At 62.7% G+C, this 69,212-nt stretch overlaps 1 protein-coding gene across 1 annotated transcript; it reads right to left on the minus strand.

Moving 5' to 3' along the window:
- Positions 1–355: 355 nt before the first annotated feature.
- KCNT1 (potassium sodium-activated channel subfamily T member 1) lies at positions 356–40,581 on the minus strand. Its single transcript, XM_060101523.1, is given in 33 exon segments — positions 356–476; positions 589–673; positions 3,686–3,748; positions 5,121–5,448; positions 6,192–6,212; positions 6,542–6,664; positions 6,758–6,841; positions 7,229–7,330; positions 10,889–11,000; positions 11,178–11,312; positions 11,418–11,489; positions 11,860–12,032; positions 13,529–13,634; positions 14,750–14,984; positions 15,307–15,545; positions 15,873–16,022; positions 16,821–16,929; positions 17,363–17,471; positions 17,594–17,657; positions 18,581–18,717; positions 19,019–19,183; positions 22,407–22,587; positions 23,456–23,550; positions 24,267–24,350; positions 24,417–24,491; positions 24,608–24,667; positions 24,740–24,788; positions 26,158–26,214; positions 28,575–28,674; positions 29,171–29,250; positions 40,126–40,318; positions 40,321–40,456; positions 40,459–40,581. Coding segments are annotated over 33 exon segments (3,966 nt in total).
- Between the last annotated feature and the right edge of the window lie 28,631 nt (positions 40,582–69,212).

Consider the following 69,212-nt stretch of genomic DNA (forward strand, 5'->3'; position numbering starts at 1 on the left):
GTGGAAACGGGCAAGTTCAGGGGCTGCGGTGTGCCCTCCTGCTCCGGTGCGAGCCCCAGGCCCGGGCCTCTGCGGTCCAGCCTGGCTCCTGTCCCTGCACTGCGGCCAGACCCGGTCACGAGTTGCGGTGCGTTTGTGCAAAGGGCCAGGGATTGTATAGACTTGTAAAAACAGGTTAAAAAGGCTTCCCACCAGCGTCTGGCAGTGCCCGGGGCAGCCTCGGCCCTCACAGGGTCCAGTCCCGGGAGCAGCTCTGGGCTGGGCGGCAGGCGGGGGTCGGGGCCCTGCGCTCATGCATCACGCGGCTCACGGACCCTGGCAGGACAAGGTCAGCCCGGAGGGCTCCACATGGCACTCAGAACTGCGTCTCGTCCCGCGTCTCAGGGTTGCAGGAAGCCAGCTTGTTGCTGCAGCTGCTCTTCCGGCTCTGGGAACTGCTGGCCACGTGGGCCAGGGGGTCGGAGCGGATGAGATACCTGCGGGGAGGGCGGGAGGTCCCTGATGTCGCCCTGTGCCTGGGAGGCTGGGCTGGACGCCCACGCGTCAGATGGGCAGGTGTCCACACTTGCCCGGGGACCCAGTACTTACACGATGTCGTTGGGCTCCAGCCGCGTGTCCGGTGGGGGGTTGATGAGCACATAGGAGAGGGTGTTCTGGTGGTCGTTCATCTCGTCTGTGGAGACAGGGCCCAGCGCGCAGTCACCACTCAGCCCCCTGCCTCCACCTCTGCTCTGGGGGGCCCCGAGGAGCTGGCGGCTCTGGTCCAGCCGCAGAATCCTCCCGGCCTTTCAGCCGTCCTGCCTGAGCCCTCGTCCTGGCGAACCCAGCAGGGCCGGGCACTGGCCTCGGCCCCCGCGCTGCACGGGCATGGGGGCGGCCATGAGGGCAGCAGGCACTGGCTCCCACGGTCTCCCGACGGCTCGCTCAGCTGAGTCATCAGCATCTTAGGATGCACTGACCCTGAACACGGAGCACACCTGTGCGCACACACCTACACACCCGTACTCCTAGTGCAGTCCTCAAACTCACTCCCTCCCCCGCCCCCCAGTGCCCTGCATCCGCGCCCCATACAGGCCACCCCTGACCCCTCCTCAACCCTCCGCTTCGGACTTGTCCTTTCTTTCCCAAGACCTGCTCCCGTGGCACCAGCCCGGAGTCCGCCCGGCTCAGTCTTCCAGAGGGGCCCTTGGGCACACACGGGGTCCGAGCTGCCCGTCACAGAGACAGCCTGGGGTCCAGCCCACGGGGTGGCTGTGGATTCTGGAGAAACCCTGGTCACCTCACAGGTGCCTCTCTGGCCAGATACAGGGACAGGGCTGGCCACTGTCTGGCAGTGACCCCAAGCTCACTGGCAGGAAACGAATGGCTGGCGGCCTCAGTTTCCCCATCTGGATCAGGCCCTGGGTGGCCTCTGCCCCCAGCCCCTCCCGTTCCCTTCTCAGCACCATCCCTCCCGTTGGGAGGGTGCCAGCCAGTCCACTGAGGGGCGGGATTCTCTGCGAAGCTGGGGCAGCTGCCTGCTGACTAGGTGGGCGGGGGGCTGCAGCTCGCTCCTCTGAACTGATAAGTTCAGGGCCGTATCTGGCAGTGCGTTCGGGACCCGCACGGTGGCAGGCGGAGCGCGGCGTGCTTCCTGGGGACAGGTCGGGGCACAGGCTGGGACCCGGGAGCTGACGGACATGCGCAGACCCTGACGGGCATCAGCTGGTGCCAACCTCGCATCCACGCCCGGGAAGGGGACGGCCTGACCCCCTCGCCCGCCCCCCATGCGCGGTCACGAGCCAGGTTGGCTCACGCTGGAGGCTGCGTGCCTCCAGGGTGGGCAGCACGGAGCTGGGCGGTGGGGGCAGCGGGTGGCGCAGGTGGGAGCGGGGAGGCTCCCGAAGGCTCTCAGGGACCCCGCACCCCTGACCACAGCCAGGGCGGCTCCACGGGGACAGGCGCGTGGTCAGGACAAGGAAACGGAGAGGCCGGTGCCAGGCCGGGCCCCTCTGTGTGGCCGGGGAGAGGGGGATTCGTGCCTGCCTCGCTGGGCCCTCCCCTCCGGCCTGGACCCTGCTTCTCCCCCGGGGGCATGGATCACGGGCGTTCCCGGCCCGAGGCAGGCCCAGCTCCGTGCTTACGGGGGCCCCGCTGTGGCGCCTGGGGCTGGGTGTGCTCGGTCGCGAGGCCCAGACCCCGACTTCCCTGGGACGGGGCGGCCTCGCCGTGCCTGCTGTGCTCTGGTGAGGGGCCGGGGGCTGGCGATGGCAGTGCTGCTGCGCTCCCCCTCGCACCCCATACCTGGCACTGCAAGCCTTGCGCAGGCCCTCCTCCTTCAGCCCGCAGACCAGACACCTGGCCCGGCCCTGGGCGTCCACGCGTTCCTCTGGAGCCCCACCCTGACCACAGCCTCACTCTCCCCCGTGCACTGGGGGCAACTGTAGCACCCTCCCCCAAGAGGCAGGCCGCTGCGGTGCCCTCCCCGGGGGACTGACTGCCCTGCAGCCCCCCAGGGTCAGCCTCTCCTCTGGTTTTACGTCCTGGCTTAGGCACCTCTCGGTGTCCGCATGTCGGTGGGGGCTCAGGAGACACCACCCTGGGAGCCTGTGGGTGCGGCCACCCCTGCCTGGGAGCCTTGGCGGGGAGCAGGGGTGCAGCCGGGTGCAGGGAGGGGGGCGACGCAGCCACCCCGTTCGCGGAAGCCCCAGGCTTGGACTTGGGCTGGCCTGGGGGCTCTGCTGTGAATGCGGTCGTGGGGTGCTGGGTGAGGAAAAGCACAGGGACCCCAGAGATGCCAGGGCTTCACCTGCTCAGGCCCAGCTGGGCCGGCCCCCAGCAGCTCCCCCGCCGTGAACCCCGGAGCTTCTCGCTCCTGGGCCTGGGTCTACCCCTGGCCGTCCAGTCCCACCTGAGCTAACACCTACCTGGGCTCAGGAGGCCCGTCAGCTCTGGGGTCACCCCTAACCCCAGGGGGCCGGGGCGTGTGGGCTCTGAGCCTCCCCGGATCGTGAGGGGCCCCCAGGGAGCGAAGGGGTCCCGGCAGTGAGGCCTGGGGCCTGGACTCTGCTCTGACCTCTGTTGGGGTCTGGGGGCACGTCTGGGGACTGTGGGGTGTCTTCTTGGAAGACACAGGGGGCCCCCCGCAGCACCTGAGCCTCCCCATGAGAATGGGGTACAAACGGGCTTTGCCTCAACTGGAGAGGGAACCCCCTCTCAAAGCCCCACCTGGGGCGTAGAGGTCAACGATCCACCGGGCTTGGGTGGCCCTCCAAAGGCTCAGGGTGCAGCAGACCCCAAGGCCCCAGGCACCAGCCCAGGCCTCACCGTGCTCCACCACACTGGGGCACGGGCACCCTGGCCTGGGACCCTCCATCTGGGTGCTTCCCGAGAGCTGGGTGGGCTGCCAGGGGCTGGCTGCAGGCCGATGGCCACCTGCGTGCTCAGGGCAGGGCTTCTCTCGGACAACAGTCGGGGCAGAGGGGCTGGGGTACTAGGGTCAGTACCGAAGTCAGCAAATGAAGGAGGAAAGTTAAGGTCCCTGCGGTGGGGCGGCCTGGGAGCTCGTGGGCCCCTGCCTGTAGGGAGCCTCTCTCGTGTCTTGTCCTGTCTGCCTGCCTGGCCGGGGCGGGCGGCCGCCAGGTGGACCGTCAGCGAAGGGTTGGCCTGCCCCTCTGCCAGACTCCGGCCACCGGAGCAGAATTACCTTGCAAATATCCCAGGTTTACCCGATTCATGACATCACTGGCTGTTAAATTTGCTACATCCTCTACGGAACACACAGGAAGAGGGACAGACAGAAACAGAGAGAGAGACAGGTGAACAAGCAGCGCAGAGGAGGTGGCAGCGGGGAGGGGGACGGGGCCGGCTGCAAGGCGGGAGGCCCGTCTGTCCCTGAACAGAAGTCGGCCCCTCATCTGCCAGGCTCTGGTGGGGGGGCAGGGGGTGAGGAGGCCCAGGGGAGCGCCGAGTGCCCACCCAGGGGCGCCCGCTCTGGGGCTCGGCTGGGCTGGAGCCTCTGCCAGTGCGCGATGCGGGGCCGTGAACACGGGACGCCGCACTCGGAGCCCCGGCAGTCAGTGTGCCACCCAGAAGGGGCGTGACAGCACCCTCCCGGGGAGGGGACACCGAGAGGGGACAGAGGTCAGTGGTGAGGCCAGGGTGTGGCCGGGAGGGGCTGGGCAGCTCTCACGGGCGGCCGTCCGCCCCGGGCCCCGCAGATGGCCGGGCCCGGGTGACCCTTGGGCAGCTCCTGGGTGAAGCCCGGGCTGCCTCATCCCACTTGGAGGGGACTCAGGGGTCCCTGACCCAGGAGGTGGGCGCCCGGGGACAGAGCCAGGGGCCTGGGAAGTGGGCAGAGTCCCCGAGGTGGAACCCAGCAGAGGCCAGAGCCTTCACCAGGCTGGGCGGCGGTGGGGGGCTTGGGCCCCTTCCGGCCCCATCAACGGAGGCAGCAAGTGTGGAGTGAGGCGAGGGGGTGGGCTTCTCTCCTCTGGCCGAGCCAGGGCACCCCAGGCCCGTTCACGGTCACGTCCCAAACCTCTCCCCAAAACAAGCTACGGAGGAAATCTGCCGATGAAGACAAACGCCCTGGCGCTGTCGCCCTGAAGTCGCAGGGATGGGGTGGCCGTGCGCCGGGAGCCACGGTGGGGCCCCCGTGGCCCGGGAACAGTGTTTTGGTGCTCGGCCGTTCGACGGGCGGCCCCCAGATCCGCCCCCGTAACCCCGAGCTCCAGCTGCTGGGAGGGCAAGGGGAGGGGTGGCCGGGGGCTCTGGGCTTTCCCTGCCACACCCTGTTCTTGTTCTCACAGTACGCAATGGGCCCCTGTGTTTCTGACCCCAGCAGGACCGGCTGCAGGTGGCCGGTCTGTCCCTGACCGAGGCCTGTGCCCTTGGCTTTCGGGGAGCCCAACCCAGCCCTCCCCACCCCCAGCTGCCTCCTGGAGGAGAGCTGCCTGCTGGGCTCGGCCGGCCTGGGCCTTTATTTTACAGATGGGGAAACTGAGGCCCCAGAGTGGAGGGGTGAGGCCGCCCTATGCGGAAGCTCCACACGGGGAGCTCTGACGGGCCGCGGGGTGGGTGCCCCGGCGGGCAGAGCACGGGCTAGGAAGGCAGACGGGCAGACGGCCCTGCGGCCTTACCGTAGCCGGTGGTGGGCAGCCCCAGGTGCTTCATGCGGTTCTTGACCAGCTCGGAGAGCTCCTGCCGCTCGGACCGCTGGTGCAGGCTGAGCCGCTGCTGGCTGATCCACTCGGCCGCCGCCTTCCCCGAGTGCCGGGCACCCTTGCGGCTCAGCCTCCGCGCCCACGGCAGGCTCTTGCGCCGCAGGAGTGGGCGCTCCGCTGAGCCACCGCCCACCGTGTGCCGGCCGTGGGCGCTGCCGCCGCCGCCCGTGCCTGCCTGTGAGCCCCAGGGCCCCTGCGCCTCCTGGGTTTCCTCGCGGTGCTCCACGCTCACCGAGACCTGGGACTGGCCGGGGAGGAGGGGTGAGGGCCCAGGAGAGGAGGGGGACCCAGGGAGGGGGGATAGGGAATGGGGGAGGGGCTGGGGTGACCCACGGAACAGCTGGGGTGACAGGGAGGAGGACAGTCACAGTCCCTGGGGGCACCTCAGCCCAGGGACGCCAGTGCCTTCCTCTGCGGCTGGGCAGAGGGTGCCGGGCCACAGCCCCAAACCACTCAGCCGTCCGAACTGCCGGCTCTAGGTCTGTCTCTGATTTGCTGGTGAGAGGGGGCACCTCCCTCAACCTCTCCGGGCCCCGCATGTCCTGACTTCGCCATGGGGCCGGGGGTAGGCACCTCCTCTGTGTGACTCAGTTTCCTCATCTTGGGGGGCAGGAGAGAGCGGGGCAGGGCGCATGGTGGGCTGGGAAGTGCCAGGGCCTTGCGTGGCTCAGTCGGGGTGTGGGACTCTGTGGGTGTGGAGATTGGGATGGACAGCGGGGAGGAAGGGGTACCTGCCAGGACGGGGGCCGTGGCATGAAAGGCAGATGTCCTGGGGGCTGGGGGGGCCTGGGCTTCCCGTCCTGGGCCTCAGTTTCCCCGTCTGTGTGGGGGCTGGGGTGATGCCAGGAGCCCTCTCTGAGCTGCACCTTGGCTGGCGCATCCTGGGGCCTTGCTCCCTGACCTGTCACCCAGAGCCCAGGGCCCTGCGCCCCTGCCAGGCGGGACTCGTGTTAAGTGAACCCCTGTGGGCCTGAAGGGACCACTCACCTGGGCCCTGAGGTTGTGAGGCTGCAAAGGAAACCAGGGCAGCCTGGGTACCTGTGGGGCTCCTGCCCTGACCCCCAAGGCTGCCTGAGCCCTCGTGGACTCAGGACCCGTGGGCAGGCCACCCTCTGCAGTTCCAGCGGGCGGCACAGGGGCCCCACGGTGCTCTCGAGCCTCCCCTCCCCCACGGGGGAGGGTCACAGCCACCTAGGGGATGTCCACGTATGGAGGTATGTGGGCCTGACCCCAAAAGGGCCTGACGGCAAAGGCCCAGATCCCCAAACTAGAAGTGGGGTGGCCCAAGCCACAGAGAAACAGGGCCGCCTCGGGGAGCCCTTCTCCCCTCCCCGCACCTCCGAGAAGACGTGGCACTCGGTCCTGTAGATGCCGATGGGGATCTCGGCGCTGGAGGAGCACAGCTTCTGGAAGAGGCGGCCGTAGGTGCGGATCCACAGGTCGTCCTCTGTGACCTTCATCTGGAACGGGGAGCCTGGGCTGGGCCGGCCTCGGGCAGGAGGACCCTCCCCAGCAGGGCCCGCCCGCCCTGCCCGCCCGGCCCAGGCACTTACGGCACAGAGGTAGCCCGAGCCCGGCGTGGTGTCCAACCCCAGGAGCAGCCTGGTGATGGGGATCATGTAGTCCTTCACGAAGGACTGGAGAGGAGGGGCCGCGGTGAGGCCAGGCGGTGCAGGCAGATCTGCCTCCGCATCCCCTGGACACGCCCGCCGGGCACCCACAGCCTCTCATGCGGTGCGCCCAGCAGACAGAGCCGGCGGCCTTTCCTGGCCGGGGTCGCTCACTAGGTCAAAAGGGATCAGAAACCCAGAGGCTGCCGGGAGCCGACCCCAGGCAGCTCTCTCCTGGGAGGAAAGGACCGGGGACACTTGGGTGGACCCCTGCTGCTCCCCGGCAGGGATGGGGCCCAGAGCCGCCCAGTCCTGGCTGGCCTCCTGGGGACCCAAGGGCTGGAGGCTCGGCGAGGGGCACGTGGCTCAGGACTGGGACTGGACGCCGGGCGCCGGCCCCCCGCCCCTGCTGACCTGGTACAGCAACGTGTCCAGCATGCTGATACTGAAGACGCGGCCGGCGGCGAAGGGCAGGCGGAACATGAAGGCCAGGTTGGAGCCGTTCTCCCGCTCCCTCTGCAGGACGAGGGGCTCAGACTGGCTGGTGCCCGTGGCTGCGGCCGCGCGGGGCAGGCAGCCCAGGGGCCTCCGCGTGCACGGGGTGTGTGCACGTGCACACGCGTGTGCAGGGCGAGTGTGTGGACACACACAGCAGACGGCCAACCACAGGCCGAGCACCCAGCTATGCGTCCCCCCAGACACACGGGGGGCCAGAGCCGGGGGTAAGGACTCGCGCTCTGCTGGGAAGAAACGGGGGCCTGTGCTTGGCTTAATGCCCTGCCGTTGCCACCGCGGAACCCTAACCCTTGCGGTAATTTCACCCCGGAGCACGAGTCCGTGAGCGAAATGGAGGGGACGGCAGGGCACGCGCGTGAGCAGAGATAGACGTGTCTGCCTGTGCTGCATGCATGGCGTCGCGAGGCTCCACGTGGGTCCCTTAGACCCACTGTGTACAGCTCCTGTGGCCGAGGAACAGACGACCACAAACCCCGAAGCTGAAAACCACACGCGTTTACTCTGTCGGTTTTGGACGCTGCAAGTCTGAACGGATTTCAGGGGCTGGAATCAGGCGTCACAGTGCCGTGCTCCGGCCGGCGGCCCCAGAGGACGACCCTTTCCTCCCCCTCTCGCCGTTTCCAGAGGCTGACCACGTCCCTGGCCTCTGGCCCTTCCTCCACCTCCACGCTGACCTCCGGCCTCCCTCTTGCAAGACCCCTGGTGATGGCGTGTGGCCCCCGGGTGAACCAGGGCCCCCTCCCTCTCAGGATCCTTCAATGAATCGTGTTCCCCACCCTGTGCTGGTTCCGGGGCTAGGGCGGGGGCTTCCTGGGGGCATTGTCCCCACCGCACCAGTTCGGCCTGTGGCTGAGAGGTGGCTCCGAGCCCGTGAGACTGTCCTTCCTGCTGGACCAGAACATGCTTCAGACAGACAGACAAGGTGGGCCTCGTAGACCACCAAGGGCCCTCTCGTGGCCCTTCTCACTGGGGCTGCTCCTTGCCTCGGCAGCCTCCTTGCTGCAAGGTTGGACAGCGGGGCCGACAGACGCCGGGGGAAGGAGGCCTCACCTCTGTCCCTCCCCACCAGCAGGGAGCCCGAGGGCGTGCTGGACGGCACGCGGGCATCCAGGAGGGAAACTGCGTTATCACGTAAGAGCCACGGAACCAGAGCCACGTGGCGTGGTGACCCCAGGCCGCGTCTTCCCACGGCGGCCTTCAGAGCCCAGGGCGCACGTTATGAGGACAAACGGAGGATTCCCGAGATCATTAACGTTGTCAGTTTCCCTTCACTCAGAACAATGAACAGTTTGAGAAGAAAAGAACCAGGACCGGTCGGGAGATGGAGGAGGAAGGAAGAGGCCTGACGTTTTAGTGGCTTCACAGGACCTTCCTGCTTTCTGAACGAGGGCCCTGGTTTCACGCTGTCCACGCTGTAGCAGCCGTGGAGGGTCCAGAGGCTTCAGCCGAGCTCCGAGGTCGCACGCGACAGCGAAACATGGGAACACATGAGGACGAGCCCTCCTGAGAACCACGCGGCTGGAGGGAAGCAGGCGCCTGACTGGACGGGCGTCTGGGGCCCTGCCAAAGGGGAGCCAGTCTGAATGGGCTCCCGGCCGAGGTCACTGTCACAGGCGCTGAGACTGTTACAACGGTGACGCCACTGGGAGCCTGTGTCCTGGGATGCGGCGGGGAGCCCCGACTCTAGGACATCTTCCTGAGAACACCCTCCAGGGAGACACGGACGCCACCCTCTGCGCCTGAATCACCCCCCCGGCCAGTGCGACCTCTTGGAAGCACGTTGATCTGAATGCCGGGAACATTTCCAGCGTTCCTTCAGTTTCTACTCATTTAACAGGACTTGTCTTATGCAGGTTGTATGTACAGCGCGATCCCATCTTCCCTCCCCATCCTCCGCGGGATCCACTCTGCGCGGGGTGGGCGCGCCAGCTCCGTCTCCCGAGACTGGTGGCATCACGTGGCTCTGCCCGCCCCCCTGCCCCATCCTCAGCCCTGCCCCACGTGGACCTCAGCCAGCAAGCGCCCAAGGCTGCAGCCGCCCACGGTCACACGTGCTCACTTCCTGACTTCTCTTCAGATCACAAACCACAGGACGGGGCTCCCACCGTGAACCCACGAGGTGGGGAGTGGGCTGCCCGCACCTGCCCCTGGCGATGCTGCTGCAGAGGAAGGTGCGATCGAGTGGTGATGCCTGCCACGGAGGGAGGGGGTGGGAGGTGGATTAGCGATGTCTGCCGTGCAAGGAAAGGGGAGTGGGAGGACGTCTGCTGGGTGTTTGCTGATGGACCTACTTCACGCCCACCTCCGGAACAGGTCGGGGTGCAAGGCCTGTGGGGAATTGGGTTTGCTCGAGGGAAGGCAGCAAGTGAGGACCAGCGCCAGGATGTCAGCCTTGACCCCAATTCTGTGCTGGTCACCCCTGCCCATGCTTGGATCAGACTGGCCCGAGCGCCTGGATACAGTCCGGCGGGGGCTGCTGAGGCCGACTTCCAAAGCCACGGCCCAGCCTTGAGTGGAGGGAGTCTCAGCTCACGGGTCACTGCAAGGGGGCGTTTAGGGGGGTCCAGTGGGCCGTCGCGTGGGGTGCAGGCCAAGCCTCCTCCAAGAGCAGGACGGCCCGAGCTCCCGGGCCGCTGACTGAGGCCCCCGGCTGCCATCCAAGGAGCTCCAGGGCCACCACGGGCCTCCTGGGGGAACTCACTTCCATTGTCTGTCTGGGTTCAGAGCTCCCATGCTGTCCCTCTGTCTGCTGTCGGTGGCCAGGCCTGTCCTGGGGGAGCGGCCGTTCGGGTGTCCTCCTCGGTGTGGCACAGGGTCAGCCACGCAAGTGCAAGCCGTCCCCTGACAAGGACCTCAGCCCAGGCTCCCAGGGAATGGTCACTGCTCCCGACCGCAGCGGCCAGGGTCTCCTCCGTGGCAGCCCACCTGCTTCCTGGTTTCATCCAAGGCAGCCTGAGCACGGCCCTGCTCCTTGGTGGAGGGTAGTGCTGCACTGACCCGGGCAGCGGCCTGGGGCCCACAAACGTGCTAGGGTGGCACCACCAGGCCCGCGCCGCCCGTGTCCCTGGGCTCCACACCTGAGCCCAGCTGATGCCCTTCCTGGAGCCCGAGAAGCAGACAGCCGACTTCAGCTGTCCCACCGCACTGCTGTGTGACCTGAGGCAAGCTGTGCCCCCTTATCCCCCACCCCGTCTGTACCGGGACGAGCACGTCCCTGATGGGCAGTTGACAGAACGGACACAGTTCAGGTTTGGGCGCGGTGTCGGGGCCGGTGTCACCTGGGCTAGTAATTTCTGGCGTGATGGGCAACCTCTGCCCCACACAAGGCCCGGCCAGGCCCGGCCTTAGCGGGACGATGTCCGCTCCTGGCCGATGACCCTGAGGCCTCCGGGCTACACACTGAAGAGCCTCGTGCTGGGGCTGAGCCCAGGTCTCTGAGCCCCCTAGCCGGAGGAGGGCAGGCACCCAGGCGTCCCATGGCCCCAGTCGCCCACTCCCTCCAGGTTGTGGTGCAGGGGCTGAAGCCCTCAGCTCGGCAGGTCGGGCGGGGCTGCTCACCTTTTCCAGCTTGGAAAGAGCCAGAGAGTAGCTGTCCTTGGCACGAAACTGCATGAACCGCATGTTGGACGGGTGGGTGAGCTCCGTGGTGATGCTGAGGCTGGGAAAGAGCCTGGGTGGGGGGCGGGTCCTAGTCACGGACATGGACAGGGGGCTCAGGGCGGGTCCCAGTCACGGGCGTGGGCGGGGGGCTCAGGGCGGGTGCCAGTCACGGACATGGGCAGGGGGCTCAGAGCGGGTCCCGGTCACGGACGTGGGCGGGGGTCTCAGGGCAACCCGCGCGTCGCACCGGAACATGGTCTGCACGCTGACGATGGTCTTCGCGTCGGCCATGTAGTCCTCCTCGGCGCTCATGGTGCTCTCCTTGTCCACCACCACCAGGTTGTCGGCGTAGATGATGCCGCACTGCAGCAGGCTGTCCAGGCTGTGGGGAGACAGCCTTGGGTGCGTCCTGCCCCCTCTCCCTGTGCCCTGGCCGCCCGGGGAGGAGGGGAGAGGGCAGGGGTCCTCCTGCGGAGCGGCGTCTTACTTGTCCACGGAGCCCTCCATGTAGTAGACCATGGGGAAGCAGCAGATGGCCTCCAGGAAGTGGTGGTCAGGCCTGTGGGCACAGCAGGTCCTGGAGGCGCCCACCCTGCTCTGCCGCCAGCCCAGCCCTGACCTGGGCGAGCAGGGGCCCCAGGACCGCAGCGTGTGGGACCAGGGGCGCCTTTAGAGGCCAGTGGGGCTGCTCTTGATTGTACCCACGGGGAAACCGAGGGCCCAGGGGTCAGGACAGCCTCGGCTGGACCCCGGCCTCTGAGCTGCCAGGCCTCTGGGGTAGCAGTGCTGGAGGTTGGCCCCTGGGGGCTCACGGTCGTGGGGACCCAGTAGGGCCAGGAGAAGCCCTGCTGGAGGACGGTGGAGCACTGCCAAGGGCCGGGGGCTGCTCCCCTGCCTCCCGAAGGTCTGGGGTGCCCTCTGCCCCTCACTTGTTGTCCAGCAGCAGCACGATGGGGTTGAGCTCTCGGCGGGGCCGGTAGTAGGCCCGGAGCGGCACGATGAAGTTGTACAGCCCATTGCCCGCTGTCTCCGCCGACACAATGATCAGCTTATTCTTGAAGCCGTAGGCCTTGGCATCTTCGTAGCTGTTGTGCTTGCAGCCCTGCGGGGGAGACGCCAGAATCAGCCACCAGGGAGGGAGAGAGAGTGCTGGGGTGGAGTCCTCGGCCAAATGGCACCTGGTCGCCAGCCACCTGGCCTCATGGGGCTACAGGCCACCAGCCTGCCGCACAGAGCACAGTGTGACCTGGGGCCACTGCGGGAGAGGTCACGTCCAGGAGGGAAGGGAGGAATCTGTGCGAGCACACGGTCTTAGCAGATGCAGATACGGACAGATGAGTTGTGTGTGTGCACACATTTGGTCGTATGCCTACACACAGTCGTGTGTGCATGTGTGCAAACATTTGGTCATGTGTGTACGCATTGTCATGTGTGCATGTGTGCACACATTTGGTTGTGCACAAATTTGGTCGTGTGCATATACATTTGGTTGTGTGTGTGTGTGCACACATTTGGTTGTGTGCATACACATTTGGTCGTATGTGCTTGTGTGTACACACACTTTCTAGCTCTCTGCGTGGAGAGACTCAGATACAAAGCAGCAGTGAGCACACCAAGTGCCCAGACCTTATTTCTAAACGTGGTTTCCACTAAAAGGAATCAGGTTTCTTGGAGGAGCAGTTGGTTCCAGGACTGGAGCAAGGCAGGAACAAGATGCGGGGAGTGGGGGGCACCGTGGGTTCAAAGGCATGGACACGTTCAAAGATGAGGGGACATGTTGGAAGGACCGGGAGGCCAGCCTGAGGACCCACCAGCAAAAGTCCACGTGTCAAAACCAGCGTGAACCATATGGAATGCCAGTGTAGGAGTAACGACCAACTGGTTTGCCCTCTGAGTGAACAAGTGAGGCCACACTGATGTACACAAGTGGCTAAGAAAGGAGAAGCGCTTTCTCCCAGTGAAAAGCTGACATAAGCACAGAAGGAAGTGGAATCAGCGAACCGTCGGCTGGGGCGGAAACGCATCGGGGGAGCTCAGTCAAGACCGGCTCGTGTACCTGGTCCCCATGCATCTCCCCACAAACGACGTCCTAACTGCAAAAGCCAAACAGCAGCTCCTCCAGCAGAGAGACTGGGTGGGCGAGGCACCCGTACCACGTGCTCTAAGGCAGCATCACAGGGAGGCCTCCAGGAGGACGTGGCACCTCTGGGGGGTCCAGCCCCCGACACAGGGGCCGAGTCACCCCCCCGCCCCGCCCCCCGCCCAGGGACGCTCCACCAAACCCAAAACACGGAGGCCCAGAGACCCTGGGGAGGGGAAGGGGCAGGGAGCGTCCAGATGGAGGGAGACAAGCTGTGGCTCTGGCCGGGAAGGGCAGCGAGGGCTCCTGGGACAGGAGGGCGAGTGGAGTGTGGGCTGCGGGCCAGGCCGGTCGTGGTGAGTGGACGGTGGGTACGAGGGGCACCCTCGCCTCAGCAAGCGCGCGTGGATACGGGAGGGAGAGAATGCGCCCCTACAACAGACACGTCGGGGAGGGCAGGCGGGTCCGGGACGTCCCTGGCGCGTCCTTGCCCCTTCCCCAGCTTTGCCGTGACCCACCTTGTCCAGCCGCAGGCAGCAGAAGGGGGCTTTCACGGGCAGGAGGTGGCACAGGGTAGGGGAGCTGCCAATGTAGGGCGAGTTGGGGGGGTAGCCCTTCACGTACCTGGGGGGAGAGACAGGAGCCTCAGCCTGGCCCTCGGGCCCTAGGCTGCCACACGGGGGTGGGTGCCAGACCCCCGCAGACCTGACTGGGCCAGGTGAGGTTGCATGCAACGCATGCACGTGCACATACACACACACACACGAGCTTACACAGGCCACGAAAGAACCTTAAGGGGCTCTGACGGCCCAGCACCCCAACACCGGGGCAGACGCTGGCCCGTGGTCCCCGCTCCACTGGCTCCCCTGGGCCAAGCTGGTCACCCCATAGGCTGTACTCCCCCCGCCGTCCCCACGGTGCCCCGCGCACACACACGCGGCGGTCGCCCTGCCATGGTTGTCCCCCCAGGCCGCCTGGAGAGGTGCTGGCCTCCCGCTCCACCTCCGGTTGGCTTAAGGGACGTGGCGTCCGAGGCCAGCCCGCCACCTGCCCCAGGTGTGCAGGAGCCCTGCTGGGCCCCTCGATCCCAGAGCCAGTCCCCGGCAGCCTGTGTTTAAAAAGCACGTTTACTCCACCACGGGGCAAAGGCAGGAGCAGAGTGGCCGCGGTGACAGCCCAGCTGGGAGGCATCGGCTGTGCAGGCCGGCGGCTGGCCGTGGCCCTGGGGCCGGGCGCCACCTGTCTGTCCCGGACGAGGCCAAGTGGCCAAGACCTGGGGACACACTGGGGTCTCTTCTGTCTCGTAATCTCAGAGGAAGACCTGGGCCCAAACCCAGGGCAGCATGATGGCTCAGGATGGGCCAGTGGCCTCCAGGCCCGGATGGCACCTCACCCAGGGCTCCCCTGTCTGTGACCTCTGCAGACCACGCTCAGAGGGCAGCCACCCTGCCAAGCGGGCCATGGCACTGAGGCCTGGCCGCCCAGGGCGTGATAGGGAAGGACGAGGGGTGAGGGCGGGCACTGCCTGGCCTTCCCGTCCACGAGCTGGGTCCCCAGAAGATTCCATTTGCCAAACAAGGTCTCCAGGGAAGCTGTTTGGAAGCCTTGTTCAGAGCATGGGGCAGACCCAGGACCAGCGCCGCCGGCCTGCCTCTTCCTGGGCGCCGGGCACTCACGTGCTACACCTCCCCTCTCCCGTGGAAGGCTTCTGTTCCCCCTCCAGCCCCAGCAGCACTCACTCCACCACAGACAGCCCCTCCTCGTCCGACGGCGTCATCTCGTCCTCTGACTGGTCACTCAGCAGGTCGCAGGGCAGCAGGGTCGAGCTGTCGGCCACCTCCAGCACGGGCGCGATGCTGGGCCGCCGGCTGCCTGAGCCGTTCTCTGTGGGGAGCGCCAGCTTGCTGCCCCCGCTGCCTCCGCCGCTCTGTGCTGGCTGGCACTCCGTGTTCTGGAGGTCCATGGCCACTGTCCCTGGAACAGAGTGGCTGAACTTGGCTGGAAGCCCCTCCCGTCTGTCCTGGGGGCAGGGGTTCCCGGAGTGGAGGTGGACAGAGGCTCCCAGTGACCCTTGACGCAGGGCGGTCTCACCCGGCCAGGCACTTGGACATCGATGCCGACACAGGTCCCCACAGGAAGGCAGGAAGCCCCCACGGGACAGATGTGCAAACTGAGGCCAGAGAGACGGGACTTGCCCGGGGTTACGCTGCAGGCCTGAGCACCTGGGTCTTTTGGGTGGGTCCCCCGCCCGCCCCGCCCGCCCCGCCCTCCCACCGGGAGCTGCACTCAGCCTTACCCATGGAGGCGATGATGCTGTGCACGGGCAGGCGGGACGAGCCCTCATACAGCCCCTGCCCCGCGAGGCCCTTTTTCTTCTGCTTTTCCTCCTGCTTGAAGATGAAAGCCGAGTTCTCCTCCTTGGTGATGTTGATGTAGAAGCAGGTGTCGGAGGTGGCCAGGATGTGCCGGGGCCCCGGGTTCAGCAGGATGCTCTTGTTCTCCTCCCGCTTCAGGCCAATGAGACACACGCCGTACCTGAGCGGACAGGGCGGGGGCTCGATGGGGCCCAAAGCTGCCTCTCCTGGGCTCCTTGGGGGCTGACAGTGCAGCCCTCCCCTCATGGGTGTCGGGATGCCTTCCCACTCGACGCAGAGACCCACCGGGGGCAGCCTCGAGGGAGCCTCAGAGAGAGAGAGAGAGAGGGGCCCCGTGCGGGTCTCACGGCTGAGTGGGCGTGATGTCTGACCCTGAGGCCCTGCTGGTCCACCCTGCAGCGGGCACAGGCCACGCGCATTTCAGCCTCCGGACCCCGCCCCGCACTCCTCCCACCCTGGCCTGGACCCGGGGTGGGGGGTGGCGTACTTCTTGTGCGCGTGGAAGGCAGCGTAGGTGAAGCTCTTGCCCTCGTACTCGCCAAAGAACTTGCTGTCCCCCATGCGGATGTGGTAGACCTCGTTGCCCGAGCAGCGTCCGTACATGCGCTGCCACTGCTCCGGTGAGTCCTGGCCTTCCCTGGGGCGTGGGGAGGGTGTCACCCCCACGGCTGCCCCCGCCCAGCCGGGCTATGGTGCCCCCCAAATGTGGCTTCTGCCGGTGTGGGTGGAAGCCAGCATGACCCCTGACCCCAGCCCCTCCCCATCTGGCTGAGACTAGACCTGGGTGGCCTGATGGGTCCTTGGCCAGTTTTAAAAAGCTGTAAACACAATGGTCTGATTTTTAGGGGTGTCAAAATGTTTCGGAGTCAAGAGTGGCCTCTGCGGCCTGTGGGTCCTCCCAGGAGCCCCGGGCCACGTCCTCTTCCCCTGCCTGGTCCCTCCCCTAGGGCCGCCCAGGCCCCACACGGAGCCGAGGCCGCCCGTCGGGGCCCCCCACACCCCAGCCTGGTCTCCCCAGAGAGAAGATGGCGCCCCTCCTCTGTCCCAGGGCAGCCCCTTGCCTCAGGCTCTGTCTGGGACCCCAGCCCAGGTGCCAAATGCCAAACGCACCTTCTCTTACAAACCAAGCCCCGCCGGACCCTGTCACTGCCTAAATCCCAGGACTCTCCTGCTGCCCCTATGGCCCTCTGCGCCGTAGACCCTCTGGGCCCCGCCTGCAATTCCCAGCAGCCCCCAGGCCACCCCCCAGCTCCGACCCTCGCTCGGCGAGGCACCGACTGCTTCCTCAGCTGGGTCCTCGGCGGCCGCCCGCTGCGGCATCCTTGCCGTGTCCCCGGGCCTCGCCCCCCTCCCATCACAGGTCCCCTCAAGGCCTCCCGCTCCCCCAGCAGCCCCCTGGTCTCCCTGGCTGCGCGGTCCTGGGAGCAGCACTCACTGGCCGCGGGACGTGTGCACCAGCAAGGTGATGAGCGTGGGCGTGGCCGGGCAGATGCAGCTCAGGGCCAGCATGGCGTACTTGCACTCCTCCTCACACACCACGTGCTCTGTGGGCAGGAGCGCCAGGGCCACCACACGGCTCTTGCTGCCCCACGGCAGACGCCCCCTTGCCCAACACCCCCCAGAACCCCTCCCTCCTCTGCTCAGCCCCACCCAGTGCCCCGCCCCTGGGAGCCTGTTCATTCTCTTGGCTCTTCTGTGCTTGTCTCCGGGCTTGACCGAGAGCTCCAGGGCTGGGGGCGGGGGGGCTGCTCATTGTTCCCCCGGTGTCCAGCACAGGCCTGCTCGCCTGTCCCCTCCAGGGGTCGGCACAGGTGCCCAGCCCGGGCATTATGCCCACAGAGGTGGTCGTCAGACAGTGCCCCCGCCCTCCCTGATGCCCAGGCCCAGGCGCAGACCCTGCACGGGCTCTGCCTCTGCCCCCCACCCTGGCGCGCTTACCCGGGAGCACACAGGCGCCCCCCTCCGGGCCAAACATACCTGCAAACTTGACGTGAAACTTGTTCTCAGGCTTGAGGATCTGGACGTAGAGAGGGCAGTTGGGGGCAAAGTCCTTCACAGCCCAGGCACGCAGAATGGTCTGGTGGTCCTGGGGCGGGGAGGCCACGGTCGGTGCCGACGGGCAGCAGCAGGCTGGGGGAGGGGCTCTGCCCCTAGGCGCCCTCCCCCCGGCCTGCGGGCAGGTGGTGGGCGGCAGTGGGGGACACTCACCGCTGCGGTGCGGTCCACCTCGTTCCGGCTGCTGAGGATAAAGCAGGCCTCCCCGTTGTCCATCCTGCAAAACACCGGGTCTGAGCATCACCAGGGCCATCTGTGGTGCTCCTGTCTCGGCCGTCAGGGAAAGAGTTGGGCCTTGTCGAGACCCCAGCTCGCTCTGACCAGCCCTGGATGGGCTGAGGATGGGCCCCCGCTAACCCGGGGTGGGGCTGGGGCACGGAGTGAAGGGCCCACTTGGTGGCAGAGATGCTGGACCCTGCCTGCTGGCCTGTCCTCTCCCGGGACAGGCTGCCCGAGGCCTGGGGATGACCCGTTCTGCTCCCCTCATGCCCCCCAGAGCCCCTGGCTGCACAAAGGGTGGCTGAGAAACTGTCCACGCCCCAGGGCTGGGGGGCCTGGCGGCTCCCACCCCGTCACCCAGCACCCCAACTTGTCCCTGTCTGGGGCCTTGATTCCTGGGCGAGCCTGTGGGGCCCGAGGCTCAGGAGGTGGTTGTGGGGGGGACCCGGCTGCCGGGCCTCCTGCTCCCTTGGCCTCCACACAACCCACATTTCACCTCGAAGGTTACGTCAGGCCCTGGAATAAAATCCTGATGGGTGATGGGGGAGCCTCCGGGGTGTCTCAGTGTGCTGCAGATTCTGTAAAGTTCCGTTCACAACTCAGCCTCCTTACCTCAAGTCACCCTGTCACCTTGTCTTCAGAAGAAAACCTGCCCACAGCCTCAGCTTCCCACCTGACTCAGAGCGGCAGCTGCCCCCGAGCCCGCAGATGAACAGCCAGGCAGGTGGGAGAGGAGGCTGGTGGGCTCGCCCAGGCGGCCCTGCAGGGGTCAGCGGGGGGCCTGGCCCGCCCGGGTGGGTGACTGGCACAGAGAGGGAGCTGCTGCCCGCCTGTGCTCCGGGCGCCGCTGAGGCCGGCTTGGTGCCGCACCCTCACCCCCGGCCAGCGCAGTACCGCACCCTCACCCCCGCCGCCGCTCACTTGGCCCGCATGAGGTCCTGGTCCTTGAGCGCGGAGCCCTGGAGGTAGATGACCCGCTGGGACCACAGCGGGATCTGCAGGACCCTGCGAACCTGGATGTCCATCTCGGTGGGGCACAGGATGACGACGTAGTAGTCCTGCAGGTAGGATGGGGTCAGCCCTGCCCGCAGGCTCGCTTGGCTCCAGCCCACCCTCCTCCCTAGTGTTTCCACACCAGTCGCCTCTCAGGAGCCCCCGCCTTCTCTGTGATGGTGTATCTGGTAGGAGGGAAAGGCAGGACCTCACAGACCCATCCCCACAGTGTGGGAGACCACCGGGGCTCCACCGCACAGGCAGGGAAACCCAGGCCCAGGGAGCTCAGGGGGGCCCTGGGGTTGGGTGGGGCCGTGGGTGGGGCCTCACCTGCAGCTGGGGGTGGGGCCGTGGGCGGGGCCTCACCTGCAGCCGGGGGTGGGCGTAGAACTCGTTCAGAAAGTCCATGAGCAGGTCGATCTTGAGGGAACTGACACACAGGATCACGTGCTTCTCCGTCTGGGCCCGGTGGCGGCTGTAGTTGCCCCCCGACTTCTGCCGCTCCATCCACAGGTAGACGAGCTCCTCAAACTGCAGGTAAGAGCGTGTGAGCTCCAGGAGGCCTGGGGCTCCAGGAGCTGCGACAGCACAGAGCAGGGCGGGCGGCTGGCAGCACTTGCCGGGCACGAAGGCCGGAGGCGGCGGGGCACGGACGGAACCGCGTCCCAACCACGCCTCGGAAGACCACGGGGGTTTGCAGCACAGGCCACTCAAGGGGCCAGGTGGGGGCAGAACGGACGGTCCCGCCAGTGTGTGGGTAGTGAGAGATGCGGCAGGTCCAGCTCCCAGCCCCAGGAGGCCAGGCAACCGTTAGTGGATGCTGAAGGATACGCTCTGAGCATCCAGGTAACTATGAGACCTTTGGGTCTCCATCGGCACCTGAGACACGTTTTGGAGAAACCTGGAAACGTGTCTTAGAAAAGTCTCAGCCACAGAATTAGGGACCCAGATGCCCGGCATGGAAGGAGAACTTTGAGTACCACGGTTCTGAGCCCACGTCAAGGGTGTGGGTGATTCGAGGCTGCCGTTTGGGGGGTGCCGTCCACCCTGGCCCACGCTTCCTGGCTGTGAGCTTTGGGTGTTGAGAGCCCTTTGTAAGTAGGACAGTGACACATTCATAAAGGTGGGCTCCAGGCTTCACGGAGCTGACTGGGGTGCTGACCTGCCCAGGGCCTCCCGCTACGGTCTGACTTCACGTCTGTGGGTGACAGCCAGACCCCGTGAAAGCACTGAGGTCGTTCATTTTTTTCCCACACAATTTAAAATGGATGGCAGCAGCCACTCCCTCTGGTTCTCACCTGCTCTGGGTGATGTGCTATATCTTGCTAAGGGGAGATCACCTCACTGAATTTATTGAGCACCTACTAGGTTACAGTGACGAGGCCCCGTGGCCTCGAAGCACAGGACTGGGCCCCGGTGGGAGGGGCCAGAGACCCCAGGGTGATTCCTGAGGCCTGTGCAGGACTGCGGCTCGGATGGCAGGCAGACACCTGGACTCAGGCCTCCCGTGTCACAGGCGTCGGCCTCCGAACGTGACCTTATTTGGGAATAGGGTCTCCAAGGACGTCATGAGTCACGACGAGGTCACACTGGATTAAGGTGGGCCCTATGTCCAGCGGCCGGTGTCCCGTAACGAGAGGAGAGGGCACAGAGGTGCAGGAATAAGCCACGTGGAGCCGGAGGCAGAGGTGAGAGGGATGCGGCCACGAGCCCCGGGACGCCAAGGACCATGGCACCACCAGAAGCTGGAGACACGGAAGCAGAGCCTCCCCTCAGGCCTCCAGGACCAGCCCTGCTGACCCCTTGGTCTCAGACTCTGGCTCTGGACTGTGAGAGAGTGAATTTCTGTTGTTTACGCCCCCACCCCCCCGTCTGTGGGGCGCTCTGTTCCGGCAGCTGCAGGAAGCACCGTGCTGATGTGTGGAACTCGACCCTGAGCGGGGGGGAAGCTGTCAGCTGTCGTCACTGTACTCTGTGAGGGACATTTACAGGTGGGCATTTCGTGGTCACCGTCTCTCAGGGCGCTGACTGGTGACCGTGGTTAAAGAGAGAACAGAGGACACTACCTGGGACATTCCCTTTTCATCACTGACAGCACATCAGTCAGTCTCGCTGGTCCTGACCATCCACCAGCCCTGGAGGATGGTTTGTGCCTCTGACGCCGGGCCCTATGGCCTCCCTCTCCTTGGGGCTTGGGCACCAGCCTGGCCTGGGTGATGGGATGTAAGCGCCAGCTCTGAGCGGCCCCTGCACCCGCCAGGAGCGTGGGGGCCAGAGCACCGCGGGGACAGAAGCTCCGCAGCCATGGGACAAGGGCACAGCCTTGCGGAGGCGTCCAGGGTGCCGGGGGCAGGAGCCAGCTTGCCTGGCACCGTTTACGTGAAACCACACACGACCCCTCTGTGCACTCACGGTGCCGGGGGCAGGAGCCAGCTTGCCTGGCACCGTTTACGTGAAACCACACACGACCCCTCTGTGCACTCACGGGGGGCGCACACACGGGTGACAGCCTCCAGCCCCACAACCTGCCCCGGGGAGGGGAGATCGTCCCCTCTCTCTCCTGATGTAGCTCCTGAGTGGGACAGACTTTTTCATGCTTGAAAAAGTTCCAGATGGTAACGTAAAAATATAATTTTAAACTTAAAGAAATATTAATTAGAATTAAAAACATAAAACATAATGATGTTCATAACTCATAACTATATAACTAAAAATGCAACTTATAACAAAAAGTAATTAACGTATATAAATTTAGATATCTAAAATATTAAAAATACGATTTAGAAAACCTGAGTATATGAAAATATAATAAAATGTGAACATGGATTCTAAAAGCAGCCAGGGCCCTGGGAAAGTGGACGGCCCGCCTTGAGGTGCTCTGTGGCCTGAGGGGGCTCTGCTGGGGCCGGGAGGGAATGTGGGGAGGACAGGGAGGAGGCCACTGCTGAACCAGGTCCAGGAAGGCAAGTTCCGGCGAGCACGGGGATGGGGGTGAGACCTCTGTTTAGGGCTCTCGGCCCATGGGTGTCCCTCGCATGCAGCAGGCCTTCCTGCAGGGGGGTGCTCCGGACCAGGGGGAAGCAGGGAAGAGGGGGTGTCGGCTGGGGGCTCCGAGCTGCAGGGCGGGGGTGGGGAGTTGAGCTCAGGGTCAGCAGAGGACCCACGGGGTGGACTGGCCCCTGTTGCAGCCACAGTTAGGCACCTCCCCTGCCCCGTCCCTCCAAATCCTGAGTGTCCCCCGTGAGGTCTGGCTTCCCCCAATCCATCCTGATCCCTCCCTGGGCCTTTTCCTGCCCTCTGAAGGGTTGGGGGTGCCTGCAACCACTGGCCCCCTCTCCAGGTCTCTACCTGTCGTATCTAAACACGCGTGGCTCAGCTGGCAGACTGGCCTTGCTGACAGGTGACAGGGAAGCAGCTGTGCCCCACACGGTCCTGACAGCTGCTGCTGCTGCACCGGCTGAGGACTCCTGATGCCCAGCCCACGGAACACCCTGGCAGCCCCCGACGCTCCACACCCCGCACGGGACCTGGGGGAGCCGTCTGAGGACGCCCCCCCTCACTGTCCTGACGGCTGCGGGCCTCACTAGCTACAGACGCCCAGGAGGCCCCGGGCAGGCCCCACGTGAAGCGGCGTCCGCACCCCCCCACCCCGTGAAGCGGCGTCTGCACCCCCCGTGCCCCCGTTGGCCTCGCGGCCCCTCCCAGCAGTGGCGGCCCTCCTCTCCCCTCCCGCCCCCTGCCGGGCAGGGCCCACCTGCAGCGGGAGCACCACGAGGGCCACGCAGATCATGATGACCACCAGCAGCTGGGACGGCCAGATCTTGGGCGTCACGTCTCCGTAGCCCACGGTGGAGAAAGTGACGATGCAGAAGTAGAAGGAGGTCAGGAGGGACAGGTTGTCGCCCGCACGCTCCAGGTGCTGGATGCCGCAGGTCCTGGAACCGGGGATGGGGGTGGCGGCGGGGCCTCGGCCGCCCTGGCTCCTGGGGCGAGGCTGGGCCTGCCCGCGACAGCACGTCAGCTGTCGCCGACACGGCGCCCCAGCCTGGGCCTGGGTCCAGCTCTGCGCTTTCCGACCCCGGCCTGCGGGGCCGGCACACCCATCACGTGAGCGCGGACACGGCGCTGCGTGGGTTCAGCGTGGGTCTGACGTCAGCGGGGGTGGGCGGGGCCCCCCAGGCTGCGAGCCCGTACCTGCCACCCACCTCGGAGCTCGTCCTCCCCCAGGAGGTCAGACGGCGCGGGGCATGCTCAGCCTCCCGCCCAGCTAGAGGTGGACAGTCCTTCCCCCGCCGTGGCCCTGCGTCCCATCCCCACGTACACCGTGGCGCAGCACACAGCGGTGCTCGGGGCCCTCCCCAGGTTGGACGCACTGGCTGTGGGGAGGGGGTAGGCTGGTCCACCCTGGCGTTTCCTACCCCGCGGACGCCCCGTCCTGCTCCGCTGGAGTGTGCGTGTGTCGGGGGGCGTGGGGGAGGGCAGGTGGGAGGCACACGGCCTTGGGACCTGCCGCGTCCTTGCTTGGGGCACAGGCACATGTGGGGGTGGCGGGCTCTCTGCTCAGCCCCCCGGCTGCTCCCAGACCTTATTCTCAGCTGGACCTCGAGCCGAGGGTCCCCCCCGGGTCCCCCCCGCCCCCCAAGCCAGGAGCCAGTGCCCTCCTCCTCCACATCTCCCCGGGCCCCAGAGGAGCCGGACTTAGCAGCTCTGGCCTAGGAACAGGGGCTCTGAGCTGCCTCCGGTCCTCCAGCCCGGCTTCCTGGACGTGAGGGCCGGCTACGCGGCCGCCTGGGAGGGACTCACCCCGTGAAGACGAGGCACAGCAGGGTGCAGAAGAGGATGAGGACCTGGTTGAACATGGCCGACTGGGTGCGCAGGATGGCTCGGTGGAAGTCGTTCTGCGGGAAGTGGCGCCATCAGGGGCAGAGCAGGGACTGGTCGGAGCCCAGGGCCCTCCCCCCGCCCCCTAATGTCCCAGACGCACGAGAATGAATGAACCGGGGGTGGGGGGTGGGGGGAGGGCGTGGCCGCGGCTCCACCTGACCTCAGCTCTCGGTCTCCCTGTCCGGCCTCTGCCATGCCAGGGGAGGACCCCGGGCAAAGACCAGAGGCCGTGACCTCAGCGCCGTCACCTCACTTTGCAGTTGGGATGGGGGTGACCCGAGGGAGCCTGGGCTGGGGAGGGGCACCCTGGGAAAAAACAGTCATTGTGCTGCCTGCCAACAGGGGCCTTGCTCAGACCTCAGCACAGGGTCTGCCCGCGGCCCTGGGTCTCGGGGCCCCGCCTGCGCTCACTGCACTTTCACCTTCTCCCTCCTCCAGCCATGATTCCAGGGGCAGGGACAGGCCTGGGTGACTCTCCCGGGGCATAAGGGCTGGGGCTCCGGCTGGTCAGGAAGGAGCTGTGAGGGCATCTCGTGGTGACAGAGACACATATGTCCAGTGGTCGACCTGGCCTCCTGGGCACTGAAGGAAGCTGGCCAGCTCTCCACAGGGCCAGGGCATGGCGAGCTGTGCCCTGGGGTCCCGGGGGCCTCGCAGAGGTGAGGCGGGAGGGGTGAGGAGGGGCAGGGGGGAGCCCACCCTGCCCAGAGCTGCCCGGCCCCCAGCTCACGATCATGTTCTCCAGGGCGTGCTTGGCCAGCCAGCAGTTCAGAAACACCGGGATGAACAGATTCCGCAGCGGCGGCCAGAACATCTGTGGAGGAGAAGCGTCAGGGGGTGGGGCTCGGCAGCCCCCTTCCGCAGCTGGCGGCTCACCCACCGTGATGATGAAGGGCAGGGTGTTGATCATCTCCAGGACGAAGGCCACGCGGAAGATCTGCTCCCAGATGTTGCCCTGGGGAGACAGGGGGGCGGGCTTCAGAGCAGGTGGGTGGGGAGGGGGCCCAGGGTGGGGCTGGGGGAGGGGTGCGGGGGGAGGGCAGGGCCAGGCAGTGGGCGGGGGGCACTCACTTTGTAGCTGAGGTAAGTGAGGAGCATGGTCTCCAGGAAGCTGACCACGGCCACGGTGACCTGGGCGGGGAGGGGCCGGTGAGCGGGACCGCAGCGGGCAGGGCCCCCCAGAGCCGTGCCGCCTCCACTCACCTGAATGGCCCACAGAGCCGTCTTCCTCTCCACCCACAGGATGGGGGCCCTGGGGAGAGAGGGAGGTGAGCCCTGGGCCTCTACGGACCACAGGCTGACTGCTGGAGCTGGACGGAGTGGCCGAGGGCAGGAGGGAAGGGGAGGGGCCCCGGGGAAAGGGGGCCCCAGGGCGGGGCCTGTGAGGCCAGGGCCCAAGCGGGCTGCCCTGGGGACGGGCCGTGGGCTCAGAGTCCGCAGCTGGCCCAGGTGGCCTCCCCTTCTCGTCTGGGCTCCCGGGGACAGGCTCCTACACCTGTCCCTGCAGAGGCAGGGGTGCTGGCCATCACACTCCCCAGTTTCTGACCTCAGATCCTCGTCCATAACCCAGCAGGGGAGGGGAGTGACTTGCGGGGGGGGCGGGTGTCCCTGCCCCGACGCAGCCTCGGGACAAAGGCTGGGGCGAGACCAGCAGGAGGGGTCGTGTGGCCGCGCTCAGCGCCGACCCTGCCCACCCTCCCCAGGCAGAGCCAGACCCCAGACGGCCAAGGCCCTGACCCCCGTGGGCCCCTGTGGGGTGGGAGGGCCCCCGCCGCAGTGGAGGCGTTGGGCAGTTATTTCCTCGGCCGAGGGACACAGACTCTGAAATCCCCAGGCCTTCAGGGCTGCTTGGCTGAGAGTCGGGCCAGGGCTCAGGAGCTTCCCCGGCCGCCACTCCGAGTCACAGGCCCAGAAAGGACAGGCTTCCAGGGCCGGGTGTGAAGGGAGGGGCTGGCGTGTCCCTTCCACCCCAGCTGTGTGTGCCTTCCAGGGACAGGGCGACCGGGCCAGAGTGGGAGAAGCTGCGGAGCTGGGGACAGAGTGTTCGGGGTCTGGTACATTGGGTCCTGCTGCTGCGAAGGACCAGGACTGCTCTGCGAGGCTGGGCCGCGGGTGCCAGGGGAGGGGCGTAGGCGCAGGTTAAGGCCAGAGGGGGCTCTGGGTCTGGGGAGGCTGGAAGGGAGAAGCCTCCATCAAGAAGGCGGCCAAGGCCCTGGGACACGTCCTAACCTGTGGACCAGGCACCCCCGTCGCTCTGGCGTCACTTCCCACTGCCTGACTGGGCGCCTGCCTTCTTTGGCTAAAGGGTCGTGAGTTGCGGAGGCAGTGATCGACCCTCCGGCAGGTCCTCGCTGCATCTCTCCTCCCACCCACGGTCCATGAGGGCTGGGCCAAGCCGGCTGGCGGTGACCCCTGCTGTCACTCTTAGATTGCTCCTGGGCCTCTGGGGCTGTACTCTGAGGGGCCACCCCGCCACTGCCCGCTGCTTGGCCAGGGCCCAGGGATCCCAGGAGGGTCATGGGCTGCGGCTGGGCATCTATCCTGGGGGGCTGGGCAGTGTCACCCTCTGTCCACCCAACCTGGCCCTGGGCCTCTGAGTGGGAGCTGGGTGGCAAACTCACCAATTGATCTCAGAGGATGACTCATTGAAGGTGTAATTCTGCTTCGGGCAGCCCCAGCTGTGGAGAGACGGAGCTGGCCAGCCACGGCCCCTCCTAGCACCGCCCCCAAAGGGACCAGACCCTTCCCAGGGTTGCCACGGGCTTAGGGTGTATGGGGGGCACACTCTCCCCAACCAGGGCCAGGACCCCACAACTCAGATAGGCGTCTGTATTCTAACACCTGGGGGACGAGGCAGCCTGCTTGCACCCTGCAGATGCTCTCGGAGGGTCTCTAACGGATGAGGGGCAGGCCGGGTGAGAACACAAGAGGGGAGCCCAGGAGAGAATGGGGATTCCACCTGGGCTGCCGGCAGAGAAAGGGCTGTGCGTGGCCAGAGATGGACCATGGACCACTCAGGGCCTCCTGGAGGCCAGAGCTGCCGAAACAAGGCTGGACGATGTGCGTGAGACACGAAGAGAAAGCCGAGCTCCTGCCCCGTGGTGCCGACTCCAAGATGCACGTCCTTAAGTCACTCCCGAGGACAAGCCTCCCCAAGCCATCTGGATGCCCATCACTGGGAGGGTGGCAGGGGCCTGGCAGACATGCTAGTTCTGCCCCAGATTACAAGCGAAGCCACGGTCACTGGCCAACAGGACCTCACTCTCACAGAGCCCCATGGTGACGGGCAGCTCCCTGCTCCTTTTTTCTCAACTGACCCACTTCCTCCTAAGCCTGAGCCTGTTGTTGTAAACTCAGTGCCCATAGAAGTCGCCAGCCACCCTCCCATCCATCCACCCACACATCCATCCATCCACTATCCTTACATCATCCATCCATACACCCTCTCATCCACCATTCACCCCTCCATCCACTCCTTTATCCACCCACCCATCCACCCATCCACCCACCTATGCATCCATCCATCCACCATCCTTACATCACCCACCCATCCACCCTCCTCTCATCCACCATCCTCCATCTATCCACTCATTTATCCTTCCATCCACCCATCCATCCTCCATCTATCCACTCATCCATTTACCCATTACCCATCCATCTATTCATCCCTCCATCCATCCACCCACCTGTCCATCCATCCCACGCATACATCTACCAGCCCCCTCACCCATCCATTCGCTCTCCCACCCACCCGTCACGTGCCAGGCGCTCTGCAATGAATACAACAGAGCCGGTCCCTGTAGATCCCAGATGCCTCTGGGAGTGGGAGAAGGTGGGATGAACCCAGGAAAGTGCTTTGAGAGTCAGAACCCTGGTTTCCTTCTCAAACCACCACGGTGGGATCTGTCCTCCCGCACTCCCGATGAAGACAGGAGGTCCATTCTCAGGAGTGGGTGAGGGTCTGGCCTGGGGAACCCGCTCCACTGCACGTGACGGGGAGGTAACTATAAGCTTGCACTGCGAACTTTGACCCCGGCCTCCTTCCCAGCTCAGCCTGCAGGACCCCAGGGGCCAGGCCTTACCCTGCAGGGAAGAGGGGAAGGATCTGCTCTGAGGAGCCGGGCAGACCCAGGGGACGGTGGTGACCAACTGGCCACACACCCTGACCGCAGGGCCCTCGGCCTCCGAGAGCCCAACCTTAGTGTGAGTGGCCAGACGCTTGAGGAAGTCCCTTCAACGCGAGCTCAGGGGAGCAGAGACTGAACAGAAGGGGGAACTGTAAGAAAGGAAAGCATTTCAGACAAACCCGAGGTGCTGATGGCAGGGCACCTGCAGGGGGAGCGACACTTGGAGATGAAGCGTTCTCGAAAATCAGAAAACACAAGAGCAGAAGTGAAAATCTCAACTAGAGGGATGGAGAGAAAGCTGGGGAAACCCCCCAGAAAGAGTAAAAGAGGGAAGCAGGAGAGAGGACCGTTCCAGAACCTTCCAGAATCCCACATCCGGGTATGAGGGAGTCCAGAGAGGCTCCCGGAGCAGATAGGGAGGTGGGCCAGGAGGGGCAAGGGGAACCGGGTGGAGCCCCAAGAAAGAGGCACACAGCCTCCCTGCACTGCGAGGCTCACGTCCTCCCCCCACCGAGGCCTGGCACCCCTGCCTGCCCAGCAGGAGCTGCTGAGGGAGCCAGAGACCCTTGCTGAGACCCCCCCCCGTGCACCCCTGGGCGGGCAGGGAGGGGGCATCCCAGACCCCCAGGGAGAGCTCTGTCCGGGTCCAGTGTGGCTGCAAACGCAGCCGTCGTCCACAAGGACACCCTTCCGCCCATGCTGAGCCGGCTGGTCGGCTGGAGCCTGAGGGTGGCGTCCTGGCCACGGCTCTGTTGGGGAGGGATGCTGGGTGGGGCCCCACAGGGGAAGGAAGGACTCCCCAAGGCCCTGGGCACAGGGACCGGGCACGGACCCCTGTGCGGACCCCATCGGCCTCTGTAACGGCAGAGGGCCCACAAGAAGGCCCAGCCCCGGGCCTGCAGGTCACCCACCATCCGATCCCCAGGGCCGGGTCGTCCAGCAGGACGCGGACGATGTACAGCAGGCAGGTCAGCAGCTTCAGGGAGAAGTTGAACAGCCGGATCCTCAGGCCTGTGGGGGGCGGGACGGTGGTCAGGGCTCCCGGACCGGCCGGGGTCCCAGCCCGCCCTCCGCCCTCTGCACCTGGGCCTCCGCACCGGCTGCTCCGCCAGCACTGACGGGGTGGCTCTGCTGGGCCGGCCTCTGAGAGGCTTCGCCCTGTCCCGCCTCACGGACGTGGTACAGAGGGCTCCCGGAGCTGGGAGCACCGGTGGCAGGGGGTGGGGGGAGCAACCGACAGACTGACGGACCAGGACCCACGGGCACCTCCGCACCCCATCCTGCACCCCAGGGGGCCAAGCTCCTGCTGGGATGCAGGTGGAGGTTACCCGCAGTGGGAGGGTGGGGCCACACGGAGGGGCCAGGGAGCCCCTCGGGGTGAAGGGTCTGAGGCGGTGCCACCCGGCTGCCGGGGGCGGCGGCCCCCACAGGATGGAACGTGGTGCGGGCCGGAGATGGGGGGCACTCCCGCCGCCCCTGCCCCCCCCCCCACGAAGGCCCCACTCACTGGATCTTTGGTTTTTGATGAAGAACAGCTTCAGCCTCTCCTTGAAGGTGTTCTCGTTGACGTAGAATTCCACCTGGACCCTGGAAGGCAGGCAGGAAGGCGTGGGCCCGGGGCCAGCGGGGGCTCCAGCCCAGAGCCCCCCACGGGCAGGCCCCTCCCTGCTGCCAGAGCCGGGGTCAGCACTGCCATCTCGGACAGAAGGCGCTGGGTGCCACGTCCCCACGTGCCCCCAGCGGACCTGCCCACCGGCTGCCGCCCTCTCAGTGCCCAGGGCCCTCCAGGCCCCGCAGAGGCGTATGCTCCCAGGCCCCCAGCCTGGGCTCTCACGGCAGCCACCAGGATTACACGTGGCCTGTGTGGCCCTTGGCTCAAAACATGCCCTATCATTAGTACAGAATGTTCCAGAAGCCAATGGTCAGCTGCTTTGTCTGGAGGCCCCTGGTAGTTATGCCTGCAGACTCGCTGCAGCCCGCGGGATGGTCGAGGCAGACAGGCCAGCAGTGGGCCCCCTCCCACTGAGGCCATTCCCTGGACGATCCCCAGATGCCCTGAGCCCCTGCCCGGGCCCCCAGCGTCCTGGGAACAGACCACAAGGACTGGCAGGAGTTTGCTGCCGAATGAGGAGGCGGGGTGGGGATGGCCCGTCTGGTCACTAGGGTTAACGTGGGACCCGGAGGCCACGGGCCGCTGCCCCCGCCTCGGCCGCGAGCCCGCTGTGGCCGGCATGCTGGCCAGGCGAGGGCTTAATGTTCCACCATAATGGAAACTCCAGTGTTGACAGCAGACAGGACGACAATGACCCTGTAGTCAGGTTCCCGCGGTGGGAATGGTCCAGCACCGCTTCCCTCGCCGGGTGGGGGCCCCGGGGCTGGGCTGCCTTGCTCTGGGTTGGCACCTGGCATCTGCCCCATGGCCTCCGTTCCAGGCTGCATCTGCCCCATTGGCAGGTGGGTCTCGGACCCCACAAGCAGCCCGTGGGCATCACTGTGGCCAGTCCTCAGCCCCTGACCAGACAGAGGCAGCAGGAGCCTGGGATTTGGGGCTTTGGACCGGAAAGGCCTGGTCCAGATGCCACACCCCGTGCCTCGCCTCCCCCAGATGTCCGGTGCAGGCGGCCCCGCCACCCTCAGGGATGCTGTGCGGGTGCGACAAGACTGTCCAGGTGAGGCAGCCGCTCAGCCACACTCTGTGTGAAGCCCGTGACACAGCAGGCAGAGGAACTGAACACCCTGACGGCAGAGCAGTGCTACCCAGCGGAATCTCGGGGGCTGCATGGAGGAGGTGGCGGTTGAGCAGATAGGATGCAGGACAGTGGTCCACAGGCAGAGGTGAGGTGCACGCTGGCCCAGGTCCCTGCTCCCCACCCCTACCTCCCTGTCGTCGTCCACCAGGGTGGAGGGCTGTGAACGTCCTCCCCCGCTGACCGGGCTCCAGCTCCTATCGATGCAGAAATTCATGCCGCGGTCACCTTGACAGTGTAATGGCACTGCTCTGCCTGCGGCCGGCTGCCCCAACATCTCCAAGAAGTGTTTAAAATATGCATCACTCCTCAAGCCTGTTCCAGGCACAGAGTGTGATACAGACTTGATGTGTTGGCAGCAGCCATCTGGACCTGCCCTGGTGATGGGCCCGCGGGAGGGGACTTGGGCAGAGCCCCAGCACCTCCCTGACCTTCGCCAGGTCGGGGGCCCTGGCCTGACCACAGTGGCCCCCACTGGTCACAGGGCTCAAGAAGGGCCCAGGGGGAGAAGCTGGTGGCGTGGGCCCTTCCCCACTCTCAGGTCCTGGTGCAGGGCGGTCAGCCAGGGTGGCAGGACAGGCCTCCCGCAGACTGGCGGGGTCCAAGCCCAGAGCCAGTGGTCAGTGCACCCCACTGCACACAGCATCCCAATACACCCACTGCACCCCAGCACACTCTCTGGCACCCTAGCACACCCACTGTACACAGCAGCCCAGCACACTCCTCGTGTCCCAGTATATCCCTGTGCACATCACTGTACCGCAGTGCACCCGGCGTACACTGCACCCCAGCACATCTCAGTGTATGCTGTACCCCGGTACACCCACTGTACTCCAGTATATCTCCGTGTACCCCACTGTACACTACACCCCAGTATACCCTACTGTATCCCAACGCATCCACTGTACACTGTACCCCAGCACACCCCACTGGACCTGAACCCCAGCCTCCTCTGCAGGTGCTGCCCAGAGCCGGGTCGTGGGAATCCCTGAGGGTCCCTTTGGGGAGTTGGTCAAATGCCTTCTCTCTGAAGGAGGGGCTCAGACAAGCTGGGCTGGGCCTGGGCCAGGTCAGGGGGTGGATGCCCCTCGGTGGTGCCCACGTGTCCAAGGGACCACTCCCCCACCGTCCTGCCCTGCACGGAAAAGCCTCAAGGAGGGTCCCCACCCCTCGTGCCCCTCCACTCGGGTACGCCCTTCCTGGCCCTCATCTGGCCAGCAAGGCCCAGCTCGGCCCGCGTGGCTGGTGTGCGTGGCTGGTGGCCGAGCCTCCCTCCTTCCTCCTCAGCCTCCCGGGGACCTGCCCCCCGTGCACCGCGCCCCCAGCCCGCATGCCTCTCAAGGCTGCTGCCCCCGGAAGTCCCCGCCCAGGCCCAGGGGTCAGGACTGCCAACCGGGACTGGTCATGCCTCAGACATGGAACCCGTCAGCCCCCTGCCCGGGCGGCTGTGGACACCCATCTGGACAGGCCCCCCCGGGCCCCGGGCGCTCTCCACACGGGAGGAGAGAAAGGGGTGGGGGGCGGCAGAGCCCGGCGGAGACTCGGCCCCAGGAGGTCGAGCCTGGGGGCCGGGGAAATCCACAGAGCCGCCTCCACTTCTAATTTTTCACGAGCTGTGGCTGCCCGCTTCTCACACCACAGAAAGTAAGTTACAAGCTTTCCATTTATGAAGTGCGGATGCAATGGGTGTAATTCAGCTGCAGGATGTGCTCTTGGCCCCGCAAGTTCCTGGGGGATGCAGCCACGCCGGGGTCACGGACCCTCTGGCCGGCAGAACCCCGCCCCTCCCCTCCCCTGCCTGCGGCCCCGCCTGTCTGAGCCTCGGCCGCCTCACCTGGGGCTCGGGTGGTGACAGGAACCGCCTGCCACGGGCGTCCTGAGGGAGCCTGGCAGGGCTGCCGTGACCGCGGAGAAGGTAACACGGTCCGCTCTGAGCCTCAGGTCCTCCCTCGTAAAGGCCAGGTAAGTGGTGGTTTTCAGAGAGAGGAAGAAGTGAGAGACGGCCCATGCCCGTGGCTCGGGCCCTGGCACCCACCAGCTGGGCGGTGCCAGCGATCGGGGCTGGACTTGCTCTGAGTCCGACTTTGGCCTGCACTGATCACTCACATCACCCGGAAGAGACGGCCCCGTGCCATAAACCCACGTGTATGGCTGCCGGTGGCACGTGGCTGCCGGCCACCAGCTGTGGCTTGAGGCCCTGTGGTAGCCCCATGGTGGAGCCGGTGACCAGGCCCACAGGAAGCTGCTCTGGGGAGCGGGGGAGGGCTGGAGGGAGCCCAGAGCCAGGAGCCGGCTGAGAGCTCACAGGGCGACGGCCCGGCAAACACAGCTTGAGAGCCCTGGGCGAGGGCAGACGAGGGGCCCACCCCGCCTGCACCCGCTCGCATCCATTCACCCGCCCCTTCGGCAGGACGCCCGGCAGGGAGGACGGCGCGCCGCACGGCCACTGCTGCCCGCAGCACTGGGCAGGCCTGGTCACGGGGCCCCGAGGCTTCTGAGAGCCCCGGCCTCAGACAGTCCCTGGGGTACCCCCTGGGGTTCGGCCATGAGACCCGAGGACCGGACAGGCCAAACCCACACCCTGTCCCGGGACAGTCCTGAGCCCTGCTCCCTTCTGTCCGTCATGGAGTGAGCAGCTCTCAGGCTGGCAAGGACAGGCATCCAGGCCAGGCAGCTTGAGGGCCATCTCCCCAAGCCCGGTCACAGGGCCTCTCGGAGGGGTCCCACGAGCCCCGTCCCTACACACATGGAAACAGAGGCCCACCCAGGCTGGACGCTGGCTCAGGTCACCCTGTGGTCAGAGGAGACAGGGCTCTGAACTCCCAATGGGGCCTGGGTCTCCCGAGTTTCAGGGGTGTAGGAGTCAGGTCCCAGCAGGCGGCTGTGCCCCATCCCTACTCGGCTTGCGTTCGAGTGGGCCCAGGCCCGCTGCCGGCGTGCAGGGTCTTGCCCATGCTGGGGTGGACCAGAGGAGGCCCCCTCGTGCCAGCAGAGCTGCTTGAACTCCACCCACCCCACACCAGGACCGGACCTGCCAGGCGAGGGCAGGTAGAAGAAGGGGGCTGCAGCTCTCCCTGCTGACCGGTAGGCTGACCGGCAGGCTGGGGGAGTGGCCTTCCAGGGACTCCTGGCAGGCAGCTCGGCACAGATGGTCTGTGCCGGGAAGCGGCAAACGCAGGGACAGGCGGCCAGTCCCGGTGGGAGGGTGGCCAGACACCAGGCACGCGGCTGTGGGAGGCCCACCCGCCCGGCTGTGCCAGCCTTGCAGTCACACGGGGCCAAGGTCTGGCGGCCTTCTTCCCGGTCTGCTGTTGCGTGCCGGCGGCTCTGCAGCAGGTGCCCGGGAGCTCCACGCAGGCGGCCACGGAGCCCCGGGCAAGGGGGAAGAGCAGGGCCGGGGCCCGACTGCCGACACCGAGGCCGGCTGTTCTGAGAATGGGCAGAGCCTGTGACCCGCCCAGGGGCCTGGACAAGGACAGGCACGGGTCCCGCCCTGCTCCCCGGGCAGCGGTAGGTCCCAGGGCGGGCGGGCAAGGAGCCGGGCAGGTCTGGGTTTGGAGGTGGGGCCTCAGGCGGACGGGCTGCCCTGCCCCAGCTGCAGCCTCACCTGTTGGGGCATCGAGGGCACAGGCTCTCCTGCAGCTCCTCCCACGGTACAGGCTGGGGCACAGGCCGCCCGCTGTCCCACGTCAGCCCATGGCCATACGCCTCCCCTCTACCAGTCAGCCCTCCCGGAGCCTGGCACACCGAGGAAAGCAAGGGCTCCGGGTGACCTCTCAAACCAACAGACGGCGCCGTCCTGGGCCTCCCCAGTCCGAGAGCGTCCTTGTACTGGCGCCTTGGCTCGGTCAGGGGCCCCGGTGAGCCCCCTTGGGCCTCCGAGGGCCCAGGGATGTTTGCTCTGCCCGTGACAATGCAATTCTGGGGCAGCAGGACCCCAGCCTCGGCCCCTCAGGCGGCTGCAACCGTCCACATCCTCCCACGGTCTCAGACCCACTCCTGGTGGGGCTGGGAGAGCCCTGTGTTACCACCTTCCCCTTCCTGTTACCCACCGCGCCACCGCTGGGGGACTGAGGCCCGGGGCAGCTCCCAGGCTCCTGCCGGCGGCGTTAACAGCGCAAAGCCTCGGGCTGCAGGGGGCGGCGTGGAGAAGCCCCGAGCGGGTGGTGGTGGCCAATGTCGACGGTGTTAATTAACGAGACTAAAAACCAGGCCCCAGTCGGTGGCCACACTGGACGCCGTGGGTGTGAGCAGGTGGGGGGCTCTTTCCCAGGAATGCCCCCGATGGGGCTGCTGAGGGCGCTTGGGTACCCTGACCTCAAAGCACCCTCTGCTTGACCTAAATCCTAGCTGAAGCCAGGAGAAGCCTGGCAGGGCTCACGGTAGGGCAGGCGAGCCAGGCGCCTGGGGGTCCAGATGGTCACCAGTGGTCACCTGTAGGCCTGTCCCCACGTAGGCACCACAGCAGGGGTCCCTGCTCCCTCCCGAGGGCTGTGGTCACCACCTGTGGGATATTCGCCTCCGGACACCCCCATTTCCTACTCCCCGGCTCCTCCCCAGGAAGCCCCACCCAAGGCCCAGCAGCACCGGCCGTGTCCCCGCTCTCACCCGGCTGCAGGGCAGATGGTGTGGCCGGAGCGGACCCTCCCCCCTGGGCTGGCACGGCCCAAGCTGCCCTCCCCCCGGGCCTGCCAGGGGCTAGGAGGCCACCTGTGAGCCAGGCACTTACTGAGACAGAGAGGAGTCCAGGCTGAAATCTTCCAGGTGAAGCCTGGGGACGGAATCGAGTGGACACATCAACGCGGACGGATGGACAGACAGAGGGCCTGGACTCCTGGACCAGGTGTGGGCAGGGACACATAGGGAGGACCCGGGCAGGGTCCAAGGGAAGCAGGGGTGCGCCCGTGCGCACACTCCCGACTGGGCCTGGCGGCCTCGGTGCCTGAGCAGCAGCACAGTGCACACAGCAGTGCCGGCACATGCGCCCCGCCCCGCCCCAGGCCGGGGAGACCGCACGCAGGATGGGCACCCGCCTGCGGCCAAGCGAGCTGTGCTCACCGCCCTGCTCGGCACTGAGCCTGCCCCAGGCCCTGCGCGACCCCAGTGTCCAGGAAGCCGCACTGTCGGCCCCCCTTTGACACCCAGGAAGCTCATGGCAGCAAGAGGCGGGCCCCACACAGGGCCACTGGCTGGACGACCTCTCCTGGGCTCCCCCGCCCTCTACAAGCCATTGCACCCCCTGCCCTGCCCCTCGGCTTCCTGGTGACAAGGCAGGCCAGTGATTTTAGGGACCCCCAGGGGCAACCCCTCTACTGGGCCAGCAACACACACCTGCTGCCCTTGGGGCGGCCTGGCCTAGGGCTCTACCAGACTGGCCACAGCCAGATGACACCAAGGTGGGCGTGGCCTGTGCCGACCTGGGAGGGAGGCTGGGAGGAAGAGGCTGGTGGGAGCTGCCAGACCGCCCGTGTCGGGGCGGGGTGGGGAGGTGGGCACAGAGGGTCTGCTCTTTGCTGGTGACGCACCCACCAGGGGCTGCTTCTCCGCAGAGGCTTCACGGGGCCTCTCTTTCAATCCCTAAAGCACACATCTTCCAGAAGGGAAACCAAGGTTTAGAGAGGATCACTGCCTCCCTGAGGCCACAGGCGGGGAGCGGGGAGCGGCCTGCCTGCCTGCCTGGGCAGGGCCCTCTGGGTGGGACCCCCGCTACAGCTCCTGGTGCCCGGGCGGGTGAGGTCTTGGGCGGGCGTGGTGTGGGGCTGGGCGCTGCAAAGAGCAGGGGAAACCTGGGCTTAACTGGGCCCAGATCCTGCGTGTTTATCCAGCTCAGGTTTCCTTTGGCCTGGGCGCTGCCCCCAGTGCTGAGTCGGGCGACAGCTGCACCCAGGGTGGCAGGAACCTGGCAGGGCCAGAGCCGGTCACAGCGGACCGGGAACTTGCTGAGAGCGGGTGAGGGGCGCCGGCAGGAGAGGACGGGGACCGGAGAGGGAGAGTGGCCCTGCTCCTGGAGGGGGCGGGCACACGAAGGTGCGGATCTGCAGGGGAGGAGGGGCGGGGAAGCCCGAGGGTCCTGGGGAGAACAGCAGGAGGGCAGGGCCGCGCTGGAGCCGCCGGAGGGGGAGACGGAGGAGGCGGCCACGCGCTGGGCTCAGAGCACGCGGGGAGGGCCGGCTCGGGCCCCCAGAGCAAAGTGCACCATTGGTCCTGGGCTGGCCAAGCCGGTGTTCCCTGCAGCCCTTGCTTCCCTGCCCTCCCCGGGCCCCGCGCAGTCCACAGAAGCCTGCAGGGCTCTGCACGCAGAGGCGGGGCCTGACCGCCGCCGCCCACGCCCGTCCTTGGTGGGCAGCCAGGCTCAGAGGGGCCGCCCTGAGTCAGGGCCCTGGGTGTACGGGCGCCCCCCAGCGGCCACTCTCTGCAGCTGCCACCCGGGTCTCCAGGCGATTTCAACGCCTGCCCAGGCCCTGCAGCACCTGCACGGGCCCCGCCCAGGCCCCACGCCTGACTGCACCCCGCGCCCCCAGGCCCCACCCCACCTGTGGGCCTTTGCACGAAGACCCCGCGGCTGGAGCTCCCCCTCTCTCCCCAAACCTTCCCGCCAGCCCAGCTCTGAGCGAGCCCCTCCTTGGATGTCCCCTCCGGGTGAGGGTCCAGGGTTGGTGAGGCCCGCCCCTGAAACTACCCCTGGGGAGGGCGAAGACAGCCTCCAGGCCCAGCTTATGGGCCTCGCCTACTGGGGGCCTCCCACTCCTCCGTCCAGGTCCTCCCCTCCCCTCCCCGGGGACCCTCTTCCTGCCCTGGAGTTCCCTCGACCTCTGCGCGCGGCCTCCGGCGGGACCTCAGAGCTCGTCCTGGCCTCTGGCCTCCACTCCTCCCCTTGCCCGTGTGGCCCCACCCAAAGCCACACCCACACAACGGTCCCCACTCCCCGGCCTGGGCTCTACCTCCCGGACTTCTCCCCGTGGCCGTGCCTCTAGGTACCCCAAACTCAGCCGTCCACGGAGCGCTCCCCATTCCCTGCCATGACTCCCCACAGCTCTCAGACCCCAGAATTCTACCTCCAGATCCTTCTGCAGCCCGTTCCTTCTCACCAGGGCCCCTGCCACGCCTTCCCGGCTACCCCCATGTCCCCTCCAGCAAGCCACCAGTGAGCCCCTCACTTGCCACACAACCCAAACCCTCGGGGGCGGGGCCTGCTAAGTAAGCCCCACCGGCCCCAGCTGCCCCACCCCTCTGCATCCCTCTTCCTTCAGCACACCTGGCACCTGGCTGGGACCTGAGCTATGCCTGGAAACCTCCTGCCTACACCTTCCAGTGGCTCTGTCCCCACCAGCCCGGGGCTCTGCAGGGGTGTCCCCCAAAGCCAGCACACTGCCCTGCCCTGCTCTCCTGCTGGCCCCTGGGCGACAGCTCTGGGCCTTAGCACCCTCACCCCATTCTGGCTCCTGGGGCACCTCCTCCCACACACAGCTGTTGGGGCCCAAGGACTCGTCTCTCAAAGGCCAGGGGGCAGCACACGTCCAGGGCTGAAAGCACCCCCCCTGCCACCAGTGGGGCCCCTGAACTCGGGCCCCAGCAGGCCAGCTTTGCCTTCCCTGGCCCCGACCTGAGGCTGGGCTCCTGAAGACTCAGCAGGAGGTGGGGGGCTGCGCTGGGGCCCCCCAGCAGATGTGAGGCTACACGGCAGCACCCCTGGGGGCATGAAGGGGCCCTAGCCGAGCCGTGACCCTCCGGGAGAGTTCCTTACACGGCCAGCCTCTCCCTCACTGGCTCTTTAGCTCCAAAGCGTCAAGCGATGGTCCTCATCACCCCCTCCCCCAGGTCACATTTCTAACTATCCCCCCACAGCGTCCAGGAGATGGGGGTGCAGTGCTTCAGGGGCAGGTGGGGGGGCGCCCTGGGCAGGGCCGAGGCCTCGTGGCCCAGCGAGCCCTGCCCCCGGCTGGCTCCAGAAGGCGGGTGCAGTATGCGGGCAGCCACAGGAGCTACGGCCACAGGCTCCCTCCGGCAGAGGGCACCCACCTGCCTGCTGTGGTTTTACTGGAATCTCTATCAGACTCGTGTTCCTAAGGAACAAAGCCTGCAAGTCGTCCTCTGCTCTGAAACCTGCCATGGCTCCCTACTGCTCCCGTCCAGAGCAAACTCCACAGTGTGCATCCAACGCTTGGGGAGAGGAAGCTGCAGGCACCAGCCCTTGGTGCTGCTGGGCCAGCTTTGCAGCTGCAGACACTCCCTTCACTCTGCAGAAGGAGGCTGACGAGGACCCTGAACCTCAGGGGCTGCAGGGGGACTGAGTGAGGCTGCTCACATGAAGGGTCATCAGCACAGGACTGGGGGTGGCAGGGGTGGGTATGGGAGGAGGGCTCCCTGGAGGAGGTGTCCCTGCCACCGCAGCTCCCATGCTGCACTGCGGGTTCAGATGCAGCCTGGACAGGACCTGCCATGCCTCTGTCCCTGCACTGCCTCTAGGAAGAGGATGGAGAAGAGAGGAATCTGGTCTCCAGGGCCTTGGCCGGCACTTGCCTCCCTCCTGCCCAGGGGATGCCCATCAGCTGCTTGAGGCCACCAGGCGTGCCCGTTAGAGGCACTCAATCTCCAGCCTTAGCAGTCTCCTCCGGCAAATGGGAATGACTGCTGGGCAGCGACCCCCAGGGGCGTGTCAAGGAGCAGGAAATGGGGTTTGAGGGTGGGGAGGGGCCCAGAAGGCATGTGGCCAGCAGGAGGGGCGGGGAGAGGCTCCCCAGGCACCCTTGGTCTGCCATCTGCCAGGCTGAGTCTCTGCCAACGCCTCGCCCCAACCCTGACACGGCACAGCGCCTCCCCCCACCGCCCCAGGCTTTGGCCCTGGCTGTTTCCTCTGCCTGGAAGCCCCTGCCCATCTCCCTGTGCTCCCCACCCGAAGGGCCAGTGCCCCAGGAAGCCCCGCTCTCCCTGCCCCGGCCCAGCCTGCACCTCCCTCTACCAGGCACAGGTTTCCGTGCCCACGACATGTGCCCACACCAATGGGTCTGATTCATCTCGGTTTCCCCCGCAGCATCTAGAAGGGCTCCTGGCACAGGGCAGGGGATGGCTAAGCATTAGCCCTGCAGACTGAGCCTGTGTCCTCACCTGTGAAATAAGGGTGTCGTGCTGCGCCGGTCCTCAAGGAGGGGCCGGACAGGGGTTGGCACTGCCCCTGCCTGGCCGGGGAACCAGGCTCCTGCACCTCAGCTGCCACTGGCTCCAGGCACCAGCCCCAGGGAGCCTGAGCCCTGATACACCCCAGCTCCCATCTGCTATGCAGCCTCCCTGGGCCTCACGCTGCTCACCTCTGAAGCAGGACACAGATGCTGGCCCTGCCTCCCCCCAAGTGGCTGCTGAAACCAACAAGAGTATGGCCTCCAGTGGGACAGGGCTCGGGCAGTGGTCACCAAGCCACCTGGCACAGCGCCCAGGTCCCCACTGCCTTTCTCCCCTCTGGTCTTATCTGCAGGCCCTCTGTGCTCAGCCTCTCAGAGCAGGAGGGAGCAGGGGTCCCACAGTCTCCCTGAGGCGGGCTGGAGACACACAGAGCGGTTGGGGCGCTTGGCTGGGGGGTCCCGAGGGAGATCTCGGCCGTCCCTCCCTTCCCGGGGCTGCAGGCAGCGCGCGCGGCAGGTGCAGCCCAGCGGAGCCCGTGCGGGATGCGAGCGCAGAGATGCAAAGCCCCTCCCGCGGCGCCCCGCGCCCCCGCCCCTACCTCTGGCCCACGTCGCTGCCTACGGAGCCCCCGCCGCGGGCCGGCAGCAGCGGGCTGAGCCCGTGCGGCTCCTCGGGGGCCGAGGCGCCGGCCGGGGCGCCCCCCGGGCCCGCCTTGCCCTCGGACGGCGAGCGCGGCAGCTTGGCCCGCGCCATCCTGCCAGAGCGCACGGCGGCGGCGGGCGGCGGGCGGCGGGTGGAGGCAGAGGAGCGGGCGCTACCATCTCCGCGCGCCGCCCCGCGTTCCCCGCGCCGCCGCCGCAGTGGAACGGCCGAGGGGGGCTGGGAAACTGGGGGCGGCCGGGCTCCCTCCCGCCGCTGCCCGGGGGGGCGCCCAGGCTTGGCCGCCTCCCCACCCCGGAGGCCGGGTGCCCAGAGGACGCCCCACGTGGGAGGGGGTCTTGGCGCCCCAGGCTTCAAGGGGCTGCCTTACAACGGAAGTAGTAGTAATAGTCATGCTGACGGTCACGGCGCTGGGAGGAGGGGAGGAATAGTAGCGCGGTGACAGCCGGTGGCTCTTGGCCGGTCACCTCCGCAGGCGGGGGCTGCTGGAGAGGGGAGCCTCAGCTGGGCTGTGGGTTCTGGGGACGCGGGTGGGGCTCCAGTTGGCCAGCCCAGAGCCACGCACACCTGCCAGCCCCTATCCCTGCTGCCCAGGTTGGGTGGGTCCAGCCCCTCGGTCAGGTGGGATATCCCTGTCCTCCCAACCGCAGGCACTCAGGGGCTGCCCTTTCCCCCCACTTCCTTGCCCCAGAAGCTTTCCGGGAGCCCATGGGGGTGCCAGGCCTGCCTTGATTCCTGCCACACAGCAGCCCTGTGTCATTCTGTGGGGGGACTGCTGGCTGGGTGGGGGTGGGGCAGGGGTGGGAACCAGGTGGAAGCCAACGTGTGTTTGAGGGTGGAACTAGCCAGGCTTCCTGGAGGACTGGATGGCGGGGGATTCAATCAGGGGTGAGGAAAGGGGTGGGTGGTGCCACCTGAGGTGGGGCAGACAGAGGAGGAGATGGCGGGCTCTTCCCAGACCTGTTCTGGACATTCTCAAAGTACACAAGACAACCATAGTGGATGCAGTGGAACATTATCCAGCCTTAAAAAGGAAGGTAATCCTGACACAGGCTACAACATGGATGAATCTTGTAGATATTGTGCTGAGTGAAATAAGCCAGTTGTGGGACTTCCCTGGTGGCAGATTGGTTAAGACTCTGCGCTCCCAATGGAGGGGGCCCAGGTTCGATCCCTGGTCAGGGAACTAGATTCCAATTGCATGCTGCAATGAAGAGTTTGCATGCCACAACTAAGGAGCCCACGAGCTGCAACTAAGGAGCCTGCTGGCTGCAACTAAGGAGCCCATGTGCCGCAACTAAGGAGCCTGTGAGCCACAACTAAGGAGCCCACCTACCGCAACTAAATAAATTACAAAATTAAATTAAATTTAAAAAAAAGAAATAAGTCTGTCACAAACGGACAAATCCTGTAGGATCCACTTATCTGAGGGACCTAGAATAGTCAAATCCATAGAGACAGAAAGGAGATGGTGGGGGCCCGGAGCTGGGAGATGGAGTTAGCGCTTAATGGGGACAGAGCTTCAGTTTGGGAAGATGGGAAAGATCTGGAGATGGATGTGGTGATGGTTACACAATAACGTGAATGTGCTTAAAGCCACTGAGCTGGGTGCTTCAAGTGGTTAAGATGGTACATTTTTGGTATATTTTACCACAATTCAAATAAACATTTTTTTAAAAAGAAGCAAGGAAGGCAGAGAGAGAAGAAAAAAAAGGGGGGATAAAGAGAGGATGGACTTCGTAAGACAAAGAACCCAGCCAACAATAAAACATGACTTGGAGCAGAAGGAATTCCCTAAACAGGCTTCAAGCACTTAACCCACTGGACAGGGACAAGCTCAAAAATGAGATACGTCGGTATCTCAACAGAGAGAGGGAAAAAAGGGAGATGACAGAATTTTGGAGACACATCGAGAGCCCAAATGCTAAATCACATGGGATCACTAATGAACCCAATCCAGAAAAGATATGACTGAAAATGGAGTTCCTGACAGAGGGAGGGCCCTGCTGGCACAGAAGCAGATGCAGAGCAGAGGGTCCAGGAGCTGAGAACTGTGGGAACACTCACCCAAAGAACTGCTTGGGCCCTGGATAGAGGCCCCAACCTGTTTTAAGCATTTAGAACATATGTAGAAAGTATTGAGAAATATAATGAGGAAAGAACTACATGCTGAGTCCCAGGAAAATAAGGTACAGGATGTGCCCCACCCAGATATTGATCCCATTAATCTACTGGGCTGAAAGGATAAAGAAAGAATTCTCCAGGCCATGAGACAGACAAAGCAAATCAAGTGAAGAGTAGAGCGAGCTGGCTTCAGGGGCTGGGGGAGGGGGTGGGGAGTGAATGTTTAATGGGGACAGAGCTTTGGTTTGGGAAGACGAGAGATGGATGGTGGTGATGGCTGCACGTTAAGAACATGCTTGGGCTTCCCTGGGGGCACAGTGGTTGAGAGTCCGCCCGCCGATGCAGGGGACACGGGTTCGTGCCCCGGTCCGGGAGGATCCCACATGCTGCGGAGTGGCTGGGCCCGTGAGCCATGGCCGCTGAGCCTGCGCGTCCGGAGCCTGTGCTCCGCAACGGGAGAGGCCACAACAGTGAGAGGCCTGCGTACCGCAAAAAAAAAAAAAAAAAAAAAAAAAAAAAGAATATGCTTACTGCACTTAAAGACAAAGACTGTAACAAGAAGCAAAGAAGGACATTACATAATGATCAAGGGATCAATACAACAAGAATATATAACAATTATAAATATATACGCACTCAACAAAGGAGCACCTAAACACATAAAACAAATATGAATAGACATAAAGGGAGAAATTGACAGTAACACAATAATAATAGGGGACTTTAACACCCCACTTACATCAATGGATCAGACAATCCAGACAGAAAATCAATAAGGAAACACTGGTCTGAAATGACACATTAGACCAGGTGGACTATATATACATATATATGTGTGTGTGTGTGTGTGTATATATATATATATATATATATATACACACACACACACACATACATATATACACATACATATATGTATATATATATGTATACGTATATATATAGAGAGAGAGAACATCTCATCCCAAAGCAGCAGAATACACATTCTTTTCAAGAGCATATGGAACATTCTCCAGGATAGATCACTTGCTAGGCCACAAAACAAGTCTCAGTGAATTTAAGAAAACTGAAATCATATCGAACATCTTTTCCAACCACAACACTATGAAAGTAGGAAAAAAACTGCAAAAACCACAAACACGTGGAGGCTAAACAATATGCTACTGAACAACTAATGGATCACTGAAAAAATTAAAGAAGAAAATAAAAACATACCTGGAGACAAATGAAAATGGAAACACAACGATCCAAAATCTGTGGGATGCAACAAAAGCAGTTCTAAGAGGGAAGTTTATAGTGATAATGATACAAGCCTATGTCAGGAAATAAGAAAAATCTCAAATAAACAACCAAACTTTACACCTAAAGGAACCAGAAAAAGAACAAACAAACCCCAAAGCTAATAGAAGGAAAGAAATCATAAAAATCAAAGCAGAAATAAATGAAGTAGAGACTAAAAAAAATCAATAGAAAAGATCACTGAAACTGAGAGCTGGTTCTTTGAAAAGGTAAAGAAGATAGATAACCTTTAGCCAGGTTCACCAAGAACAAAAGAGAGAGGGTCCAACTCAATAAAATTAGAAATGAAAAAGAAGTTACAGCCGATACCACAGAAACACAAAGGGTCATAAGAGATTACTACAAACAATTATATGCCAATAAAATGGACAACCTAGAAGAAATGGACAAATTCCTAGAAATGCACCGTCTCCCAAGACCGAACCAGGAAGAAATAGAAAATAGGAACAGACCAATTACCAGTAATGAAATTGAATCAGTAGTAAAAATCTCCCACAAACAAAAGTCCAGGACCAGATACCTTCACGGGTGACTTCTACCAAACCACTAGAGAAGAGTTAACACCTACCCTTCTCAAACTATTCTAGAAAATTGCAGAGGAAGGAATGCTTCCAAACTCATTCTATGAGGCCAGCATCACCCTGAAACCAAAACATGACAAAGATATCACAAAAAAATAAAATTACAGGTTAATATCACTGATGGACAAAGATGCAAAAATACTCAACAAAATATTACCAAACTGAATTTAATAATACTTTAAAAAGATCATACACCATGATCAAGTGGGATTCATCCCAGGGATGCAAGGGTGGTCCAATATCCACAAATCAATCAATGTGATATACCACATTAACAAATTGAAGAATACTAATCATATGATCATCTCAACAGATGCAAAAAAAAGCTTTTGACAAAATTCAACATATTTTTATGTTAAAAACTCTCAACAGAGTGGGTATACAGGAAACAAACCTCAACATAATAAAGGCCACATATGACAAGTCCACAATTAACAACATAGTCAATGGTGAAAAGCTGAAAGCATTTCCTCTAAGATCAGGAACAAGACAAGGATGTCCATTCTTGCCACTGCTATTAAACACAATATTGGGAGTTCTAGCCACAGCAATCAGAGAAGAAAAATAAATCCAAATTGGAAAGGAAGAAGTAACACTGTCACTGTTTGCAGATGACATGATACTATACAAAGAAAATCCTAAAGATGCCACCAGAAAACTGCTAGAGCTCACCAATGAATTTGGTAACATTGCAGGATACAAAATTAATATACAGAAATGTGTTGTACTTCTATACACTAACAACAAACTATCAGAAAGAGAAGTTTAAAAAAATCCTATTTACCATCACATCAAAAAAAATACCTAGGAATAAATCTAACTAAGGAAGTAAAAGATCTGTAAGAAAACTGTAAGACACTGATGAAAGGAACTGAAGATGACACAGAGGGAAAGATATACCATGCTCATGGATTGGAAAAATTAATATTGTTTAAATGACCATACTACTCAAAGCAATCTACAGATTCAGTGCAATCCCTGTCAAAATACCAATGGCATTTTTCACAGAACTAGGACAAATAATTCTAAAATTTGTATGGAAACACAAAAGCTCCTGACTGGCCAAAGCAATCTTGAGAAAGAAGGACAAAGCTAGAGGTATCATGCTTCCTGATTTCAGACTACACTACAAAGCTATTGTAATCACAACAGTATGGTACTGGCACAAAAACAGAAATATAGATCAACAGAACAGAATAGAGAGCCCAGAAATAAACCCACACACTTATGGTCAGTCAATCTGTGACAGAGGAGGCAAGAATATACAATGCAGAAAAGACAGTCTCTTTCCCAGTGGTGCTGGGAAAACTGGACAGCTACATGTAAAAGAATGAAATTAGAATGCTCTCTAACACCATATAAAAAAAAAACAACTCAAAGTGGATTAAAGACCTAAATGTAAGCCCTGGAAACATAAAATCTAGAAGAAAACAAAGGCAGAACACTCTCTGACATAAGTCGCAGCAATATATTTTTGGATTTGTCTCCCAAGGCAAAGTAAACAAAAACAAAAGTAAACAAATGAGACCAAATTAAACTAAAAGCTTTTGCACAGCAAAGGAAACCATCAACAAAACGAAAAGACAACCTATCAAATGGGAGAAAATACTTGCAAATGATATGACCAATAAGGAGTTAATACTCAAAGTGCATAAAGAGCTCATACAACTCCATAACAAAAAAACAAACAACTAACTGGATTAAAAAATGGGCAGAAGGGCTTCCCTGGTGGCACAGTGGTTGAGAGTCCGCCTGCCGATGCAGGGGACACGGGTTTGTGCCCCGACCCGGGAAGATCCCACATGCCACAGGGCGGCTGGGCCCGTGAGCCACGGCCGCTGAGCCTGCGCGTCCGGAGCCTGTGCTCCGCAACGGGAGAGGCCACAGCAGTGAGAGGCCCGCGTACCGCAAAAAAAAAAAAAAGGGCAGAAGACCTGAACAGACATTTTTCCAAAGAAGGCATACAGATGGCCAGCAGGTACATGAAAAGCTCACCATCACCAATCATCAGAGAAATGCAAATCAAAACCACAATGAGATATCAACTCACACCTATCAGAATGGCTACCATCAAAAAGACCACAATTAACAAATGTTGGCGAGGATGTGGAGAAAAGGGAGCCCTCAAACACTGTTGTTGGTGCGGCCACTGCGGAAAACAGTGTGGAGCTTCCTCAAGAAGGTGAAAATAGAACTACCATATGATCCAACAATCCCACTCTCCTGGGTATATATCCCCCAAGTCCTTGAAAACACTAATTCAAAAAGATACATGCACCCCAATGTTCACAGCAGCGTTATTTACAATTGCCATGATATGGAAGCAACCTAAGTGTCCATCAACAAATGAACAGATAAAGAAGATGTATGTATAAATACAATGGAATACCAGTCAGCCCTAAAATAAAAAAGAATGAAATTTTGCCATTTGCAGCAACGTGGATGGACCTGGAGGGTATTGTGTTTAGTGAAATAATTCAGAAAGAGAAAGGCAAATACTGTGTTAACACTTATACATAGAATCTAAAAATAAAACAAATGAATGAACATAACAGAACAGAAACAGACTCAGAAAGAGAAACGGACTCTTGCCCTCCCACCTCCCTCTTCAAAAAGCCCTGTGGTCCCATGGGGTCCACCCAGATGATCCAGGACTGTCTCCCCATCTCAAGATCCTTAACTTCAACACATCTGCAAAGCCCCTCTCGTCACCTAAGACACTTGCAGGTCACAGGCATTAGGACATGTACATCTTTGGGAGGGGGCACTGCTCAGTCCATCACACACGGTGAACCTATGTAACGCCATTGGTCAATACAGGAAACCCAGAAAGAGTAGTCCAGAAAAAAACACCTTCAGCTGTCATCCTTTGAGGCTGCTATAATACACTTTGAAAACTGGTAATCAAATGGAAAGGACTGAGCGTGTTTTCCTGCTTTCTCAGCAGGAATTACGTTTCGGGGTGTACAACTAGGTCCCATTGATGTAGGAAAACCACCAGTTAAAGAAGAATGTGGCTTATACTCAAGGAGGGTGGAGCAGAACAGGAAAGGAGCTCGTCCAAGCCGCCACAGAACGTGGGGCTCAGGGAGGACGTCCGGTGGGGTTGCCACCCTTCGCTACCCCAAGCAGGGGGAACGCATGGTCGTATGATGACGGATCACCTTGCATAACTGCCCAGTGCAAGGGCTGGGCTGTCATCGTTAAGCCATCGTGTCCCTCCGGCCATCTCTAACGGAGGAACAACCAGGACATGGGGCAACATGGGGACCGTGGTGGCACTTTAAACCTTCTCTTGCCTGAAACATTCGAGTTCCGTCCACGAGACCTTCAGACCCAACATCCAGTTTACAGGAGTATTGGAGGCGGAGCAACAAGCTGAACCACCCACCAAGAGGCAACCAGACACACAGACGGCAGAACATTCTACAGGACCAGAGGCCTGGCGTATCAGCTACCTATGCTGTGTGACAAATTGCCACCAACTTCACAGCTTAAAGCAACATATACTCGCAGTGCCGAGGTTAGACCGGGTGTAGCTTAGCTTGGTGTCTTGCTTAGGGTCCCACGTATCTGAAATCAGCATCAGCAGGGCTGGGTTTCCACCTAGACCCCTGGGGAAAATCCGCCTCCAGGCTCATCCAGTTGGCTGGATTCAGCTCCTGGTGGCTGTAGGACTGAGGTTCCCCTTTCCTGCTGGTTGTTGGCTGCTCAGCCCCTAAAGGCTGCCCTCATCCCTGGGCCCCTCCACCTTTAAGGTGGTAATCGTGGGTCAGATTCCCCTGTGCCCAAAATCTTTTCTTCCACTTTCAGCCAAGGAAAACACTCCTGCTTCAAAGGGCCCCTGTGACCAGAAAGGGCCCAACCTCCTGGTGATTAACTCAGCCAACTGATTAGTAACCTTACTTATAATGCAAAATTGCCATGGGTATGAGCTTCCTATGGCTGACGTAACAAAGTACCACAGTCTGGATGGCTTGAACAACAGAAATTTGTCCTCTCCCAGTTCTGGAGGCCAGAAGTCCAAGATCAAGGTGTCAGCAAGGCTGGCTCCTTGTGAGGCCGTGAGGGAGGATCATTCCAGGTCTGTCTCCAGATTTCCCTTTTTTAAATGTCACCAGTAGGGACTTCCCTGGTGGTCCAGTGGCTAAGACTCTGAATTCCCAGTGCAGGGGGTCCGGGTTTGATTCCTGGTCAGGGAACTAGATCCCACATGCTGCAACTAAAAGATCCTGCACATAGCAACGAAGATCCCATGTGCCGCAACTAAGAGCCAGTGCAGCCAATAATAATTAATAATAATAATAATAATAATAATAAAAAATGTTAAAAAAAAGGTCACTAGTCATGTTGGATTAGGGCCTACCCTAATGACCTCATGCTCATGTAATGACCTCTAAAGACCCTACTTCCAAATAAGGAGATCCTGGGGGTGACATCTCACCATCTTTACCGGCTTGGAGATTAGGGTGGGGGACCTGGGGAGGCCACACCTGGTAGGAGCCACTCTGGATTAAAAGGATTTAGTGAACCCTAATAACCAGATGCAACACAATATTCCTGGACCAAACAAACCAGCCGAGAAGGACAGGTTGGGGCCACCAGGGAAATGTCTTCCCCAAGCCAGGTATGTGCTGCCCCCTCCCTGGACTCCACCCTGGCTGCAGACCCAGAGCCAGGACCCCTCACCCACTCCCCCCAGGCTCTCTGATCACCTCATGGGCACCACCCGGGGCTCCCCGACTTCTCAGGGGAGATGCCTCCTCTCCTCCTGCCCCCCCAGTGCAGACACGAGTCTCAGGAGATGCCCCATAGATGCCCCATAGATGCCACACGAAATCTGTGCTTCCCAGGGGAGAGCCACACGAAATCTGTACTCCCCCAGAGGTTCCAGGGGAGGGTCCTTCCTGCTTCTTCCAGCTCCGGGCGGCCCCAGGAGGCCCTGGCTGTGGCCACGTCACCCCAGCCTCTGCTCCGTCTCCACAAGCCTTCTCCTGTGCGTATTTCTCTTCTTACAAGGATGCCAGTCAGCGGATGTAGGGCCCACCCTAAATCCAAGGTCATCCCATCTCAAGATCTTTACCTTAATCACACCTGCAAGGACCTTACTGCCAAATGAGGTCACGTTCCCAGGTGCCAGGTGGACATGAATTTGGGGGACACTATTCAAAGCACTGCAGTGGGTCTGCGGTTCTTTCCTGCAGATCCCCCTCCTGAAGTTCCCCCAATCAGCTGTGCGACCTTGAACAAGTCCTTTTCCTTCGGGATCTGCCTCTCTGCACCCCGTGGGTGAGGGGAGAGGGGAAGGCTCTCCCTCCAGGGATCCTGGGATGTTCTCGGGGCATAAGGAATTTGAAAGCAAGGCAGAGCTTAACCCCGTGAAAGGCTACTGGCCATCTCTTCTTTTTTTTTTTAAAAAAAATTAATTAATTAATTTTAGTTTTGGCTGAGTTAGATCTTCGCTGTGCCCAGGCTTCCTTAAATTGCGGCGAGCTGGGTCTACTCTTCGTTGCAGTGCGTGGGCTTCTCATGGCGGTGGCTTCTCTTGTTGCAGATCACCGGCTCTAGGCGCAAGGGCTTCAGTAGCTGTGGCTCACGGGCTTAGTTGCTCTGCAGCACGTGGGATCTTCCTGGACCAGGGCTCAAACCTGTGTCCTCTGCCTCGGCAGGCGGATTCTTAACCAGTGCGCCACCAGGGAAGCCCCGGCTATCTCTTCTGTAGTGTCCACCTTGTTTCCCCAAGCCTGCTGTGGATGGAATGTGTGTCTCTCCCCAAACTCACATTGAAGCCCCAACCCCCAGTGTGATGGTGTTTGAAGGTGGGGCCTTGGGAGGTGATTAAAGTTAGATGAGGTCCCGAGAGTGGGGCCCCAAGATGGGATTAGTGCCCTCATGAGAGCACGTGCTCTCTGTGTCTCTGTCTGTGTCTCCCATGAGGACACGGTGAGGAGGAGTCTGTACAGCAGGAAGAGGTCCCACCAGGACCCCCCCAATCCCCCCACCCCTGGCTGGTATCTGATCTCAGACTTCCAGCCTCAGAACTGTGAGAATTAAGTGTCTGCTGGTGAAGCCCCTAGGCTGGGGTGTTTGTCACACAGCTCGAGCTGCCTGAGACACAGCCTGGACACTCTCACCTCCCATTTTCACTCCAAGTGGATGAAGCCGAATGACACGTGCACAGCGGCAAATGGCACATCGTGGGAAGCATATCAGGAGTGAAGGGAAACGCAATGTGAAACAGAAACCGAGCATGGTTTCTGTGACACTGGAGGATGCTGGCCACCCTCTCGCTGGATGTCTGTATTCTGCTTTGCACTAATTGGGAGGAATTTACTTTTGATTCGTGCACATAATTCCTCGGGATGCAGGCTTAGAGGCAAAGAGGTGCACTGAGATGTCCAACACCAGGGGCCGGGATGGGGACCCGGCTCCCGGGGACGCCCAATTCGCCATCTCAGGGTCTCCCATAGTATCCTCGGGATGTGGGCAAGGGGAGCCAGGGCCCCTTCTCATCACAGAACTGCTAACACCTTGACTGGTGTACCCCTAATCCCGGATCACTGAGAGCGTGGCTGTCTTCCAAGTGCAGACTCGGGTCCAGGAGCCCTGCCGACCTGCCTCGGTGTCCACGGGCTGGTGTGGAGGTGACCATGCCGCTGCTCACACGTGTGTGTGCCCCTCCATCACCCACACCCTCCCTGTCCCGTTTGTTCTTACTCCTTTATCCTCCATCTTCTCGCTGTCCAGCCTGCCTTCTCCTGACCTCCCAGGACCGGGGTGACCCAAGCCCCCACACGCCCACCCAGAGGGAGGGACACAGGGTAGGAGGAAGGGGTGGCCTGCCCCTGGGAGCCCCGGCCACTCTCTGAGGGGGGGCCCCAGGTGACAATGGGGAGCAGAACTAGACCTGGCCCCAGTCCTACAGTGGTGTGGCAGAGATGCCGGCAAATGAGCCCCAGGCCCGGTAAGTGCTAGGAATATCGATATAAATCTTACCCGCTTGGGACACAGCACACAGAATCGGCCAGGACCTGAGCCTTTCCTTGGCCTAATCATGCAGACAGAGGAAAGTGAGCCCCCAAGAGACACAGGGACACTGAGAGAGCCTCCTGGCGGCATCCGGGTCAGCCCCCAGTGTCCATGCACCCAGCGCGCTCGCCACTGTTCTGTCGATGGTTTAAAGTCAGAAACTGCAGAGACAGAGGCAGACCGGAGAAGGCACGCAGCTGCAGCTGCGGAGGACGTGGGCGGATCCCCCAAGAGGTGAAGGACCCTGGGCTCAGGTGGGAGGGAGCTGAGGTGAGCACAAGCATTTCAGGCCTGGGCGACAGAGGAAGCTGGGAGTGTTGGGGGCCCACTGGAGAGGCTGGTGTGAAGGCGGGCAGCTGTCCAGGGCGCAGAAGCAGCCGCCCCAGGAGTGACCAACTTAGGCAGGGAGGGGGTCCGGGAGGACCCCCAAGCCTTGGGCCTGAACACCCAGGTGGCTGCTCTGGGCTGGGGAGGGGCTGTGGGGGGAGGTGGGGCACCTGGCTTTAGGCCCACACTCCGGGGTGCTGGATGACATGTCCCCCGCACCCCAGCACCATCCAGTCCTATTCTGCATGAAGCTGAAGGTGGCAGGGGACCCCAACCTGCCTGGGCCCCACCAGCCTGGGCCACCGCCATTTCCCAGGTGGGCCGTGTCCTCCAAGGCCTTCAGGTCTGTGATGGACACAGGCCCCTGGCCTGGGTGGGGCAAGAAGGCCAGGATGGGGCCAGGATCCCACCTTGCCCCATCCTGACTGCGGCTGAGCAGAAGGCAGGCCCTGGGCGTTTAAACGTAACACCAGGGGCTTGAACTCAGCCCCCACGCAGGAAGAACCCAGGGGACCCCGGGGGGGGCTGGGCCTGCTCCAAAGTCACCTCTCTGAGACCGGCCTGCCCCTCCCGGAGCCCAGCCCAGGGGTCGGAGGGTCCAGCCCTGGGGGCCATGGCTGCCAACAGTGGCTCCTGCAGGGTGGGGCAGGGATCTGTCCTCAGGGCGGCCCCCCCAGTGCAGGCCTGCCTCCCCACTTCTCGGCTTGCTGGGTGAAACAACACTGAGTGCTGCTCAGTCCCACAGAAGCAGTCAGGCTCCATCCTCTGTCGCTGGAAGAGCTCAGGGAAACACGGAACAGGGTCCTTCTGGGCAGCGCTCTAACTCTGGAGGCCTGGCCTCCTCACCTCCCTGCAGCCGCGCTGCCCCAGAACCCCCAGAGGGGCACACACACCTCCCCACCCCCCACCCCGTCCTCCACTAGATCCCTGGGGGCGAGGGGGGCACGGACCCTGACGTCACCTCCCGCTGCTGGTTGGGTCCTGGCCGGACAGGCAGCTGGGGAAAGCAGCTGGTCCCCGGCACGCAGGCCGGGAGAACACCTGGCCGGGCCTTCTCTTCACCTGTGGCTCCGCCCACCCCAGCCTTTGGTTGGTTCTACCCTTCGTGGGAGACGAGCCTGCGGTGGGACAGCCCGTGTCCCCCGCACCGCAGTGCAGAGAGGGTGTGAGGTGCGGCGGCTGGCTGAAGCCTCGTGTCCATGTTACAGACCAGGAAAGGGAGCAACACTTACAACGACCAAAGCCCCGTCTGCAAAGCCCTTTCCCGCTCTCCTCACAGCCGCCTTTTCCAGGCCGGGCTACCATCGGCCCTCTGCAGGAGGTGGAGCGGGCACGGGGGCTCACCGCCCGGCCAGGCCTGCAGCCCGAGCCCCGCAGGGGGCCCTCAGAGCCCCAGGTCCATCCCCCAGGACCAGGTGCACCAGGCGCACTGGAGGGTCCGCTGCGGGCAGAGAGGGGCCTCCTGGAGTTGCCCCTTGGCTCCTGGGGCGAAGCGGCAGTGAGCTGACCCGGGACAGGGCGGGGAGCCCCGAGCCCCAGGCTTTGGAGGGTCCAGGTTTAGGGCTTCTGCCTACAGCCCTGCTCCCCAGGAGCCCTGAGACCCGGCCACAGGCAGTGACGAGGGTCCCCTAGGACCTGGCTGCCCCCTGAAGGTGAGCCAGTCCTGGCTCTGCCTGCCTCCTCGCTGCCCCCCTGCAAGAGGCTGGCCAGCAGTCTCCTTCGCTCACGTGGGCTGAGCCCCGCCCCCCCAAGGCCACGGTGTGAGGCTGTGGTGACTCATGGCTGTGGCTTTATTCCCCTGGAGAACAGGAAGCCCACAGCCCTGACCGCCTACCCACAGCCTGCCAGGAGTCGGGCAGCAGCGCCCCCGCTCACCCCCCAGAGGCTGCCCCGGGGCACGTGAGCGGGGCTGGAAAGGAGCCCAGGCAGCAGGGACCCAGGAGCACGCGTGGGAGGGCAAGCACAGCTCTTTTTCCCGGACCCACGACGTCCCCCCTCTGCAGTGCTGATTCGCCCAGGCCACCGGCCCTTCCTCCTGCAGCGCCAGGACCCTGGCCCCGGCCCAGCCCTGGGCTCTGTGGGACTGTCCCTGGGGCACACAGAAGCACTGGCTGAGTGCACACGGCCCTGCTGGTGGGGCAGGCTGGCCTCCTTGGCCTCCAGCCTCTCGGGCCCTCCGGCCTGCCCACAGCCTCTCAGCCCCAGTGCCTGCTCCCTTCCCTCACCTGACGTACAGACACATCCTTACCACCTCTCCACACGTGCAGCGCAGGGTCTCCACGCCAGCCCGGCGACCACGGGGGCCTGTCCTCTGGAGGACTCCCCCCGCCACACACACACACACACACAGCCCGTCTCTGAATACCACGAGCACACGAGCACACAAGCACAAAGTCCCCGGGCCCAGCACACAGGAGACTTTCCCCCTGAAAACAAGGCCGAGGAGAACAGAGACTGGGGGGTTGCCAGGAGCTGCAGGGCAGTGACTGCTCACAGGTGCGAGGTTTCCGTCTGGGGTGATGGAATGCTCTGGAACTACATAGTGGTGATGATGTATGTGTACCAAATGTCACTTTATATTTTAGGTTTTGTATATTTTACCACAATAAACAACCCCCAAGCCACAGGGTCCAGAGCACGGTGGAGGATTCAGTGCCAGCTTCCCATTTCCCAGGGGACAGGGACAGTTCCCTCCAGGCAGACACACGCCACCCTTGGCTGATGGCAAGGACCTGCCATCCACTCCTAAAATCTAAGGGATGTGTCACTGCAATTACATCGGTTGCAGTCACTGGCTTTTCTGGAGCATTTGGAGGCCCCAGGCCCACTCGGGGAGATGGATGCCGTTTCCTGCCCACCTCTGAAAGAACCTCTGGGGCTGCTGTTATTGAGAATTAATCAAGTCCCAGCGGAGCAGGCAGTGAGGGCCTGGTGCCGACTTAGGACGGTGCTGAGCTCACGTCTGGCTTAGAGAAGTGCCCGGCCTTGCCCTCCTCTGCCTCTGCCCACCCAGGCAGCTAAATGAACTCTTCACCTGGGTGTGTGTTTTCGGGTGGGTTTACCTATTACCACAGTACTCAGTCCAACCAGATAAAACTACACGGCCTTAATGTGCCCCTCTGCTGGGCTTGGTTCTATGTGGGTGAAGACCTTGGGTTCCATCTCTCCTCCTGATTCTACCTGGAGAACGCAACTGAATGCTATGGGAGGTCTGGAAGGATATTCTGTTTCCGGCAGGCAGGATGGATTTTATACTCACTTTCCACAAGCCTCACACACAGTCCTTACATACTGGCCTCCTTCACAAGCACGACTTCTTTCCCAGCTGCAGCTTCAGCAGTGGATTATTCTGAGAGCCTGATCTGTGCCCTGAAGGATTTCAGCCTCCTGGACTTTATGTGCTAACTTGAATAACTGCACTGTTGGGACAACTGCAGATTCACGAGCCCAGTTCAGGGCTTGGTGGGGAAGGAGACCCTCAGATACCAGGGCCCCTCCCCCAACACACTGCAAGGGAAGTGGTTCTGGTCCGAAGTCCCACAGGCCCCAGCGTGAGTCCCTGCACGCATCAAAGCACTTCCCCTGAGGCTGAGAGAGGTATGGTGCTGGGTGTTGACCGAGGCAGCTATTTGGGGAAAGGGCAGAGAAACGCAACATTTCTCCCAGCTTCCTGCCAGCCTCCTCAGCACATGAATTACTTCCAAGGGCTCGTTTGGCTGGTCCTTTGCCGAAAGACTCAAGTTTATTTTGCTTCGTGCTCCCCAGGAGAATCTGAGGTGAGGGGATGTTGTCATCCCTGGTAAGTGACCACAACATGAGCTTGAAGGACACCGTCCCTTAATTAATAATAAATGACCACAGCCAGCGTCTGGAGGACGCCAGCCCTCAGCCAAGCTGCGGGGCTTCGCCACGTGGCGCTTCCGGCCCTGGCTTGTGCCCCAAATCAGCATAGCTGCCAGCGGGACCGGGGGCCTGTAGGCAGAGCCGGGGAGGCTGGCCCGGGGATTGGTCTCTGGGGAGAGTCCCCAGCACGGAGCCTCCCGTCCCATCCTCCAGGCTCCTGCCGGGAAAACGCTTCCCATCCTCCCCACCCCCCAACTTCTCCGGGTCCGGAAACCCCGGGAAAGTTGAAGGGCGCGGGCCCCAGGCAGCGCGGGCGCAGCAGCGGCCTTCAGCACCACGGACAACTCCGCGCGCCGACCCCCGCCCTACCTGTCGTCGTTCTGGAAGGACTGGTCGCCCAGCAGCAGGTCCCGGAAGCGGTACCGCGGTGGCAGGGGCACCAGCTCCGAGTCCAGGTCACTCATCCTGAGGCTGGCGGTGTCCAGGAGCGTGCCGTCCCCGCGGCCGCCGGCGCCGGCGCCGGGCTGCCTGCGAAAACACGCCAGCGCCCACTCAGCCTGCGCCCGCGCTCGCTGCGCAGAGCGGCCCCGGCCAGCACAGCCCCTGCCCGGCCCGTCCGCCCCCGGCGCCCCCCCCCCCCCACCGCCACCGACCCGCCCTCCCTGCCTCCACCGGCCCGCCCGCCCCGCCGCCCCCCACGCGCCTGGCCGCGCAGCACAGCCCCGCCGCTGGCTGCGCCCACAGCTGCTGCCGGGCCGCGCAGCCCACTCCAAACAAAAGCACCTCCAGGGCGTCGGGGAGGTCCACCACTGCCAATGTCAGGGGCAGGCACTCACATCACCCCCGATGCCACGGGGGCCGTGGAAGCCCTCCTGACTCCCCCCACCCATCCACAGACTTCGCCAAAGCTGGCTGCTCAGCCTTCCTCAGGGTCCAGAACACCTAACTCCCCCTCAAAGACCCCCTTCCAGACCCTCAGGCTCGGGGGAAGTGACCAGGAGGCTTAAGAAGAGGCCCTCATCTGCGGCCTCCCCGGGGCCAAGCAGCTCAGGTCGGATCAGAGCCTGCGAGGGGGTGTCAGCAGGGGAGGGCAGGATCCCTCTGAGCCCCCAGCTGCCCTCTGCCCAGTGTCACCAGGATTCTGGGGCCACAGAGACCCCTGTGCCAATCACCTGGCAGTGGTAGAGCAGGGGTCACACCCGGTAAACCGGGAGGGTCCCTGGCGGTCTGCAGCCTTCTGGGGCACCAACATTTGTCTTCCGGGACTCCTTCCCCTTTCCTGCCCCCATTCCCACACCCAGGTGAGTTCTGGCTGCAGTTACCCTCACGCACTGAGGCTCCCAGTTTCCAGCGTCCAGGGCAGCAGCCCCCAGGGCCCTCTGGACATCACAACAGGCCCTCTCTGCCCTCCAAGTCAGAGGCTCGCTAGCTGCCCCCGGAGCCCCATGACACCACAGTGGTGCCGGATGCGGCAAAGCAGCTGCACATTGTCAACCAGTGGGGATTCTCGTTTCCGTGGTGCCCGTGGGCAGGGCGGGGGCCCGGGCCACCAGCGCAAGCGGGAGTCAGGTCAGACCCCGGGGACTCCCGGCCCTCTGGCAACCACCTGACCTTCCAGGTTGAGTCCAGCCCAAGGCCACCCCTAGGTGCTGCCCCTCAGCACCCGGTGGGACACTGGGGGGGAGGCAGGAATTATAATATCTCCCTGCAGCCTCTGCCCGCTGGGCTGAGCCCTCACTCACTCTTCTAAGAGCCAAGACCCCGGGGTCGGGGGAGCAGCACATCAGCTGTGACCCTTTAGTGGTGGACCCGGGAATGGCCTCCTGGGCCCCTTCTCAGTCACCACAGGAGGCAGGGCAGATGAGCTGGGGGGGGAGGTGGGTTCTCCCCACTGTCAGGCCCGTCCCCCCAAGGGACAGGAGGAGGACAGAGGAGCCCAGCCCAGCCTCTGGGCAGGTGCAGGGGTCTGCTGACCACCCTCACTCCCACGCTGAAAAACCACGGCAGGCTGTACGAGAGGCTGGGAGGCCAGGGCCACTCACCTGGAGCATGAGGTCCACGCGGGCAGGTGGGCACTATGGACCCCTCCTCTCCCTCCCCAACCTGGAAAGGGCAGGCACATTCCCTGGGCCCCCACCGAGGGCCTGGCCCATGCCTCCCGACCCCCTGGACGAGCAGCAGGCAGGTGTCAGCCCCCCATCCCACGGCCATCGGGAGCTGCTCAAGGACCGTCCCAGGCCAAGGCTGCGAGTGACCACGTGGGCCCAACACGCCTGTGTGCTGTTCTCCCGGGCCTCGGGGTCAACCCCGAGGATCTGGCAGCATTTGAGAAATAACATCTCCTTAATTGCATCAGCCTGGCTGCGTGTGTGTCCTTAGTCACAAGCTGCTGGGGCCGTGGGTAGGGGCACGCAGGCGGGGGAACCACACGGCCGGAGGTTGGGGGCTGTGTCTTCTTGCTTTTGCCCCTTTCTTGCCAAAAGCCTCTTTCAATGGCAGACCCCCAAGAGACTGCCAGCTTCCCGGGCATGGCTGCCTCTGATTCCCTCCCCACTCTGACCTGCTTTGGGTTTTCTCTCCTGGCCTCAAGGCCCAGACACGGCAGGGCCCGTGGAAGCGCTCGGAACCCAAGGCCGCTGTTTGCTTCAGGGGGACACAGTCGGGGGAAGAAGTGCACCAGGAGTCAGAGGCCAGGCCCCTGCCCGCACGCTGTGGCCTGGGGAGGATGACAGGGGACACTGTCCTTCTTCCCTGACGGTGCTGCTGGGACACCGGACACTGGAGCGAGCGCAGGGTGGAGAGCAGATACCCCACAGGCCTCCTGGCATCCTGCCTTGTTGCACCAGCGGAGCCGAAAGCACACATGAACCTGAGTGTTTGTTGTGCTGGCCGAGAACCAGGGCCCCAGGTCTCCTGGAATGGTGCCCCTTGTAGGAGGGATGTGGCTGAACAGCTGCTCCCCGTGTCGAGGGGGCTGGTTGAGGCCTCTCTCCAAGCCCAAAGGCTTGTGTCACTGAGAGCTCTTGGGCATGCAGGAGTGTGGGGGGGTGCCATCCCCCTCGGAGCTGAGATGGTCCAGGTGGGGCAAAGGCAAGGCCCCACCTCGGCCTCCTCCTCTCCCCTTCCCAATCCCTCCTCCCTGCGGCCCCAGAGGGGCCGGAAGTCTGGGACCCCCAAACCACACCCATTATCCTTTCCGTTCTGTGTGATGGCCACCTGGAAGAACGGCCGATTTCTGTAAGAACTCAGTGCTTCGGTCGTATAAAGAAGGCGTCCATCTTCCCAGCCCTTGCTTGCCCTCAGGACAAGGCATGGAACTTCATCTGGGGGACGCACCAACCCCCCGCCGAGCCAGGGCAGAGCAGCCCCCTCCCAGGCAAGGTCCTGGGGACTCTCAGGGCCCGTTGGCGTAAACCCGCAGGCCCAGGGAGCCACCAAGGGTCCTGATGACTGAGCGGGCTCGGTCCTGCCCCATTAGTCCATGCTGGGTGGCCCCATGAAAGTCACTTCACCTCCCTGAGCCTCAGTCCCCTCATCTGTAAATGAATATCCTGACGCCTTCTATCTTTAGCAGGTGATTGTAAAGACAGCAAGGAGACAGCAAGGCTGAGGTGTGCAGTGTGGTGTCTAGCACACGGGTGCGTAATCCACATCAGTTTTTTTTTTTTTTTTTGCGGTACACGGGCCTCTCACTGTTGTGGCCTCTCCCGTTGCAGAGCACAGGCTCCGGACACACAGGCTCAGCGGCCATGGCTCATAGGCCTAGCTGCTCTGTGGCATGTGGGATCTTCCCGGACCGGGGCACGAACCCGTGTCCCCTGCATCGGCAGGCGGACTCTCAACCACTGCGCCACCAGTGAAGCCCCACATCAGTTTTTAATTTGCGGCTGGTGAGCTAGCTGTTTGGCCAAATTCCAGTGGACAAAGGGTCTGACCCCAAGCGTCAGGTTCCTGGGATGGCCAGCTCCCCATCATGGTCTCCCCAGTGTGGCTGGAGGCCCCTCTGGGGGGGCTCAGACTTGGGATGCCAACCTACGGGATCCAACAAGGGAGGCTGAGGAGGAGAACGGAAACCAACACCCGGCACACACGGCGGGAAGTCATCTCCCGGTTCGGTGCACATGTGCTCGCGCGCCCTGACCCTCGGGGCCCAGGGGAGGGAGAGCCAGGGCCTCAGCACCCAGTGCCAGCCGTGTGCCAGGCACTGTGACTACAGCATGTGGCACAGGATCCTCAGAACTCCGCATGCAGCCGGGACTCCCCGTCCCTCCGATGGGAGGTGAGCCTAGGAAGAGGCCCACAAGGTGGGGCGTGGGGAAGCCAAGGTGCACCTGATACGGAGCCGTCCCGTTTACCAGCAGCTGCACTGCCTCCAGGCAGCCAAGGGGAACCCCTCTGAGGGCCAGGACGTCTGCCTCCCTTCCCTCCCAAATCCGCCCCCTTGGTGGTCAAGGAGTCAAGCACAACTGAGGAGGGTAAAGTGGTCAAAACCTGCTTCTCCCGCCAAAGGCCCCAGTAGTTGCACAAGTTCTGCCGCCTCAGTCAAACCATTCCAAAGCCCAGAAACAGAAGCGACTTTGCTTATTTTCCTAAGCTGACCTAATCCCATCACCAAAATCAGCTGCAGACAACACCAATGTATATATGAGGCAATCTCCCTTAATACTCGAAGTGCAAAGATCCTAAGTAAACTGTTACTAAATGGAATGCAGTAGTGCATTACAACACCGTACCAGCAATATACCAAAGAGGGTTTATCTAAAAAAGAGTGCAATATACTTCACTATGCAAAGAAACTAAAGGAGGGCTTCCCTGGTGGCTCAGTGGTTAAGAATCTGCCTGCCAATGAAGGGGACACGGGTTCGATCCCTGGTCCGGGAAGATCCCACGTGCCACGGAGCAACTAAGCCCGTGCACCACAACTACCGAGCCTGTGCTCTACAGCTCGCGAGCCACAACTACTGAAGCCTGTACGCCTACAGCCTGTGCTCTGCAACAAGAGAAGCCACCACAATGAGAAGCCCGCGCACCACAACAAAGAGTAGCCCCTGCTCACCACAACTAGAGAAAGCCCACACATAGCAACGAAGACCCAATGCAGCCAAAAATAAACAAATAAATTTATATAAAAAAAGAAGGAAACTAAAGAAGAAAATCTATATGATCTTGTGAGTAGATACAGAAAAAAGATTTGTTAAGACCCCCAAATCCATTAATACATTAGATGTACGGGGAGACGTTCCTAATTTGATTAACAACAACCAAAAAAATCCAGGCAATGGTGGAATCCTGGAGGCATTCCCGCTCCAGTTGGGAACACAGGAGTCTGCCCACCACGAGGGGCGTCCTCGGCTCCCACCGAGATGTAGCAAAGAGTAAGAGAAGGAAGAGATGGGGCTCTCGTTGTCTGCAGCAGGCATCACCGTTTGCCAAGAAAATCAGCTGAAACCTATCAGAACAAATGAGAGCATTGAACGGGGCTGCACAAACCCACGGCAGGAGCGACAAGGCGGGAGGGAGGGCCTGCTCACGGCAGCCGTGCAAACTCAGGAACCGGGGCCCCCCTTGCCACCGGCCCCCAGGACCACTCAGAGCAATGGCCCCTGCTCTCCAGCGCCCTCACTGACGGCAGGAGGGGGTGGTGCTCCCAGAGCTCAGCAACCCTCCTCCAGAGGAAGGGGCAAAGCTGATCAGCTCGCGCCAACGCACACGCTCATCTTCTCAGAACCTGCTTCCGAGATTCACACTGAAGGATAAATACGCAAGACCTGCCAGGATGGGTGTAAGAGAAAAACGGAGAAGGGACGGGCCTTGCCAGCTGTCAGGGCTGATTTACAGCTCCAGCAACGGGATCTCCAGGGCTTGGTATGAGAGAGAACATAGAGCAGGGGAACTCAGGAGAGAAAGGAGGCCTCGGGAGGTGCTGGGATGAGAGCAGCCCAACCCATCCTCAGGGCCTCCCACGAGACGCTGGCAACATCCTGTGTGGTGGGAAGGGCGTCTCCCCAGTTTGCTGACGGGGAAACGGACGCCACAGAACGGAAATAACTCAGCTACCTGGGCAAGGCCAGCGCCGGAGCTCAGGTACTCTCAGTGGCTACACCATCCGGCCGCGGGCCTTCCGTCAGCTAAAGAAAGACCCCAGCTCACAGCCCCCAAATGAGGAGGAGCCTGGAAGAGAACGCAGGGCAAAGATGCTTGGGGTCGAGAAGGCTTCTTGTTTAGCAGGACAGACGTAAAAATGCTTCCACGTGGGAACAAGAAGACATTTTTGTTTAAAGACACACTGATGAAAGGGAAGAACAGTGAAAGAAATCAGGTCAGTGCAAGGGTGCCTGCAAGTCACGCAGGAAAGACAGGCAAGCAGAAGGACGCAAAGGACGAACGAACAGCAGCTCAAAGAAGAGAAAACAAAACAAAAAATGCAACTGACACACGTGAAGGACCTCCTGCCTCCCTGGCCCTTAGGGAGACAGCCCAGCAAGTGCCATGATGCGGGGGGACTCCCTGACCCCGAGCCTCGAGCTGGGACACCCTCCTCTGTGCCTAGGATGCTGGGCACAGACCCTAGCCTCACGATGACCCTGCAGACGGGCAGGACGTCCGCTACGCAGGACATGCTGTGCTGTGAACATGCAGGTTCCAGTGACCCGAGTGGACACGTCTCTACAAAAGAACAGCCCTTTCAAAGGATCCCATTTAGGTTAAAAACTAAACACAATCTGCTTGGAGAGGACCCCAGTGAGACGGGGCTTTCTCTGGCTGCCTGGCTCATACCAGGTGTGCAGGATGTCCCCACTGCACGGTGACAGTTCGGCGGGGGCGGGGGGAATGGTGGGCTAAGGGCTGTGCCTCATCCTTGGTGTTACACCAGGAGACGTACCGAGCAAGACTTGAGTTACTGGACATGAGAAGCGCCAGGGACAACCTTCCTCTCCCCACGCATCACCAGGCTGGAGCCGCAGCCCCAGCCCCTGTCCTGGGCCCAGCCACGGGCAGGTCTCTGGGGAAGAAGGGCATATGACATCCTGGGAAAATGTCCCTTCTCCCCCCAAGGCTCCTTTATAAAGGAGTCCAGATTGCTTGCAACGCTCAAGCCAACCCGGAGTAGGACTGAGGGACACCCCCTTTGGCTCAAAGACATGCTCTCTGTCCTAAGATGCATTCTTCAGTAGCTCACACTCGGTTCAAAATTTCCAAGGAAACGGGAGACCTATGACTGACAGAGGGATGGCGGATGTGTGCACGTGTGTGCACATGTGTGGGTATGCATGGACCTGTGTGCGCCTGCGTGCACACAGGCGTGTATGTATGCACAATGCACACGCGTGCGCACACACGTGTATTTGCCCGCACATGCGCACACATTCCTGCCCAGCGGCCCACAGGGGAGTCCTGCAAACGTCACAGCACCACCAGGGTCGGGGAGCAGTCAGTCGAGCGCTGGGCTGGGTGCCCGGGCAAGCAGAAAGCCGCCAAATCCCTCTGCTGACCGCGATAGGAAAGCTAAGTGTCTCCTTCCCACCATAATAAAAAAGCCAGAGCTGCTCAAGCTGCCTAGAGCTGGTGGGTGTGCATCTCTGGGGAAGGACCACCCTCTCCCTAGGGGAGGAGCCTTTGAGTCAAACCTGTGGACGGCTGCTCACCGCCGACTCCGAGCTGCATCAAATCCCAAAGGGAAAGCTCAGAACACGTCGTTGAGCTAAATTCAAGCTGGAGAGCTAGTGAAACAGACGCTTCATAGCAGCTACCCCCTGGCACAAAGCCAGCCCAGAGGACAGGGAGGAGGGGCCTGGTAGCCGTGTGGACACGGGGCCTTGGGTGTGGCCACGGGGGCGCCATCACCACCCCTGGTCTTCCCCCAGCCGTGGGCCCGCCCCCCAGACACAGGGGAGGCAGAAGCCATAGGGATTGCGGTTCCCACCCTACCCAGCCGCCCACCTGGGCTTGGATCTACCCCTGGGGAGAGCCCATGCTGCACGCCCCTGTGGGGGACGCAGTGTGCCCAGGTCCCTCAGTGCCGGGCAGCGAGCCCACGTCCAGATGGCAGACCCAGCACTCCCCCCCGGGTGCCCCCCCCGGCTGGGTGCGTGGTGGCCATTGGGAGGTGCCGGGGGGGGGCCTGGGCCGAGCTGCGGGGGCTGAGGCGGAAGGCTGCTCTGTGTGCCCCACTCCCACGGCCGTGGGACTGGGGTACCACCGTGTCCCTGCTCAGCCACCAGGCTCCAAGGGCTGGCACGGCCTGCAGGGGCGCTCTAGGCCTTGCCTGGAGCTGAGGCCCAGGTGGGGACACCCTGCCCACACCTCCCACCCGGCAGATCCCTCTCCTTAGAGCCTCATGTCCTGGAGAAGCCAACTCCCTGGCTGGCTTCCCTGTCCTTTGTCCTGTAACATCTGTCAATACCTCCAGGCTCACCTCTCCCAACACCCTAGGGGCTCCCATGTCTGCCAGATGGGGTGAAATTCCGCACTCGCCTGGCCCCTGGGGCCTCTGTCCCTGATTTAAGACTCTGAGCTCTTCCCAAGATCAGACACCTGCCAAGAGGGGTCCAGCAGCGGCCTCTGGCCCAACATCCAGGGTCTCTGTGAAGATCGCTGAAGGCTCATGTGGGGCCTACCCCAGGGGCGGGAGGCTGTCCTATGGGCAGGAGAGGGGTTTCTGGTCACGTCATCGTCAACGTGCAGGGCAGCATCCCAGGCCCCCAAGGCTGGCACTGCAGGGTGGCCTCCAGGGCTCACTGCCCCATGCAGGACAAGCTGGCCACAGCCAGAGAGACTGCACAAGGGACCCCTGAACACATCCCCTGTGGGAAGTCTAAACCGCAGAGCAGACCTCTTGGGAAAGGCCCTTCCAGGAACCCCAGCCCGGAGCTGGCCTACTGACCCTGCCTCGTCCTCTGCAAACGGTTTAAACTTGCCAGCATCTAGTACGGGCCTCGGCTACGGGCCAGGCCTCCCCATCCCCAAGCACGGTAGGAGGAAGAGGTTTTGGTGAACATGGGTGGCCCATCTGCACACACAGCCCACAGAGTTCCCACGACTCCTTTAAAATCGCCCGTGTCATAAGGCGCTGCTCCTGGGCCAGCACCCGTCTCGGGGCTCCACCCAGAGGCTCCACACACCCGGGCACAGCTTGCAAATCCCCACATCCTCGGGGACGGAAGAAGAAGCCTCAGGAGAGAGTTCATGATTCAGTCACGAAACCCTCTAAAAAAGCACGACCCCTGCCGAAGCAGGGTCGTGCCAGGTAACTCGGGGTTGGTCAGACACATGGACAGGCTGGGACACCCGTGTGAACGGTGGACGGAGCCCACATGAGCGCACAGATGACACCCACGGACCCGCGCTGGACACAAGCCGAGCTCCGAGCGGGTGCCCCACCCCATCCCCTGCTCACTCACCTCTGTCCTCCCAAGCTGTGGCCGTAGCCACCCCGGGCCGAAGGCAGACCCCCAAGTTCCCTCCAGCCCCCAGACCAGGAAGCTGTCCCTCCTGCCGGACAGGACTGGCCTGTACCTCGGGCCTTGGGAGCATTTTCCCACGGAGCCTGGGCCACTTCCTGCCGCCCCACAGGCACTGCTCCCTAATATGGGCTGGGAGAGCTGGCCGTGACCTCCAGCCAGACACGCACCCTGGCGGGATGCCGGCCCTGGATCTGCGCCGTCCACCGCTGGGGCCCAGAAGGTCTCCTGCTGGCCCTGGGTAGGCAGGGCTGCTGGGGGACCAGGAGGTTCCAGTGGGAAGGTGCAAAGCTAGGACTCTGGTTTCCAGGGCTGACCCTGCTGTGAAGCCTGGTGCAGGAACCCGCCCCTCGAGCTCTGCCAACCTGGATCCTCACCCACCTACAAGGGGTCTTCCCTCTCTGAGCTAAAGCCCACCTCCCTGAGCTGCCAGCCTTGGCCTCCGCTGCCCCACCCCACCCCAGCCAGGCTTCCCTCTCAGCGAGCCTCCCCTGCTCTGGGCAGGGTGGAGGAGGATCTCCACCCCGCCTGACCTTCCTGGTCGGCAAGGGGGGGGGGTCTCTACCCAGCCTGCCTGACATACCCTTGGCCCTGGCAGCCACTCCACGTGTGTCTGAGGCATGACAGCAAATCACTGCAGGGACAGAGGTCAGCTCCGACCAGGGGAGAGGAGCGCTGTCCCAGCGGATGCGGAGCAGCCTGCGGGACCGAGCCCCTACCTCGCCTGCAGCAGGCAGTCAAGTGGGGCAGGGGAACTGGACATGGGTCGCCAAAAAGATGGGTGACACCTGTCCGAGCAGGGAGATGGGCAGAGTGGCAGCGAGACGACGTCACAAAACCCCTCTCTGGTCACTTATTCTGTGCCTGACAGATGCCACCTGGTTGATCCCTCAGGGCAGCCTGAGGGAGGTCCAGGCTGTGCCCACCTCACGGGGTGAACTCCACTTACCAAGGATACCACCTGCACAGCCTGCTCTCAGGGCCCCTGCCTCTCACCCCAAGCTGTGCCCCCAGGACCCCACGGGTGCCAGGCCGGCACTGTCCCTGCAGAGGGACCACCCTGACCCTTGACATGTGGCTGGAAGCTTCCCCTCCCGGTCCTGGTCCCTCACCAGGAACGGCCCTTAAAAGACCATTCGCTCCACCACTCACTTGGCAAGCTGGGAAGCCAAGTCCCACAAGGAAACAGCCGGAGCACCTGGCCTTGTACCCCGGCACCCACCCCTTCTCTGGCCTTAGAACAGCTGACCGAGCGGGACCCAGAGTCCAAGGTTCTGCCCAGCCAGGGAGGGTCACACAGGGCGGCGGCTAACCTGGAGGCTGGCTCCTGGCACAGGGTGAGGGGCAGACGTGTGTGCCTGTCCTCGGGGGCTGGTGGGGTGGGGAGAGGGCCCCGAGGACAGGGCCCTGGGGCAAACCCCCATCGGGATTGTCACTACTCTGCCCTTCCCGGGACGCCCACCGGCCCTCTGTGCCAGTCACCTGGACAGGCAGCAGCTTCGTGGCATCGTGGGACGCTGCACAGGGAAGGTCGGCTCCCAGGCCACCTGAAAGCCCCTGTCAGTTAATTCTCTCCTCACACAGGTGAATAAGCAGGACCCTGAAAGACAAGTGACCAGCCGAAAATCACCAAGCGACTAGAACCCAGGACTCCTGCCGTTCATCTGACAGCCCACCTGCACCCCACACCCCAAACAAGACTCTTCTTAGGAAGAGCTGCCCTTGAAAACCCACTTCTACCTGGAGAACCCCGGCCCCTGTGCCTCGCTGGGTACAGCGCTGCCGCCCCCACGGGCTCCTCCCCCAGGCTTGACCAGAGAGGGGGCTGGGAGGCCAGCACAGCACCTGGCCCCTCTGGCATGCAGGGCACTCCCGCTTCCTGCCCGCAGGGTCTGCGCCTCTGGTGCCTGGGAGATGCTCACAGCCCCGCATGTAAGAATGGCCACACTCTGGCCACCTGCTGGTCATCTGAGTAAGTGCTCCCCTCACTGCGACCGGGTCCTGAAGGGCACCACGCCCTGTTCCCCACGCTTCCCACGCTCCGGGGTCCTGGGGGGCAGGTAGTCCTGGGAAGTGGGGATTTGAGGATGAGGGGCCCTGGGGTGGCACGAGCCCCGTCCGGGGTCCCTCCACGTGGGGAAGGGCACTGCAGACCGTACCTGGCGGCGCATCGGCCGTCGTCGAACACGAAGGTCCGGTTGGTGTGGCCCCCGCCGCGCGCCCCCCTGTAAACACCCCCCGGGCTGCGCGCCCCGTCCGGGAGCGGCATTGGGCTGGCGGCGGCTGCGACTCGGAGCCGAGGAACAAACGAGTCGGGAGCGACTGGCGACTTCTTCCCCCGCTTTGCCCTGAAACACTTTCCTCTGGTTACGGTGGGGGTGGGAAAAAGAGCCTGTTCCAGGGTCGGTTCCGGCGCCTGTGCGGGCGCGCCCCCTGCCGGCCGCGTCCGGAACCAGGCTGGGGACGGGGTGGGGGTCCGCCCGCAACCCACCCCGGGGACCCGTCTCCATCGCGACGCTCGGCGTCCCCGTAATCCCGGGAAACCGGACAGAGGCTCTTTAAAGGCTAGAATACCCTAAGAGCGACCCCGGGGGCAGGGGTGCATGGTGGGAGGGGCTCCGAGAGGGCCGGGGGCCTCTGGGCGCTTCCTGTTTAAAGCGCGAGCATCGGCGATGGCGCCTGCGCTGCTCGATCCTGCCCTCGCTCTGAGCCGCTGGGAGGGGCGGCCGATCAGCACCTGCCCCGCCCCCATCCCCCCACGGCACCTGTCACTCCTGCAGAGACCTGCACCCAGACCCTGTCTGTCCGTCCTCGCGGCACACCTGGGAGGCCGCTGGGCCAGGAGAGGGAAGGGCGGTCGGACCCCTGGAGGCAAGAGTGATTGCACGCTGCCACCTGCCGCCGCCGGCACCTCTGCCGCGCGCGGCCGCCCTGCTCTGCTCTCGCCCCAGCCCCACACGGAGCACCAGGCAAACAGGCAGAGGAGGGCCCGCAGCCTGCTGCAACCCCACGACCCAAAGGAAGGCATCCAGGAAGCAGGGGGATCCGCTGGAGTGCCCCACACGCTCACACTGCCACCCTGGCTCAGCTGAGCCCTGCCCCCGCAGGTAGAACCCTCTATTCTGTCCCCAGTGCTGGCCTGACCCTCAGTGAACCATAAGCGTGGCGGAAACACAGAGGAATAGACAGAGAAGGAAGGGAGGCGTCTCCCAAAGAAGGGCGAGGGATTGCGGCGTCAGGCGGGGGTGGGGGAGCTGAACCAGCATCAGCCACGCAGCTCATCTCACCGCCTGGGGCACCAACCCAGCCACCCACCGCGGGGTGGTCAGTGCAGGGGCTGTCAGGGCGGAGCTGGGCCAGCTGATTTGGAGGGTGCACGGCATGTACTTCGTGGTCCTGACATCTGCAGCGAGTCTCAAGTCCCATCCCTGTTTACTTCCAGAAAACAGCAAGCTGAACACAGATACTTTGTGCGTGTGTGTGTGTGGGGTGGGGGAGCTTGGCAAAGGCATGGCTTGCCCCCAAGTCCCCAGAAGGAGTGCAGCTGGTCCCCAGGCTCATCAGCAGTCTTACATCTTGGGGACTTTCCCTACTTCCTCCTGAGAGGAGGATGCTGCTGCAAGAGTGCCACCCACCCGTGGCCCCCAGCAGGTCTCTGCCCTCCCCCAGGACGCCTGCCAGGTGTGTCCATCTGCGGGCCCCTTGGAGGTGCCCTCTGGCTGCTTAACGAGATGACTGGCATGCTGTCAGTGACGGGAAACTCTGGCAAGCCTGGTAACATTCCTGAGAGCTTCAGGGAAACCAAAACTTGGCCCCTCTCTAACACGAAGGAGCCAAGCCCCAGAACAATGGCGTGTCCATCCCTCCCCAACCAGGAGCAGGAAGGGGAGAGAGCCCCAGGCCCTGGCTTGCAGCCCACCTGCTCCAGCAAGGCAGCCCGGCAGATGGGATCTCTCCGCCAAAGCTCCCCACTGTGCCCCTGGACACCCGGGCCAACATGCTCTGCGGGGTCTGCTCTGGCACTGCCCTCTCTTGGGCACTGGGGACCCTCCCAGGGCAAGGAGCCGGGCTTCTCACACCTCCCATAAATGCCGGGCCGGACGTGCTGGCAGAACCGGCCATCCCCAGCCTTTTCTGGACTCAACACAGAAGGTGGCGCAGTGATTGAGAGTCCGCCTGCCGATGCAGGGGACACAGGTTCGTGCCCCAATCTGGGAAGATCCCACATGCCGCGGAGCGGCTAGGCCCGTGAGCCATGGCCACTGAGCCTGCATGTCCGGAGCCTGCACGTCCGGAGGAGCCTGTGCTCCACAACGGGAGAGGCCACAACAGTGAGAGGCCCGCGTACCTCAAAAAAAAAA

Source organism: Mesoplodon densirostris, chromosome 6, assembly GCF_025265405.1.
Source record: "Mesoplodon densirostris isolate mMesDen1 chromosome 6, mMesDen1 primary haplotype, whole genome shotgun sequence".
Lineage (NCBI taxonomy): Eukaryota > Metazoa > Chordata > Mammalia > Artiodactyla > Ziphiidae > Mesoplodon > Mesoplodon densirostris.